The sequence below is a fragment of the Oryctolagus cuniculus genome, chromosome 12, assembly GCF_964237555.1.
Source record: "Oryctolagus cuniculus chromosome 12, mOryCun1.1, whole genome shotgun sequence".
In the NCBI taxonomy this organism is placed as follows: Eukaryota; Metazoa; Chordata; class Mammalia; order Lagomorpha; family Leporidae; genus Oryctolagus; species Oryctolagus cuniculus.
In genome coordinates this window covers 18,179,963-18,250,939 of record NC_091443.1, presented here as the reverse complement: position 1 = coordinate 18,250,939, position 70,977 = coordinate 18,179,963, and the positions used below count along the sequence as shown (strand labels likewise).

General features: G+C 47.9%; 1 protein-coding gene across 1 annotated transcript; it reads left to right on the top strand.

Annotated features, from left to right (window-relative positions):
* Positions 1 to 37,010: 37,010 nt before the first annotated feature.
* DACT1 (dishevelled binding antagonist of beta catenin 1) lies at positions 37,011 to 46,792 on the top strand. The gene is made up of 4 exons (XM_002718274.5): positions 37,011 to 37,596; positions 39,707 to 39,839; positions 40,555 to 40,710; positions 43,733 to 46,792. Exons 1-4 carry the CDS (start codon positions 37,252 to 37,254, stop codon positions 45,631 to 45,633), a joined length of 2,535 nt encoding a protein of 844 aa, XP_002718320.2. The 5' UTR covers positions 37,011 to 37,251; the 3' UTR covers positions 45,634 to 46,792.
* Positions 46,793 to 70,977: the final 24,185 nt, after the last annotated feature.

Genomic DNA, 70,977 nt, shown 5'->3' with positions numbered 1-70,977 from the left:
TCTGTATAACTCTGACTTTCAAATAAATAAATAAATCTTTAAAAAGAAATAAAGAAAAGACCAAGTACTAGAGGTCACCATGCAGTGAGGAAGCCTATGGCATCTGCATGAAGAAGCCATGCAGAGACAGAGAGATGCTTGTTTACTCCCAGCTTTTTAGTCGCCCAAGATTGAGTTCCAGATATGTGAGTAACAAAGCTGTTTTGGGTAGTCCAGCTTTAGCAGCTGTGACACTGCAAAAAACCAACTTGAAAATTCTAACAAAACCATATGACAAAGTACTTGTATTCAATGTATAGGAATAATTACAACTTAGCATAAATAAGGCAAAATCCATTTAAATGACAAAAGAGTTAAACAGCCAGTTCACAAAAGAAAATGTATGAAAGGCCAATAAACACATTAAAAAATGCTCAACATCTTTAGTCATGAGAGAGATGCAAACTAAAAGCATAGAAACATAGCACTTCACACCCATTTGAGCAGTAAAATTAGAGAGACTAACCACACCGATGCTGACCAAGGCACAGAACTGTAATACCCTATGGGTGGGGGTGTTAAATGAGACAATGACTTCAGCAGTTTGATAAAAAAAAAATTAAATGTACATTTAACATAGAAACCAGCCATTCCACTCCAACATATTTCCTCATGAGAAAAAACATATGTTCATGTGAAAACTTGCACATGAATGTTCATAGTGGTTTTATTTGTAATATCCTCAAACTGGAAACAGCTCAAGTGTCCATCAACGAATGAATGAATAAACAGCTGTGATATATCCACACAATGGAATGCTGTGCAGCCTGGAAAGGAATGGACTATTGATACACATAACAGTATGGCTGGATCTCAAAATAATCATGTTGAATGTAAGAAGCCAGACAAAAAGTGCATATTGCACGGCTTTGTTTATGTAAATTTATATAGTTTATTATGCAAACTAACTTATAGTAGTAGAAAATGGCTCAGTGGTTGTCTGGGGACAAGGTGGAGGAGAGATGGATTGCCTAGGGGTGTAAGAAGACCCTTTTTTGTCTTTCTGTCTTTATTATTTCTGTCTTTATTGCAGCGATGGTCTCACAGGTCTATCTGTGTAGAAGATAAAAGCTAAGGTGGCCGAGTGATCTCTGCCTCCTTTTGTAATTCCCTTTCCTTGACTATGGGTGGGAGCTGTGACTGGCTTCTCACCAGTATAATATAGCAAAAGTGATAGTAGGTCAGTCTTGCAACGACGTTATGTCATTTAAAACGCCATCTCAGCAGACAGACCGCATGTAGAGATTTTCTCTGTGTGTTAGACGGAGTGGTCATGTTGGAGAAGCCCAGCAGGGGCACAGCTCCAGGTGGCCTCTCAGAGCGGTGGGCAGCCTCCAAGGGCCTGAGAGTGGCCTCCAGCTCTGTGGAGAAGGCCCACTTCCTTAGCGATGCCTGACGATGGCTCTCTCTCCCTAAACACACCTGCTGACAGTCCCCGCTCTTTGTCACCTTGACTTGTGCATTGTCACTCGGGTGGGAGGTGGGACTGGGAGGAGGAGAACTGGGCCTGTGTTAGCTGCTTTCCGTTGTAACGGATGTCAGCGGGCAGGGCAGCTAAGCACATCCTTAGAACAGAGACGTTTTGTGTTTAGGCTGGAGAAGACAAGGAGTTTGTTTTCTCTGCACCTCAGCAGCTGCCTCTCCGGAGGAGAGGAGCTCTGTTTTCCTTTGTGAGCGTGCAGCTCGATCTCCCTCCTCCTGGGTCTGATGTGACAGCTCCTTTCACAGACAACGCACTGCAGAAATACCAGGTGGGAGGCAGAGCAGGCGGAAGGGGTAGACTCTGAACGAAGTTAGGCAGGGTTGGTGGGGTAGGGATATAGAGAGAGGAATAGAAGGCACTTGAATTACGTATGGTGATTTCTTCTCACACTGGCTTCCCCTCTCATGCCAACTAAGTAGGTCTTATATGAATGGAGAGGAATACAGAACGGAGTGGGGATGGGGTGGAATAGATTTCAGAAGTTGAAAGAATATATATATATATGTTCAATTTGAGACTTCCCTTGGGTTCAGAGCCCAGCTGTTGAAGGCCACCCAATTAGTTAAGAAGAAAAGGGGTTTGAGAACACAGCTATTATTTTGTGGGCACTAAAACAGAGGAAATAGCTACAATTGCTCTGCCAGGGGTGTCCAAACCCCCCATTAGACTGAAAAAGGCATCTTCTAGCATCAGACAACTTAAAAAGACGTAATAAGGGAACTGCTTTTTTACACATTTGTTAGGAACATCTGGCTCTGCCCTGGGCCCTGGGAACATTTGCAGTTAGTCAGTGGCTTACAAATGGAAAACAAGGCAAACCCTGGAGTTGTCAAGCTTGGTCTGTGGAGTTTCCTGGTGGTTGTAACCACTAAGGGCAAGAAGCACCTGGTGCATTTTTGCAGCTGCCCACGTGGCCTGCGCAGAAAACCCTTCCTGACCACAGACTAAAAAGGCAGGGCTTTGGGGACTGAACTGGTGGCTTCAGAAAGCAGCAAACCTGAAGCCCCCACACGGCGGCCCTGAGTGTCACAGGCATGGTCAAGGCCCTCCCTTCCTCCGTGACTGCTTCAGCCCTTTCGTGGCTCTGGGTTATGGAAGAGACGTACTCTGTGGCACGCTGCGTTTTCCAAAGACGGCCACGACAATGTGTCCTGCGCCAGGTGCTCCCCTGCAATGCACCCTTGCCCTCTCCAACCAAGAGGCAGCTGCGATTCCCTCCCCTTGAAGCCAGACTGGCCTCGGCGACCTGCTTGCTGCCTGGAAAACGTTGTGGCGGTGATGCAGGACGGCTTCCCAGGTGAGGCCCACAATGGCCACACACCTTGCCTCTGGCCCTCCCGGAGTCCAGCTTTTAGACAGTGTCTTGCAGAATCAGCCTCGTGTCCTGGGAAACCCAAGTCACCAGCAGCGGTCACAAACAGGTGCTCCTCTTTGACAGCAATGTGGCTGTTGAGTCATTTCAGGCGACACACCTGACCTCTGTGGGGAGAAGCCTCCAGGTGATTCCAGCTGCCAGGTGAGTCTCAGCTGAGGTTCCAGACATCACTGAACACAGCACTGCATCCCAGCTGTGCCCCATCCAAATTCCCGACCACAGGGTCTGTGTGCATAGTGAATTATCCATTCACTATGGTTTTTTTTGTTTGTTTGTTTTTGACAGGCAGAGTGGACAGTGAGAGAGAGAGACAGAGAGAAAGGTCTTCCTTTTGCCGTTGGTTCACCCTCCAGTGGCCGCCGCGGCCAGCGCGCTGTGGCCGGCGCACCACGCTGATCCGAAGGCAGCAGCCAGGTGCTTATCCTGGTCTCCCATGGGGTGCAGGGCCCAAGCACTTGGGCCATCCTCTACTGCACTCCCTGGCCACAGCAGAGAGCTGGCGTGGAAGAAGGGCAACCGGGACAGAATCCGGCGCCCCTACTGGGACTAGAACCCGGTGTGCTGGCACTGCAAAGTGGAGGATTAGCCTAGTGAGCCGCAGCACTGGCCATTCACTATGTTTTATACAGGTTGACTACCCCTTACCTGAAATGCTTGGGACCAGTGTTTTACATTGGGATATTTTTCAGATTGCAGTACATTTGCATATTCATAATGGGATATCTTGCAGAGAGGACCCAAAGCTGATCACAGTATTCAGTTATGTTCCATGTGCACCTTATATACATATATATGTGAGCAACATGATTAATAATTTTGAGCATGAAACAAGGTTTCATGGTGTGGAATGTTCCTTTTTTGGTCTCCTGGCACTCAAAAAGTTTAGCTTTAGGGAGTTTTGGGTTAGGGATACTCAGCCTGCTTCAGTTTGGAGTGGTTTGTCCTGTAGCGGTAGGTGATCGCTATGCGTGTCTGTGAGATACTTTTGGAGGATTCTGAATGCAGGCTATAGAGCAGTCCTCCCCCTGCCAACTCCCCCTCCCAGCCCGAGACGCTTTACTGTGTGTCCAGTACTGCAGTACACAATGTGCAGTTTATGAGAGAAGTGCAGAGCTGCCCCCAGCCTCTCTGTAGGCACTGAGAAAAAGATGCTAATTCCCTTGGGAAAATGCAGCTCTTTCTCCTAGCACACAACCTGACAGGCCAGTATGACTCCCATTTAACTCCCTACCTAGACTGACCACATATCTTGTGCAGTGTACAAATTGCATAACTGTACATGCCAGTCCTGGAGAGGTGCAAAAGTAAAGCTCTGTCTTTGAGGAATTTACAATCTTATGATGAAAGAATTGTGTGCAGTTTAAGACATAAAAATTTCCAATGCTAAATCATGTGATAACAGTGACTTTAAAGGGATTCTGGAAAAACAAGATAAAAAAACTGAATTTTGAAGTAGGAGATTTGGGTAGAAGAGCTGAGTTGAAGCCACGGTCTGCTACCAACTATCCTTGTCTTGCTTGGTGCCTGAGAACATGCACGTGAGTTCCTGCATCTGCTGCATGAAGTTGGTGCCTCTCAACCTGCTCCGTCATGGTATCCTTAACACAGCACACCGTAGGGTCCGAGACTTAGTCTAAATTGGCTGCCAAGAGTTGTGGTGCAGAGGGGTAAAGCCCTGGCCTGCAGCACCAGCATCCCATGTGGGTGCCGGTTCGAGTTCCAGATGCTCTGCTTCTGATCCAGCTCCCTGTTATGGCCTGGGAAAACAGTGGAAAATGGCCCAAGTCCTTGGGCCCCTGCACCCACATGGGAGACCTGGAAGAAGCTTCTGGCTCCTGGCTTCAGATCAGCTCAGCTCTAGCAATTGCAGCCATTTGGGGATTGAACCAGAGGATGGAAGACCTCTCTCTCTCTCTGTAACTCTGTCTTTCAAATAAATAAATAACTCTTTAAAAAAATTGGATTCAGAAACTGCATCCATGTTTGATTTCTCTCTCTCTCTCTCTCTCTCTCTCTCTATTTTTGTACATCTGTCTTCTCACTGCTTTTAGTTTTTAGGGAGAAAAGCATGACTTTCATAAAAAAAAATCTTCCCCAACCACTCTATTTCAAATAGCACAGCCCCTTCACCACTACCCATCTCTGTGTTGGACTGGAAATGGCCGCCAGTTCTTTGATATTCCTCCTGTTTAGAGATGGGTCTATGTCCAGTTAAATCTAAGTGGGATCAGAGGTTGCTTTAGCAATAGAATATAGCCAAGGTGGTGCTAGGCCAGTTTTCAGGCCCAGGTGTTAAGCGACTGGCAACTTCCACTTTCTGCCTCTTGGAAGAGTTTCTCTGGGAACGCTGAGCTTGACTTAAGACTTCCATGATGAAGTGGCCACGTGGAGGGGCTTCAGTGGACAGTCCCAGCAGAGTCCAGCCTCCTCGTCATTCTCACCAGGGCATCAGATATGTGAACAAAGCCATCCTGGACTCTCAAGAGGAGTCTTTCTGCCAGCTGATGGACTGAGTAGAAGAACCACCCAGCTGAGCCCTGCCAGCTCATCCGGCTCACCAAACTGTGGGCCCTAATAGGGCAGCTCTTGTTTCACATAGTGAGGTTGTTGTTGTATATCAGTAGACAAACTGCAACACCCATCTGCAACCTGCTGTATTTTCTTTACCACTAGGGCTGGTCTGGATTTAGTTCATTCCAGCTCATGACAACTGATTGCTAAATTTTCAGGAATTTTGTGTGCCAGTTATTTTTTTAAGATTTTATTTATTTATTTGAGGTATAGAGTTACAGACAGTGAGAGGGAGAGACAGAGAGAAAGATATTCCATCCTCTGGTTCACTCCCCAAATGGCTGCAACAGCTGGAGCTGCGCCAAACTGAAGCCAGGATCCAGGAGCTTCCTCCAGTCTCCCACTTGGGTGCAGGGGTCCAAGGACTTGGGCCATCTTCTACTGCTTTCCCAGGCCACAGCAGAGAGCTGGATTGAAAGAGGAGCAACCAGGACGAGAACCAGCACCCAAATGGGATGCTGGTGCCACAGGCAGAGGATTAACCTACTGTGCCACAGCGTCAGCCCCTTTATGCCAGTTATTAAAGAAAGCCATCATTAACAATTGTTTAAGATACGATCAAATCAATTACGTCCTATTTTCTTGCACCTTAGGCATGCTCCTAAGATATGAATGTCTTACATCTGTGTGGTGGAGATGCCACTGAACCGCACATCTCTCCCCAGCTCCTGTCCAGTGGCACTGCTTTGGTGGCTTCAAATTGCTCATGGTAGAAATGTTTATACCATGAAAATTGTCAAAATGCCTCAGAATGTTGCTCAGCATTCATAAGCACGCCACTCCCCGACACATGGGATATGCACTGATTTCACAAGGGGAGCATTCGAATGTGAAGATCCAGTATCCAAAATGCTCCAAAACTCAACAGGACACCACAAGTGCAAAGTTTCACACCATCCTCACATGAGGAGCAACAACCACACTAAAACTACCATATAAAATGACTTTCAGTTCAGGTTTAAAAAAGTGCATATAAAATATAAATTTCATCTTTGGACTTGGGACCCATCCCCAAATAACTCGTTATATCTATATCTATATCTATATCTATATCTATATCTATATCTATATCTATAAAATTCCCAAATCAGAAAAGTCTGAAACTGGAAGCGCCCCTGGTCTCAGGCATTTCAGCTAAGGAAGTCAGTCTGCATGCATGTTGTATCTTCCGCCATGGAATGTGAACTTCCTGAGAGGAGGAGCTTCTTTTGTGTTTGCTGTTGTCTCCCGGAACCTAGAAGAGTGCCAGGCACACAGGAGCTGTTCGTGATAAACTGACAAGGCATGGACGTGTGCTGAGACCCGTATGCTGTCTGCCACTTCCCTCCTCTCTGGAGGCTGCTGGCTTCACTCTCAGTAGCTGTGTGGCTCTGCCCTGCTGTCCACAGTCCCCTGGCTCAAGCCACATCCAGGAGTATCCCTCAACGACGTATGTGGGACGGGCTGAGTAAGCCAGCGTGACAGTGCAATCGGAGTGATTGGTTGCTTAGGAATGTAAACTTGGAGGACACTGACCACGTTTCCCAGTCGGCGAGGACGAAGGAGCAAAGGAAGACCCTCTTCCCAGGAGACTGAAGCTGTTTCTCAAGAAGAGAGAGATGAGAGAGAGAGAGAAAGGCCCCTCTGTGGGCTCGTGTATTCTCCCCCTGGGGTTCTGTGAGACTCCCTTGTATTCCTGTAATCCGGCTTCCTTGTAGCTATTCACTCGCTTAAGTGGGTTTTTCATACTTGCATCCCATAGCCTCGTAACAAACAGAACCTTCCTGTTTGTTTCCACGTAGTCTTTCAGCTTGCTCATCGTCAGGGAAAAAAAAAAAGGCAGAAAGTTTTTTTGGTAAGTTTGAGTCACACCCAGTGTAACAGAATCTGAAAAACACGCACATCAGATCTGACACCCAGCAGTTTCTCTTCTCTCCCTCAGAGTCACAGCATGCTGAGAATGGGGACGGAACACAGCCGTGGGGTCCAGCGCTGGCACTTTTCCCGTTTGCTCATTACCCTCTGTATTAGCACAGCGAATGACTGAAGGACATTAGGAACTGAGGCGCTGGGCAGTTCTACATTGCAAGAAATCTTGCTCAGCTGTATTTTATTATGATACAGGGAGGACCGTCTGATTTGAGATAGTCTCTTTTGCATCAAAGAAATATTGGTCAAGGCGGCCGCTGTGGCTCACTAGGCTAATCCTCCACCTTGCGGCGCCGGCACCCCGGGTTCTAGTCCCAGTCAGGGTGCCGGATTCTGTCCCGGTTGCTCCTCTTCCAGGCCAGCTCTCTGCTGTAGCCCGGGAAGGCAGTGGAGGATGGCCCAAGTGCTTGGGACCTGCACCCCATGGGAGACCAGGAGAAGTACCTGGCTCCTGCCATTGGATCAGCGCGGTGTGCCGGCCGCGGCGGCCATTGGAGGGTGAACCAACGGCAAAGGAAGACCTTTCTCTCTGTCTCTCTCTCTCTCTCTCTCTCTCTCTCTCAGTGTCCACTCTGCCTGTCAAAAAAAAAAAAAAAAAAGCTATTTCCCGTTTCACCGCCATCTTGTCTAAACCATTTGGTATCTAAACTCTTGTTTTGTTGCCATTGCATATTTGGTTATAGTATTTAAAATCATATTTCACTACCCTGCTGAAGTCAGGGTGGAAAAGGCAGGAACTCCATGTTGGGCAGTGGCTGCTGAGTTCAGGGAAAGTAGCCCTCTACCCCAGCACTTCTGCTCTTCAGAATTGTAACTGATTTGGCTGCTTTTCCTTTGCAGGATCCCCACCTTCCAGGCCATTCTGAAACTCACCTCAAAGAGAACTTTGAACTTCTCTTCACTTATTTTATTTGCTCTTCATTGCACTATTCTAGCCAAGACTTTTCCTGTTTTTGTTGCCAAAACTTCAAAACCTACATAATCATTTAAAAATGGTTTTGGAATACTTCCTGGCATACAGCCAAAGGTAGAGAGTAACATAGCACATACCTGTGACTCATCACCCGGATTTAACAAATATTTGCATTTTCCCATCATTGCTCCAGGTGCTTGTTCTTAAAGAAGTCCAATATTTCAAACAGAAATCAAGCTCCTGTTGTGGCGTCCCTTGTCCTATTCCTTTCCCTTCCTTGTGAGTTGTTTTAAAATGTCACTGCAAGAGTGACAGCTTTGTGCTGTTATTCCTTGGGGGTTTTCTCACATCAAAGGCACTATGATTTGGGCCTATTTGCATTTTCAGTATAATGAAGCCCACATCCGGGTACATAGCCTGTGCTGTGCAGAGAGATGGCTGCAGCTTTTTTTTTTTTTTTTTTTTTTTAGTCTTTTTTTGACAGGCAGAGTGGACAGTGAGAGAGAGACAGAGAAAAAGGTCTTCCTTTGCCGTTGGTTCTCCCTCCAATGGCCGCTGCGGCCAGCATGCTGCGGCCGGTGCACCGTGCTGATCCAATGGCAGGAGCCAGGTACTTCTCCTGGTCTCCCATGGGGTGCAGGGCCCAAGCACTTGGGCCATCCTCCACTGCACTCCCTGGCCACAGCAGAGATCTGGCCTGGAAGAGGAGCAACCGGGACAGAATCTGGCGCCCCGACCGGGACGAGAACCCGGGGTGCCGGCGCCGCAAGGTGGAGGATTAGCCTAGTGAGCTGCGGCGCCAGCCAAGGCCAGAGCTTCTTCCCGGTGGACCCACTGTGGTGCCGTTCTCTTCTCTGGGCCCAGTGTATCTGGGTCCTCAGGCATCTCCTCCTCTCTGCCAGGTCCTTCCACAGTTCCGTTTGGCTCTACGTTTCCCATAGACTCTGCCATCTTGCCTGTGTTCAGCCTGTGCTTCCGACTTCCCCCAGCCCACATTTCAAATTGTACCGCGTTGCACTTGGAATAAGGCAAATGAAGGGTGGCGCTGACGTTACAAACCCAGGAAGTTTTGGTACCCTGTGTGCTAAAGGAGGCTGACTCAACAGAGGGGGAATAATCACATACTCCATATCCTTGAGCCCTTAGAAGTGTGATTCCCCACAGACAGACAAGCTGTAGCAGTTCAGCCAAAGATCAGAGCTGCCAAGAGGCAGCCTGCAGCTCGGAGTCTGGAAGGTGGATCCCCCTGAAGAGAAGTGAGGAAAGTGGAGGTAAACTGCAGACCGCCTGCCCCAGGAAACAACCTCCCTCTGAGGTGCGGTCCACCCTCTCTATGATTCTCAAGCTACAAAATAGGCAAAGCGTGTCGGAAACAGGGGAACTAATTCAGACAGCACAGGCCCCAGCTATGCAATATCTGCAAATGCAACTCCGTTTCCCTAGGGCAGAACGTTGGAATCGACTTTGAGAGGCCCTTGTGCCAAAGGACAAGTTTCCCTTCACCACACCAGAGCAGGTGGCTTCCAAACCCGGACATACCACCAGAGACTCTTTCATTTGTCATCTGAGTGGTTCTGGCCCGTGCACGGAGGCAAAGTGCCAGCACTGGTGTGGGGGCCAGTTGGAGGAAGTCTCAACGATGATAACTAAATAGCGCGCATAGCACGTGCCTGGCACTACCCAAGGACATCTGTATGCTTTAGTTCTTGCCGTGACAACCCTGTGAGGCTGGTGCTATGACTGTCCCCGAGGTCAAGCAAGCATCAGGTGGAACTGAGGCATTGTGACCCAGAGGCCTGGCACTGAGGGGTGAGATGGCTGCGTTCCCTTCCACCCAGCTCTGCTCCAATTACCGTAAAACCACCTCGCAGCCAGACACTTCTAATAGCTAACTGTCTAGCAAAGGCTGCATTGTCTTTGCAGCCTTAAACACAGCCCTTTTAATTGGAATTGCTTCCTAATTCAGCTTCATATATCTTCTCTCCCCTCACACAAAAGAATCCATTGTGTGGGTCTCGGGAACAAACTGGATGCTCCTTTGATATACTTTGCATGTAAATGTAAGGAACAAGACTCATTTGATTCCATTATATCCTTTATTGATGCGCCTGCAGCATTTTATTGTAGGTTTTTGTGACTAGAATTCCTAACAAAGGAGGGTGCAGGCTCCTGGGCTGGCAGCCCAGTGGAGAGAGGATTTACCACACCAGGCTCTAAAAGGATGCTCTCTCATTGCTATTGTAGTGCCGAGGCTTTGAAAAGGGGTTGGTGTTTTCAAGAGCTGATGCTGTCCTGTGATGGTAAGGATGTTACCGGGGCCTGAGACGAATGCAAGATGTCATCTTTGCCATTGTGCGTTGGGTGGAGGAATTTACTGACCCAAAAGGAGAATCTGGCTGAGATCCTAGCATTGGAGAGAATGTGCTTGCCTAGCCAGGGTGGACAAAAAACCCTGCGGACCTTCTTGGTAGAGAACACACAGAGCAGGTGCCTAGTCCCTCCTACCTGCAGTGACAGGGTCTTGGGGCTATTGATTGGGGTTAATTATTTCCAAGGTTCTTCTTTATACAGCTGTCCCTTGACTTAAGGTGGGTGTTATTCTGATAGACCCATCATACGTTGAAAATACCATAAGGCAAAAACACACTGCACCTACTGAATGTCATAGCTCAGCACAGCACACTGTTGGGCGTCTCTGGTTTTCTTTTGGGACTGCTGAGCTCACTGGGAGCTGTGGTCGCTGACGGTACCCAGCCTCAGGACAGAATCTCTCACAGATCCGTAGCCTGGGGAAAAACCAAATTCAAAGTTCCCAGTCCAACCTCATTGAACTGATGACACTTTCGCCCTTTCATAACGTGGAAAAATCGTAAGTTGAACCATCGTAAGTCGGAGACCATCTGTAAGTCTAAATGAGATAAAGATTAGAAGCAGTGTGCACTCACCGAACTGAAAATGCCCAAGGTATTCGGCTGTTGGAGGAACCAGAGGCATTCTACTAGGGGAACTAGCACTTTTTTCTGTGGCAAAAACCTTCAGCGCTATGTTTTGTTTTGTTTTGTTTTTTTGTTTTTTGTTTTTGTTTTTGTTTTCTCCTCGATACAGTCAGTCTTGTTAATAACTGGAGACTCTAACTCTCTTGTGCTAAATAATAGTGACCATGATTAAATACTTAGAGAGAAACGGGTCCTTTTTCTCATCACAGCAATCCTACGAAATGGGTTTCTATAGTTCTCATTGTACAGACAGGTGATTGGCACACAGTGGCTAAGGGTTTCTCCTGGTGACACAGTTAGTATGCTGACATTCCAGGACTGCAACTCTTGAAGTCTGATTGCAAGACCTAAGACACTCTCTCCTAAGACCTCGAACTTTCTCTTCTTAACATCTTGGTTTGAGGTCTGTTCATATTTTACTCAGAAGATTGCGGGGCTGATCGTCCTTCTGGTAGACATTGCTTTCCAGTGGCCCTTTGGCCTTCCGCTTTTCAGTGTTCCAGATCCACCTGTATTCGTATTGCTGCCTTCAGCAAGCCCACCTGGGGCTATCCCTTGTCAACCAAGGTTTCCATGGGCACTCTAGTTCTGTTACTGAACACTCAGCCCCTGTTTCCAGTCCCAAATTAAACTAACGAGGACAAAGTTTGGAGGTGAAGGGAAGAGAACATATCATCTGTTGACAGATTAGAGGGTAGTAGACTTCCAGGTCTTAAGAACCTACCGCTCTGCTATAAGGGGGTGAGTGAGGGTTTTTATTAGAGGCCACAGGGGCAGTCAGGAGAAAGGGGGCCAAAGGATAAGGGCAGGTGCTTGTTGGCTTCTGGCCATGCATGGAGTCTTGTATGTTCCTTGTCTGTTCCTTGTTCTGGTTGCCTGCAAAAGAGATAAGGAGCAAGGCACTGTGCGCCTTAGTGCATGGGTGAGTGGGAAGCCAGAAGTTTCCGGAAGCATCAACAAGATGCTCTGCTGGTGTGATGGCCAGGTGGGCTTCAGTTAGCCTGGAGGTTCCCTGCAGACATGGCAATCTTCTACCCTACAGCGGGAGTTCCCTGCCCAGACCTGAGGTTCTCCTAGGCAGATACCCCTTGAAACAATACTGGCCATTGATGTGTCATCCATTGGAGAAGCAAATGACCCCCCGAGTTTGGTGATTAGAGTGTTGTCGGGCCTCTGTGCCACTCCCTCAGTTCAGTGAGTTAAGCCAAGGGAGCATGGCTAGGAGACGGGGGTCTGCTGGTATCTAGCTTCTGCATTCAAGGCATTGTTTGGGGGTTCGGTTCCAGTTCATGAAAATGAATTAAGTGTAGTTTTCAGTTGCCAGTTCTCTATTTTAAGCAATTCTGACATACAAAATCCCTATCAATGGAACAGAAACCTTAGGTTGCCTAATTATATCCACTACAAAAAGCTAATTTGCCCCTGATTTACTGCACAGTTCCTTAAAAGGCTGAGCTCCTTGATGCATTTAAAATGAGGTTTAATAGACGCCAAAATTGATTTACAGGTTTTCAAGAACTAAAGCATAAGCAGCTCGCTTTAAATGCATTCTTTCATGTGTATTCATGCACTGTATTTCCTATAACCTAGAAGCTCCAGTGCTAAACATTACTACAGGTTTTTCAAGGCTTCCATACATCAGTGGAACCCAATTCTTTCCCCTTCTCATTCATTTCATTTTTAAATGGACTACCAGAATGCTCAAAAAAATCAGTGATTGGATAATGCTTTTCCGTGATCCCAGGACTCCCCAGGGAGTAATTTTATTTTTAAGCTGTTGGAGGGAAGATCTCCCCATTTCCTGATTGTGGAGTCTGATGGGAGCAGTGTAGTGAGGTCTAAATACTGTTGTCTTTCAAAGATTGCAGAGGAGCCAGAGTTGCTGGCCAATGGACATAGATACTTCGGAAGATAATCAATGACCTTGAGATTACGTTTCTGATTTCTCTTTGCTCTGCAAAAAGAAGTGTGACTTAAATAGCAAACCAGCCTTGATTACGCATGTGCTGCAGATGATAATCGAAGGAGCAGTGGGTTTTATTTCAGATGTGAACAGGAACCTATTACTTCCTTTCTCACTTCTGTTTCCATGTCAAGTGGCAGTCCCATGCTGGGGCTCTGAGCAGCTGCGCGTTGCTTGTCAGCTATAATCATCACCCCACTAGAGACTGGTATGTTGGTAGGTTTCCTATTTGGCCCTCACCACTAATTTTTTAACTCTCTCTATTAAGCTTTCTATTGAAGTGTTGCAAATTACCAGAAACTTAGGGCTTTGAAACAGTGTGCATTTGTGATCTGGCAGTTGCACGGGTCATGAACCCGGGCACTACCCGGTGGCCTGTCTGATCAGAGTGTCATAAGGCCAAAGGTGTCAGCTGGGGCTGGGGTCTCATCTGGGGCTTGGGATCCTCCTTGGCATCCATGCGGTTGGCAGGGTTCATTTTCTTGCAGCTGTAGACTTCCTGGCAGCTTGCCACTTCAAAGCCAGCGTGTTTGACTTTTAGATTCTCTTTAAAAGGATTCACCTGACTGGATCAGACCCATCTTCTACTGCTTTCCCAGGAGCATTAGCAGGGGGCTGGATTGGAAGCAGTTCAGCTGGGACTTGAACCGGCACTCTGATATGGGATACCAGGCAGTGGCTTAACCTGCTGTGCCACAATGCTGGCCGCTGCATGGACGCGTTCAAGTCCCCTCAAATTTCTGTTCAAATTTACTGACATTTTGTTTGGCTCAAATGTCTCCCTGTCCTCCTGCAGTTTTTCTAAACCATTACCCATGCCCAGGGTTTGAATATCAGGTGCTTGTCAAAGTATCTCTAGGCAAAAAGACAACCTGCTTCCGAGGGAACTTGTTTCCTTTCTTAGAGACAGAAGCAGGCATAGTGGTATTTAATTTTTAATTTTTACCTATTTATTTGAGAGAGAAAGAGGGAAACTTCCATCTCCTGGGTTCATTCCCCAAATGTCTACACTAGGGCAGGGTGGGCCAGGAACACAGTTATTCAAGCCACTGCTGCTGCCTCCCAGAGTCTGCAGTCGCAGGAATCTAGGGCTGGGACTCAAACCAGTTAGGAAGTGGGATCCTAACTGCTGGCTCCACCAAGCCAGATGTCGGAGTTAGACTATGACGCAGAGCACGGCCAGCCGGAGGAGAGCCATGAAGAAGGCTGGGCTGTGTTCCTCTCCCTCTCCTGCACAAGTGGAATTGAAGGGCTATGTGGGACATGCCTTCACCTGTTCGTTGAAGTTGTTCATACCTGCAGTTGTTCATACGCTAATGCTCTATGTGCAGTGGAAAACGTAGCTATGCTCTGGGGGCTTCCTGGAGCCGCTCTGTTTCTCAATGTTCCCTCTTGCTTTTAAGAGAGGAGGACATTCTGCAGTCTGTGGCAATATCCTTGGAGATACTCTGTTAATGTATTGCCATCAGTCCATTGCTCACTCTTAAGATAGCCTAGTTCAATGTCAACCAGCTGATAACACCATCCGTGTCTTTAGTTTGGGTATGTGTGAACATGCTGCAGTCTACTTTTTGGAATAAAGGTCAATATGAAAGTACCTCCCTGTTTGTAGCATGATCATATAATACTCTAACCAAATTCAGATATTTTTAAGATAACTAATATGGTGTTTTTTTTTTTTGTTTTTTTTTTTTTTTTTTTTTTTTTACAGGCTGAGTGGACAGTGAGAGAGAGAGAGACAGAGAGAAAGGTCTTCCTTTGCCGTTGGTTTACCCTCCAATGGCCGCCGCGGCCGGCGCACCGCGCTGATCCGAAGCCAGGAGCCAGGTGCTTTTCCTGGTCTCCCATGGGGTGCAGGGCCCAAGCACTTGGGCCATCCTCCACTGCACTCCCTGGCCACAGCAGAGAGCTGGCCTGGAAGAGGGGCAACCAGGACAGAATCCGGCACCCCGACCGGGACTAGAACCTGGTGTGCCGGCGCCGCTAGGCGGAGGATTAGCCTAGTGAGCTGCGGCGCCGGCCGGTTTTATTTTATTTATTTGAAAAGCAGAGTTAGAGAAGGGGGGGGGGAGGTCTTTAATCTGCTGGCTCACTCCCCAAATGGCCACAATGACTAGGGCTGGGCCAGGCCAAAGCCAGGAGCTTCTTCCAGGTCTCCCACATAGGTGCAGGGGCCCAAGCACTTGGGCCATGTTCTGCTGCTTTTCTGGACACATTATCAGGAAGCTGGATCAGAAGTGGAGCAGGCAGGACTCAAACTAGTGCCCATCTGGGATGCTGGCATCACAGGCAGTGGCTTTACCTCAACCCCAATAGTATTTTTAAAGTGAAATTATTTTAATGGATGAAAATATCTGAGTATAAAGAAAAATTTTTAAATTTTTACTGACTACCTGAATGCTAAAGATGACATCATCAGAGTAATTATTCTTGGTATGTTATGTGCTGTAATCAGTTTTACAGTATTCTAATACAATGCCATTGATAGTTTTTTGATGAAGATATTTTTTTCACTTTGGTTTTAATTTTTTTAAAGATTTATTTATTTATTTAATAGAGTGTTACAGAGAGAGAAAGAGGAAAGGCAAAGAGAGAGAAATCTTCCATCCATTGATTCACTCCACAAACAGCCCCAGTGGCCGGGGCTGGGCCAGGCTGAAGCCAGAAGACAGGACCTGCTTCAAGGTCTCCCACGTGAGTGCAGGGACCCAGGCACTCGGGCCATCTTCTGCTGCTTTCCCAGGTCATTAGCAGGGAGCTGGGTCAGAGCCGGAGCAAACAGGACTCAAACCGGCACCCATTTGGGATGTCAGTGCTGCAGGTGGCAACTTAACCTGCGGTGCCACAGCACCAGCTCCTTCAATTTGGTTTTATTAAGTTAAATTTTTACATAACATTACTTGCAGTCATGTTAAATATTGAATTTTAAGGTTAATACATTTTAAACTTGGTATTGCCTTTAGTTGGCACTTGCCTGAGATAATAACTCTCAGGTGCTGAGACACATGGTAAACCCAGAGAAACCTCTGGTAAATGAGATCTATGAGCATTTTCTTTCTTTCTTTTTTAAAGATTTATGTATTTATTTATTTGAAAGAGTTATAGAGACAGAGAAAGAGAGACCTTCTATCCACTGATTCACTCCCCAGCTGGCTGCCAACTGCTGGGGTTGAGCCAGGTCAAAGCCTGGAGTCAGGAATTTCATCCGGGTCTCCCACATGGGCCCTAGTCATTGTGGCCATAACCCAAGTACCTGGGTTATCTTCAGCTGCCTTCCCAGGTGCGTTAGCAGGGAGCTGAGTCGGAAGTGGAGCAGCCAGGACTCGAACTGGTGGCCATATGGGGTGCCGGCACTGCAGGATGGGGCTTAACCTTCCATGCCACAGTGCTGACCACAATTTAGTTTTTTATTTGGATTTTCACAAATGACATTTTCAACTTGAATATTTAAGTCCGAATATTTTCACATGGCCTGTATTTCAACAACTGATTTTAAAAGCAAAAGTTGATTGAATAAGATGTTCTCTGTTGATGAAGCTTCTGAGTATTTTGCCAGACATATATGCCCACACTTGAAGATTTTCCATTTGATACAGAATGTGTTTATCTTGGAGTGTTATCAAAAGACACGTCCCACAGATGAAATATTCCGGAGCACTAGTATAGAATTTCAAATCGTGCCTGAAGCTCTGTTTTCTAATTTACTCACTGTCTCTTTGCTTTCGCAGGGATACATTTCTGAATCTTTCCATTTGCGGGTTTTGTTTTCAATAATTGCAATTTCATCTAAGCTTCAAAAGCTAGAGTAATTGGCATCCCACTCAATAAATCTGATTACATATTTCCAAATTTTGAGTGGAATAAAGGAGAAGTTTGGAAGATTTGTTATAAAAATGTTCAAAATCCTTGCTGGGTACTTAAGTTAATCTCTAACAGTCCTTCAAGGGCTCAAGCCTTTCTAAGATCCCATCACTATCAGGAAGAAAGGAGACAGCACGCAGTGCCAGGCTGATGTAATTTAGAGCATTTGACTGCAGCTTTGTGGTTGAGTAACATTGTGTGTATCAAATTGTACTTGTCCTCTTTGCAAATGATAGCTTCTTGTATTTTTACTTTTGACTGATACATCCAATTACATGTATCTATGGGGAATGATGATGTTTTCACACATGTATACATTGTGTAATGTTCAAATCAAGGGAAACTCTTGACGTATTTATCATTTTCTGATGATGAAAACAGTCAAAATCCTTTCTTCTGGCTTTTCTTGAAGGAAAGTGTACAGTATATGACTGTTATCCGCTGATACCCGCTAGGCAATAGGGTGGGTAGGTGGGGAAGGTGATTAATCAGTACTAAGTCGTAGCTAGAAGAAAAAAGTTCTGGTGTTTTCAATTACAGGCAGAGAGAGCACTCTCATCTGTTGGTTCACTATCTAAATTCCCCCAGTGGCCAGGAACATGGACTCCAGGAGCCAAGAACTCAGTCCAGTTCCCCCATGTGTGTCGCAGGAACCCAGCGATCTGAGCCACCGCTGCTGCCTCCCAGGGTTACATTAACAAGAAGCTGAAGTCAGGAGTGGAGCGAGGACTGGAACCCCAGCGCTCTGATGTGGGTTGCAGGCATCTTAGGTGCTGTGCCAAATGCCTGCTCCCCAATTACAGCTTCTTTATGGATAGCTAAGGACACCATGACTTGTTTGGATATAAATTAAATGGTTGCCACTACAATTCTTAGTACATTCCTGCCCCACAACTGTTCTTATCATGACATTCTGCTCCATCAAAACTGCATCATTATCACCACGTAAGTAATTTTTATCTGCAGTGTTCACATTTTAGATGGAATTTTCAATGGCATTCACAGTAATATTATTAACATCTGAAAGCCCTGCTTCCATTCCATGAATTGGATGAAACATATAGAACCAACATTGTAATTAAATTTTTTTCTATTTGAAGTTAATGATGGCACTAGCAAAAAAATTGGTATTTGACTGATTCTGTTAACAAAGAAAACAGAATATTTCATGTTTTACTTTTTCTACATAGTCAAGAAAACTTGAGGTTAAATATATACTTTGAGATGTAGTGACTTTGAACAGCCCCTGTCTTGACTGTTGAGAAAGTTTTTTTTTTTCATACCATTTGTTGAACTCTTTACTTAGTATAGAGTATATAAATAAAGTTAATTGAAAATAGATCTTAGTGAAAAAATAAGAACAGGAATAGGAGAGGGAGAAGGAAGAGGGCTGAGAGGGTGGGTGGGAGGGTAGGAACAGTGGGAAGAATCACCATGTTCCTAAAGTTGTAATTATGAAATGAATGAAATTTGTATTCCTTAAATAAAAGGTTTCTGGGAAGAAAAAAAAAAGAAATAAGCCAGACCCAGAAGACAAATTTAAAAATATGTAGATATTAAAATATGTTTAGAAGAAAAGTCATTTGATTTCAGCAAAAGGCCAAGTCACAGAGTGAAATGGAAATGTGCCACTGAAGCCCTGGTGCGTCCCTTCTGCCAGCGCACTCCACGCCGGCCACCAGCCGCGACACCGAGGGCTGCCCGGCAGAGCGACCGCTCGGGCTCTCATACACTCAACCGTATCCTCGCGGCCCCCAGGGAGGACAGCAGATGTCAGCAACCTTTTTGTCAAGACACACATGTTCATCGTGGACTTTCTTAAAAACGGACATTTAATACTTGATTTTTCATTAACTATTCATTTCTATTGATTTCTAGGATTTGCTATAATTAAAACACATGTTAAGGGCGGGTGTTTGGCCCAGTGGCTGGGAGTCCAGTTGGGACGCCTGTGTCCCACATGGGAGTATTTGGATCTGAGTCCTGGCCCTGCTGCGGACTCCAGCTTTCTGATAACACAGACCCTGGGAGGCAGCAGTGACGGCTCGAGTGCTTGGGTCCCTGTCACTGTTGTGGGAGACCTGGATTGAATTCTCAGCCCCTGGCTTCAGCCATTGCAGCCATTTGGGGAGTGAAACAGCCGATGGCAGCTCTTCGACTCTGTCTCTCTCTCTTGCTCTCTCTCTCTCTCTCCATATATATATATATATATATATATATATATTTCAAATAAACTAAATAATTACTGAAAAACCCACATATTACCCATAAAACACATTGTTGTAGATGTACAATAAAAGGGCACAACCGCCATGTAATTACTGAAACGCTAGACTTTGTCACGTCCGTTACACTACATCCCCTGTCCCGCGTTTCTCATTGGCCCCAGCATTCCTCAGGCTCTGCGACTGGCCATGGCACAAAGGGCAGCTCCACCAAGTGGCCAACAGGCAGCAGAATGCTCCAAAGACGTCTCCTGAAGCAGTCAGCAGCCCTTGGTTGCTTGTGTCCCGCACGCACCCATAAAAGAGGGGAGTTAGGGACGTGTCTCACGGGAACGGGTGGGAGAAGAGAGTGCTAATGGTGATCTTGCTCGCTGAACCATGGGTTTCCAGGAGAACTCTGTCCACCTCATATACATCTCACGTACTCTGTGGGAGAAGTGCAGGACGAAGCTGGGAAAAGAGGAGCATTAGCCTCTTAGATCTGCCCCAGGGCGGCACAGCGTTCGGCACGCTGGATGACATGCTCCTTGGGATGTCCTTTGCGATGCTTTCCATATCACAGTGCTGGGTTCAGTCCTGGCTTCACTTCCAGTCCCAGCTTCTACCAACGTGACCCTAGGTGGCAGCAGATGATGGCTCAAGTACTTGGGTCCCTGCCACCCATTATGGAGGCCTAGAGGGACATACCTGATTTTGGCTTCTGCCTGACACAGCCCCAGCCTTTGTGGGCATCTGGGGAATAAACTGGCAGATGGAAGATCCCTGTCTCTCTTTCTCTCTCTCTCTCTCTCTCCTCTCTGCCTTTCAAACAAATAAAATATAAATAAATAAATTTAATTAAAATAGACCCAACTTGTTTTAATACATTATTTGATAATTATACCTTATTTGAAGTATTTTTGGGAACCAGCACTGTGGTATAGTAAGTTAAGCCTCTGCCTGCAACACCAGTATCCCATATGGGCTGAGCTGATCCGAAGCCAGGAGCCAGGAGCTTCCTCTGGGTCTCCCACTCTGGTACAGGTGCCCAAGGACTTGGACCATCCTCTACTGCTTTCCCAGGCCAATGGCAGAGAGCCAGATTGGAAGTGGAACAGCCAGGACTCGAACCAGTGCCCAAATGGGCTGCCGACACTGCAGGTGGTGGCTTTTACCTGCTTCGCCACAGTGCTGGCCCCTAGAATAATTATAGGGAAGGAAACTCAGTCAATGGTACAAAGGACTTTCTATTACTATTTTTGCAACTTCCCATGAGTTTATAATTATTTTCAAATAAAATGTTAAAAAATATCTTTGCCCCTTTTATATTGTATCTTGTATTATGATCTCTGCTTGTCTGGAGAGAAAAAGTAATGATCAAATGATTTCAAATTTCAATTACCTTTTTTCTTTTTTCCTATCTGTGTTTCCCATTTGTCCTTCAAAGAGCCTACCTTATTCATGTGACAATAATGACAAGGAAGTCAAGGTTGCACCATAACGTCAAAGCTGATGGAGGGAGGGGAGAAGCAGCAGCAGAGACAGAAGCCACCAGAAGGTAAAGGGCTGCATTTCCCTGTGCCTTGCACAATGCCTGACCCTGAGCACCTGCTCAGGGAGTGTTTACTAAACAAAAGAACCAGAGCTCAAAAGGTGCTAGACAGATTTGGAACACAGGGAAAGAGTGTTGGAGAGAGGCTGGAAAGCCAACAGCTAGCAATTGGATGGCTTCCTCCTAAGTAAGGCACTTAACTGGCACCTGGCATAAGTGGACTGGTAGTCACCATATGTGGTCAGAAATGCTCAGAGCAGGCATCAATGCCAACTGTCTCACTGGCTTCCCAGAATAAACCATGAGCCACATTCGCACCTACCTCCGTGGAGCCGGTCAATCAAGATTAAGTCAGGAAGACATAACCGAAGAGCTGATCAGGGATCCATCATGCCGAAGTCCCCTAGGTGCAGCTGACCTCGCCAGGAGGAAGTTGCGAGTCTCACAAAGGGAAATTTCCTGCCCTCCAGGACGAAGATGTGAAAGGGTCAGAAGTGAGTCAGTGTTAACAGTGACCAGGGAAGGATGGAGATGGGATTCTTGGCTGGGCTTCGCTAACCCAGCACTGTCCAACAAGGAATTCACTGAGCTCTGTGCCCACCAATGCTTGCCCTCCAACGGCTAATGATCTATGCCACCCCTGGGTGCCTTCGTGGTGCCCGGATGAAAGGGCGGCATGAGCTTCTCCATTATTCATGGATGTGAACGGCACACTCGCCTCCCTCTCGTAATAATTGTTATTATGCCAACAATTAAGCTGAGTGCGGAGACGTGTAATTTCAGCTGAACGCGTAGTGATGAACCTTGAGCGCACTGTGCCACGAACATGCTTCCTTCCTGGGCGAGGGCCAGCATTCGTGGGCACCCCTGTCCCGTGGCCGCATCAGGGTCCATGGCTTTGGGGGGTTTCTCAGAAACACAAGGAGGGCTGCCTCTGAAAGGGCACTTAAATCCCCAGTCAACGCTGCTCTCCTTCCTAGAGCGCTCAGTGACACTTCTAACAAAAGGTTTAAACAGTTATCCGGACTGTAATTCAGGAGAAGAGCTGCCGATTTTAGGATAATTTTTGATGGCCTTTTGGGACATTTTTGTGCTTGAACAAGTCATTGCTGGGAGAACGACTCCATGAGCCTACCTCCTGGTGCCACACAGACCATGCGTGCAGTCTCACCTCCCCGCTGGGTCGTACACTTGTGTCTTCTGGTTCCAACCCGCGCCACAGGTACAGCAGGGACCAGGGACAGAGCTGGTCCCAGAACTTGCCTCACCCTCCTCATGGCAGCGCCCTTTCTCCCAGGCTGTTCTCTTTCCCAAGGCGCCCCCTGTGTGGGCTGCAGGACACCAGCGGCCAGGGAGTGATTGTTATGACCAGACCGGGCCGGCGTTGTGGTGTAGCGGGTAAGGATTTGCAGGAAGTGGCACAAGCTCAGTCTTGCTATTCCCAGCTCTCAGCCCAAGGTTTGCAGATCCCTTGCTCAAGGCCACACTAGGGGTTGCTGTTGCCCGGCTGTCCCTCAGGTTCCTTTCCAGGGGCTTCTGCTTTGAATTGCTAATTTCCTCTCTGAAGGACATCCTAACTTTGTTAGCAGGTCTGACACCGGCTGCTTGCAAAGTGCATCAGAGTGCCAAGGAGGTAGCACGCTTGGGCACAGCGTAGTCATGGTGACATCAAAGGGGAAAGAGGCTCTCTCTAGCACACTGAGGTGCTCACCGTCGGGGGGCGGGGGGGGGCAAGCACACACCTCCAGCACGGTGTGTCCTCACACCGCCACTGTCAGAGGAAGGCTGGGGTGGGGGTGGGGGTGGGGCAGGATGCCTCCATCTGCTCAAGAGAAGCAATGTGAGGCTTTTTTGGGAGAGCAAAGAAAGGGCTTCCTGGGGACAGAGGGAGCAGGTTGAAGAAAACCGTCACCAAGGGTTTGTGGGCATTACGCTGAATTGAAGGGCCAGGGCTGTGCAGCCAAAAGAGAGGCACTGGTCTCCTACTTTTCGACTCAGGGCAATGGAGAGTCTTTAGTTTTTGGGCAGGGGTTGTGGCACGGTTAGGCCACTGCTTGGGTTACCCCCACCCGGTGTCAGAGCGCTGGGATCAAGTCCCGCCTCTGCTGTGGAGCCAACTTCCTGCTGATGCCGCCTAGGAGGCAGCTCAGGTGCTGGGCCCCTGCCACATGGGAGACCCAGGTGGAATCCAGGGCTCCTGGCTTCTGCCTGGCCCAGTCCTGGATGTCCGAGCATTTGGGGAATGAAACAAAAGATGAAATATCTCTCTCCAACTCACCCCCCCCCCTTCTCCCATCTCTCTATATCTCTATATCTCTCTGCCTTTCAAGTCGATACGGATAAATAAATAAACATTTAAAAAGTCCTTAGAGTTGTATCTTTACTGCCTTTCAGCTCTCAACAAAACCTCCTTCGAAAGATTTTCTCCACTTTCCCATCCCACCTCCCCCCATAAACAAACTGGAGAGCAGTGGCTCCCCCAGTGAGCGCCGAGCAGGGGGGAGCTGAACTGAGTGGTGGTGGGGGAGAGTGGGAACAAGGCTGTAAAGCGGCTGGGCCAGACCGTGGCAGGTCTCCCCTCTCAAGACCGCGGCTCCTCTTGGTAGCAGAGCCGAAAGTCTGCTGCAGACTAGAATCTAGGAGGCAGGCTCGAGGTAGCGGTCGGTTTAGTTCATCAGAAGCTTGCTGCCCAATTCACTGAGAGCAGTGACATGGTGGCCTTCCCAGGGCAGACAGAGCCAGCAAGGAGAAGAAACGGGAGCTGCAGAGAGAGCTCGGAGGGGCCAGGGTGAGAGCGCAAGAAACCCATCTGCAGCTTCGGCCTCGGCATCTCAATGTGGACATTAACGCAGCCACCACCCAGCCTGGCTGCTGCGCGGATTCACTGAAATAGCGCAAGAAAAGTGCTTACCACAGTAACCAGCGCACAGCACTCAGTACATATGAGCCTTTATTGTTCTTATTATTAGAAAAGAGGGATCTTCTTTCTGCGTTTGGATAAGGTCAACTGATGTGAAAATACTAATTGTGAATATATGCATCGGTGATTTGTTGCCCGGTAACTATGATTTTTGAAGAGACAAACTCATTTTGGTGTTTGCCTTTTAATTAAAATGGGTATCTCCGCATTTTAGAATTCATTTTGAAGGGACCTCCTACTGAGCTGCGGCATCTCAGGCACAGCAGGGGTATGCTACCAGTTTAAAAAAAAAACGAGGGCTAACAATTAATGTCATAATTTTATATTTATCCTGCTAATTACGGCTAAGACAAACCCCAGTTTGTCCATGACGGTGCAAACAAACAAAGAAGCCTCAACACCAAGAGGTAAGTTCCTTGCAAATTTGCATATTAATTACTGTTTACCGCCTTGTGGCTGTGGCCCATTAATTTTAACTAAGAGCTCAGCTGGTGCAGCAGCTCCGAGGGTCTGAGGGACTGGAGGTGACTGGAGCTGGCTGGAGGGTCACCACGCCCACTGTGGGTGACTTGACCAGGACACCAGTCCACCCCACCCCCAGACTCCAGAGGCCATTGCATGGATAGCCATGAAGATTTCTGCCATGCATTCCGTCCCAAAACAACAGACCACCAAGAAGTCCTAGAGGTTCTCCCGCAAATAAGCGCATCTCTGCTTTCACGGACTACCCAGCAATCTTAGTCGTCATATGTGCAACACAATGTGGACGATAATATGGATTGTCTCTTTGTACTTTGTATATTCAAATTAAAGCGCCATCACAGGTACCCTGGAGGAGCCCCGGTACTCAGTGCTAAGTTTCCTTCTGAAGATGCTGGACCCAGGGACACTCTTACTTCTAGCTTGGAAGTCTGGGTGTATCAGAGAGTTTTAACTTGGTTGTAATTGAAGACAAAAGTACACATTGTTGATCTAAAGACACTCACCTTGAAACTCTGTGCTCACAATCCAGGGACAGCAAACTCCACACTCATCTCCAAAGTCCTGTCCAACCAAACCCTTGAAGGAGGCAAGAGGGAAATCAATGAAAAAATTTAACCCTGACATAAGCAGGATACATTATGCATGGTGATCTTCAGAACCCGAAAGCCACTCAAAGGCTGTCACCTGAAAACCCAGCGGCTGCTTTACAAGGTGACCTCAGCTTCCTGCAGTTGGGTGGAAGACATTTAAGAGGTGCAGGAGTGTAAAACAGGGCCACTCCTGCGTTTTTAGTCTCATGCTGTCTCAATAGCCAGTCCTCCGAGATTCCGGGACAATGCAGCAGTAATCAAAGGTGATGGGTATTGAGCGCCCACTTTGTACCAGGCACCGACTAGGCGTGATCTCCTGGAACTGCTTCAGTGAGGAAGGGGATGCTTTTTTTCATCATGAAATAGAGTTTAGCAGACCAAAGCTCACAGAGACTGAGAAACTTGTCTGCTTGTCTGTGGTGGCTTTCACAACAGCATTGAATGTAAGATTCATAGACCTAAAATATTTGCATTCTGGCCATTTATAGAAAAAAATGGTTGACTCCTAACTTGTAGGAACAATTTCCATCCTTTTTTCTTTTTCTTTTTTTAAAAAGACATTTCATTTATTTGAAAGGCAGGGTGAGAGGAAGAGGGAGAGGGAGAGATGGGGGTGTGGAGAGAGATTTTCTATCCGCTGGATCACTCCCCAAAGGGCCACAATAGCTAGGGCTGGCCAGGCCGATGCCAGGAGCTTCTTCTGGGTCTCCCACATGGGAACAGGGCCCAAGCACTTGGGCCATCTTCCACTGCTTTCTTAGGCACGTGAGTGGGAAGCTGGATCAGAAGTGGAGCAGCTGGGACTCGAACCTGTGCCCATATGGATGCCAAAGCTGCAGATGGCAGCTTACCCTGCTCTGCCACAACACCGGCCCCCCTTCCTTTTTTCTAACTAACTTGGATCCAGGTCTTTATGAGCAGCACTTTTGGCTAAGAGATTTGGTGCTGTGAGGATCAGCCTGGCTAATGTTGAGTTTAAATCCAAGAGGTGGTCTGGGGCCAGGAGCAATGGCCAAGTGAACACAAGGGCAGCCTCTGACTGGCCATTGGGGCTTTATCCCTATCTGCTTCCAGCACCTTGCACATCCCCGAGATAGAAGGCACACTGGGTAGGCAATTGATGACTTGTCGCCATAGGTCCACACATTGTCTCCAGCCTGTCTGCCGTCACATGTCGCCCTGGTTGCCCATTCACAAGATTGTTTCATCTTGTCAATCCCCCCCAGCTAGGCCTCTTCCACCACTCAGCCCCTCCGGTCTCCCCGGTGGAGTTCTGATCCCTCAGCCTGGCGGTCAGGGTCTCTCCCCCGCAGCTTTCCTCCACCCCTACTTCCAGAACTCATTTGCTTATGCAACACCCTCTGCGCTGTCAGGATTTAACTCCTGACCATTTGACCACTGTGGCAGGCCGGTTTGGATGGTTGGGCCGCTCACAGACAGCCTTAGAAGAGGACTGAGGGGATCAAAACGATGCTTATGATATGCAAAAGAATCTGTAGGGGGAGAGACAGAGGCTAGGAGGTCAATTAGGAGTCTATTTGAGGTGATAATTGTGTAGACAGGGGTAATGAGAATAGAGAGGAAGGGACAAATAGCAGAGCTACTTGAAAGCCTGTACCTGCAGGAATTTGGCAAGTGACCTTAGGGATGAAGACAAGCTGAAAGTAATGGAACAAATTTTAGTGTAAGGACCAGTAGAGTGCATTATCACCGATAAAAATAGATACTTAGATAAGAGAAGCAGGGTAAAGAGGTAAGAGGAAGTGGAGGGTGTCTGGAAATTAGTGGCATTGGCCTTGTGCCACTTTAGTGTCACTGGGAGGGGAGGGCATTGTTGCACAGTGGGTTAAGCCACTGCAGGGGTGGCCCATGTCCCATATTGCAGTGCCAGTTCAAGTCCCAAATGAAACGTAATTCAGTTTCCCATCCAGCTCCCTGCTAATGCACCTGGGAAAGCAGCAGAAGGTGGCCCAAGTCTTTGGGCCCCTAAACCCACGTGGGAGACCTGGATGACATTCCCGGCTCCTGTCATTGGCTGTGGTGGCTATCTGAGAGTGAACCCGCGGATGGAAGGTCTCCATCTCTGTCTCTCCCTCACTCAAACAGACAAATCTTTATAAATATTCATGGAAGGCATATTTTATGAAAATTCTCTCTGTGGATTTCAACTTTTTTGCAACAAAGTAAACTTATTTTTAAGTCTGTTTTTCCACAACTTGGTAAAGTACCCTTGTATATAGACCAGAACAGAAGATGTGGCATTAGTGTTGGATTCGAGCTCTGGACTAGAGATTTTGAAGGAACGAGAAGGAATGGACTGCTGACTCTTTCATTCTTTCACTGCACAAACATTTATTTGAGCAGCCACAGTGTGCCAGGTGTGGTTCTACTCCCTTGGGGCATAGCAGGGAACAAAACAACAGATCCCTGCTTTTGTGGAGCCGGCATCCTGGGAACAGAGACAGGCCATAAACAGCAGACATAATAAATAAATAAATTATAGCGTACAATAATGTGCTATGGAAAACAAAGCGAGGGAGGGTGATGCTGGCGGGAGGCTGTGGAAGTTGGGTGAGGCCACCGCAATTGTAAAGCCTCATCCCAGGAAACACCTACAGCCTTTTCGTATGATCAGTGGTTTGTTATTCATTTTCTGAACAAGATGATAGAAGAAGAAATTATGGGGCACTGGCTACCGGGTGATATTGTAATAGGGTCTGCTGTATGCCACACCTGGAGGCAATTTGCAAAAAAGGGAAACTTCTCATGGTTCCCATTTCCTGAATGAGTGGCACGTGCGATGAAATTCAGATGAGTTGAGGCTGATAATTTTCAGCAATTTAAATGTCATTGCCTTTCCTTGAAGGAAGAGCTTTGTTTATAAACAGCTGGGTCACTAGGAAATGTAGCCTCATTATTCACAGTCTTCCGATAGGCTTGCCGTAAGAAGTCAGGGTGGCAGGGATACACAGAGGACTGAAACATTATCACCCAGCTTTGGATCTTTGCTCTTTGTGACGGCATGGGCAGAAAGCTGATTTTACGCTATCGTGGAAGACAAATTGGGCAGGATGACAACTCATGGTAAAAACCACGAATTTGAGCAATGATGACACGCGGGATAGGTATCTGCATTCTTCCCTTTTGATTTGTTAGCGAATAAGTCCTCTCTTGGGTTACAGTGTGACCTGCTCTCAGTTTTCTGTGTTTCTTCAACAGGATCTAGCACGCCAAGGATCCACGCTAATTTTCACTGCTAAGACGCCTCTTTAGGGGTCCTCAGGGAAGGGGGCAATTCAGAAAGGCAGGAGGGAAAACGGTGAGGTGACTGCGTGGTTTTGATAATGTCAGAAGACACAATTGGTACAGACAGGAGAGTGGTAAGCGCTGTAATTCAAAATTGGGCTTAGCTCTATGGAAAACAAAGAAGCCTGATTCCTTGATGTGTAAATGAACTAAAAGGGGAAGGGAAAGGTGTGCATGCAAGCTCAGGGCTTTTTCCCTCTGCCTGACTTTTTCTAAGCCAGAGAAATCCCCCAGGTGCACGGTGCAGCCTGATACACCGATGTATAAAGAAAGGGACCCCCATTGCGTGGGCTGCGGGGTCGGGTTCCCCTCTCTTTGTGCTCACAGAACAGCTGCAGCCACAGCAGTGGGCAGTTGGCAAGACAAGATCGCAGCTTCCAGGAAAAAACCAGCAGCAGTGCGAATACCTGTGGGTCTGCCGGGTACATGTTCAACGTGGCAGAAGGGCTTGGGGTTCGAATAGTTTTGATGGAAAGCTTTCTGTGCTGGGAGAGGCAGGCTTGCAAGCACCCATCTTCCCCTTCCAAAGATGGTTTTCATTTAGTGGAGCCCTCACTGAAGCCATATCTTCAGTGGAAATGGCATTCAATGCTATAATCAGCAAACACTTATTAAACGCCGCGTTTAATCGTTCCTCGTGCTAAGGACCCACTCGATGAGGTGTTATCACCACCACAAAGAAGTAAACCTGATTTAAGGATAAAACAAACTAAAGCCATTGTTCAAGGATCTTCATAGCAATTAATTCCATTACTGGAAGCCATGGGCAGTCCAAACCCCAAACGAGTGATATCGCCTGCCTGTGCTTCCACACACCCCCAGCACACAGAGAAATACTCTCCAGGTGGAAATAGCCTGGGCTTCCCACCCTGTGCCAGCTGGCGGCCTGGCCTTCCCCCACGGTGGCCCCGTGGATGCAATGCTGGCTGAACAGCTGCGTGCCCCACAATGGATGGATGGGCCATTCTGTTTCTTGTCAACTTCAAACAGGCTGAGCAGTCCGAGTTTGTTTTAACTCTAGTGACCCCAGATGCCTTTTGTCTTTATCAGACTGTATTCTTATCTTTCCAGAAATGGAAGGGTTTCTCTTTTTCCTGTTTCCTCACATTTTCCTAAAAGGCACACACCCACAAAAGACATGTCTCAAAGAGGAACACACAGGAAAAAGCACCCAAGTTTGGTTGGCGTCTAAATATCTATTTATAGAATTTTCCAGCGTCAGCCCTACTGGGGCGTCACAGACAGGATTCCAACTCCAACTACCTTAAAAGGCAGTCGTCCTAATTGGACAAACCTTTGTTGAGTACCTGCTTTGTATCCGGCTTTGTTCTCTGGGAGGTGGAGATGAAGTAGGATTTGTCCCTGCCCTTGAGGAGCTTAAAATCTAATTGAATAAGAGAGGCAACACTAATTGAGCCAAGAATTCACTTCTGTGTTTTCAAGGTCACGTTCTTGACTTCAGGCTTTCTGCAGGTAAAGGCTGTAGGATTTAATCCACACACCACACAACACCTCTGAAATCCACGGAAGGGGCTCAGTCCAGACACTCAAATTTTCAAATTGGTTTGCCTCACTTCTTGTCCATATAGTACGGGTTCCTGATTGTGTGACTTTGAACGGTAAGCATTCTTCCAGCTCTGCCACTCACCTTGGAGAGTACAGCTGCGCCAAGGATGGAGTCTGCACTCACAAGGAGCTTAGCAGGGGAGAAAAGCCGGGACGCAAGAACCATGAGATCCAGGGAACCAGGAATGGGGGTCCTGTCCGGAGTGGCTGGGAGGAAGTCACTTCACAGCTTACTTCATGGTATCTGCATCTCCCCACACCATACTACAGAGTAAGGATTAGGGGAAAGTGCTTTGCACTCTTTGGATAGATGTTTCATAAAAGATCTGCAAAAATTTTGGGGTAAGTGCTTGGGGAAAAAATGGTAGTTACGATAACTGCATTTATTGAGTGCTTATTATGCTGGTACTACAGTATTGATAGAAGTATTTATTCTGTACCTCTGTTCCATACCTGCTGGTCTCAGTAGTGTAAAACTGTTCATTTGTACATGGACCCTGTTGATAGTTTGTTCATCGTCATTCACTTGCTAGATGGATTCTTCTAGATTCGTTACACCATTTTCTCTACTTTTGTGCTTTGCAATTTCCCATGTGACCCTCTTGAGTCAGCTTCATTAATGAGTCAGCTTCATTAACCCAAACAGTGCCTCAGACAAAGAGGAGGAAGGAAGGCATCAGCAGGGCCTTGCTACCCCTGAGTTGAGTGCCAGCCCATTCTGCACCAAGGCACCAAGGCCCTGAGGCCAAGGCTCAGCTGCTCCAGCAGGCATCTAAGGCCCTGCAGTGCCCAGTGTTCTGTCCTCAGTGTGTGGGAATCTACTTAAAGCTCAAGCTCAAGAAAAAACTCTAAAACCAACCGGACATGTCGGTTGAATGAAAACCTTGAAAGCAATCATGATGGCTAATGACAGTCTTTAGCTCATGAGGATGTGTGTGAGCGCAAGTGTGTGTGTAACATTTCAGACGTTGAGGGGAACCACCACTGATGTCCAGATATGTCACAGCCTCTCTCTCTAAGGCATGGTGTAAGCCCCATTTTACGGATGAGAAAAGCAAGGCTGAGAGTGGCCAACACCAGTGCCTGGAGAAGTGGAGAGACACAGTGTGATGCAAGCAGACTCCCAACCCTGCATCATTCCCCTATACCAGTAAGGGCCCTGCTACAATCTGATTCTTTCTCCCTTGAAAAGTGCCCCCGGGGAGGCCAAGCTGGGTCCACCCAGTTCTTCCCTGGGCCGGGATGCCGGCAGGGGTGGGTGTAACGCCGGCCGCGGTTCTTTTTCATGAAGCAAAACTCCCTGGACTGTTTGAATTCCATCTGCCTGGGCCAAACTGAACAGAAGCGAATTGTCCCATCTGTTGAAGTCCTCCCAGACTTCAAAGAACCCGGCCTCAGGAGGGGGAGACCCGCAGGGGGTGGGCGGAGGGGGAAGGCTCGGATCCCCTGGGCCTCCCCGCGGCCCCCTCTGGTCCCTGGGGGCCCTGGCTGTCATCCCAGCTGACTCCTCTTTGCATCTGAAGCTGCTCACCAGCCCCCTCCTCCCCAGGCCCCAGCACACTCAGGGCCCAGCCTCTGTTTGAAGTGGATGTGCCGCTGTTCGCACCGGGCCGGCAGAGGTGCGAGCGGATTAGAGGAAGCGGCGCCCCCCGCGCCGGCCCTGCGCGCTGTCGGCCTCCGGCGGGTGTGAATGGCATCCTGGGCTTTTCCACAGGGATCCCTCGGCCCCCGAGGGGACTTAATTAAAGTGGCTGTGTGGGTCCGGCGGGCAAACACGGGCTAAGAGCTCAGCGTGGGAGGCTGTTTTGGGTTCTGGTTCGGTTCCTGGCTGGCCGCAGAGAGGCTGGGCTCGTCATGGTGGCGAAAGAAAGGAAGAAGTGGACTCAGCTCTGGTGCCAGCCATCTGGAGTGACCCGCACAGCATCGCCTGCTTGCTCGGTTCTCTGTGCTGGCGTAGAAATGACCAGGGTACCCTAATGCAGATCTCTGTAGCTCAGAGGACCCCGGGTTAGGGTGCCCCCAAAAGATCATGTATAGGGCAGTTAGTTATCTTAAAGTTTATTAACGCCATTCAGTTACTTCCTTTTTTAATGGATACTAATTAGATGGGGATATTGACTTTTTCTGCTGTGGAGTGAGTTATCACCCTATGGGAATTTCAAATGTAGCCTTAAGGTGAGCCAATACTAAAACAATTAGGTGCGGGGCCTGGCACTGTGGTACAGGGGCTAAGCCAAGGTCTGCAGTGCCCATATGGGCACCCGCTGGAGTCCTGGCTGCTCCACTTCTCATCCAGCTCCCTGCTAATGCACCTGGGAAAGCAGCAGGCGATGGCCCAAATTCTTGGACCCCTGCACCTATGTGAGAGACCCAAATGAAGCTCCCTGGCTCCTGGCTTTGGCCTGGTCCAGCCCTAGATGTTGGGGCCATTTGGGGAGTGAACTAGTGGATGGAAGATACCTCTCTCCCACTCCATAACTCTGTGTTTCAAATAAATAAGATAAATCTTAAAAAAAAAAACCAAGGGGGTGGGAGTGTGTTGTGGGTGCAGTGGGTTAAACTGCTGCCTGGCACATTTGCGTCCCATATCCTAGTGCCGGTTGGAGTCCCAACTACTCTGCTTCCCCTCCAACTTCCTGCTAATGCATGCAGAGAGGGAGCAGTAGAAGGTTCATGTACTTGAGTTTTTGCTACCCACATGGGAGACTCAGATGGAGTTCCTGGCTCCTGGCTTCAGCCTGGTGCAGCCTTGGCTGTTGCAGGCATTTGGGGAGTGAGCCAGCAGGTGGGAGATTTCCGTCTTTCTTTCTCTGCCTTTCAAGTAGGTAAAAAATAAACATGAAAAAACCAAAGATAAAAAGTAAAATGTAAGATTCCCCTCCCCTGGAAAAAAGGCAATATATTTTTGAGTATGACTGGATATAATCATATATCTGTTTTAAAAAATATTGCTTTGCAAACTATAGCTGTTTCACAATTTGGAAATACATATACATGGATATACTTAATTAGTGCCAGTTTAATTCTAACATAAGCTCCATGAAAGCAGGCATTGTATCTCAGTTGCTCACAATTGCATCCCTGACTTATTACATGCATTAAGTTCTCAGTAAACACCTGTTCGACATGCGGATGATCATTCAAAGAGATGTCATGTGATGATGCTGGTCCAGGTTGCTTAGCTCCTGTAAGAATACCTATTAAATTTTTTTTTCTTTTTCAAGATTGAGGTTATAAATTCAGATTTTGTTCTTTTAAGAAACTCGTGTTTATCTACAAAGAGATGTGATTGAAAATATTTTATGGATTTTCTTATCAGATGGGTAGTGGCTTGCCAGTTCACAAAGTCAGGAATTTTAAGTAATTGGGGAACGATCCCAATGAAGCAAAGTCAGGGTAAAATCCCCTAATCCAACTGTTGAGAGCAGTCACTTGTCTTTGCAATACGCTTAACTTTTTTCTGGGAATGCAGTAGACTCAATCACTTTATGGTGCTAGCACCAGGGTATGTGGTTCTAGGTTGCATGCTTGCTATCCCGCATCTTCCATCTGTAATGTAGTAGGAATGGCAGGGTTAAGGGACCGGAATCTGAAGTCGATGGCACGATCCACGATTATGAAGACCACTGGGAATGCAGGTCACCCCAGGACACGTGAGGGTGTTGGAGCAAGCTCACCACACTCTGGGTGAGGAGGCCCGAGCATCCTGAAGGACGCACCACCCCACTTAGTGGAATCCCCGTGGTTTCTCCCACAGAAACCTGGTGACACAGCGTTCTTTCACAGCACTGAAACGCAGCAAAAAGATAACCTCTCCCTCCAGGAAGGAGGATGTGTTTCGTGGTGCATCAGTCAGAGAGGGTGGAAGGGGCTGTTTCATAGCCTTTCAAACAAGGCCAGCATTGTCACAAGCTCGCTGTGGCCTCTGTCGTCCCCTTCTGCGCCTCTGCCCTCTGAAGATTTTTAAAGTGTTCAGGGCCCTGATGGTGCCCAGCTTTGCTACCAAGTTTGCTTTTTCTTGATCTTTTGTTTCAATGTCTGCTTTCTTTCCCCTGTGTGCTCCCTGACGCCTGGATGGGGGGGGGGGGTCAAGCTATAATTAGTTTATATATGAAGTTTAATTCACTGTGGCTCTTTGGGCATTAGACTCAAATGGGCTTTGATGTCTGGCTGGAGCTTTGATCCCAGACCTTCGAATGGTGGTCATCACTCCAACTCAAAGGGTTGGCCTGACTTTTCTTCCTCCTGTTTGGAGACAGCTTTCCCAATTACATCACTTGTGTGTGTTTGGCCATAAAAGCTTCAAGGCATCATTTTGGTGCTTTTCTGTTTAGCAAAATGTGCAACTGATGCTTTTCCCTTTGCTGAGTAGGACATCCCCAGCTGGACAAGGCGCTTGGAGAACCATGTTCAGACTTGGGCGGGGGTGCGCCTAGGAGTTGCAGACTCTGTGATCCTCATGAGCCACTCTTCCTGGCTTTAAGCATAAGCTGCACCACTGCAGTAGACTCAGCCAGTGCCCCCTTTCCATGCTGGCAACTGGGACTTACTCTCCAGATCCGCCGCTCTCTGGTCCACACTTTCTGTGGATTAGCGGCTTTTCTGAGAAGGCTGGGGCCTCCAGGGAAAGTAGAACTAGCACTGAACAAGTTGAGGAAGGAGATAATGAAGTAGCACCAGTGAGGAGGAAGGGTCAGCACCTGCTTTAAAAAAGAAAGGGAAAGAAAAATCGAAGCCGCGGGGGGAAGTGAGATCTTGTTGGCAAGAGAAGGGAGCAGTGGGTGATTGCTTTCAACAGCCTAAATACCTGCAAGCCAAACAAAGAATCACAGGGCAAAGAAAACCCAGGGAACTCCACTGGAGAGGGGGCAATTTGGCTGATGGGGGACCAGAATAGGGCGACCCAGCCAGTCACATTTAATCTGATGACATTGGGACTTTTCCTGGAAAAACAATGACAGCATTGAGTTCCTTGCTTCTAACTTCATTTGACAGCCCAAGTTTGTTTTAATTGGCGCGTGACTGAACAGCATTATTTATGAATGTGTAATGGATACTTGGGTAAGTATAACCTTTTTTCCTATTTGTGACCATGTTATTGGCAGAACCATCTGAACACATTCGTTTTAATATTTGAACTTGCTGGAGACACTTTTTCATGGAGAAGTACAAGCTGTTTTGGCAAATGGCTTGCTTTGGACTAATGAGCCAGCTCAAAGTGGCATTTGGTGGGGGCTGGGTGGGAAGGTGGGGAGGTTGCAGACACAGAGACTTGTCTGTCTGCTTTAACAAGATTTATTAGTAGTGTGTAAAAACATGTTTCAGACCCCCTCCCCAGTATATAAATACAGTGGCCGATATGTGACACAACACAGGCCACAATAGACTCCACCCAGGCAGAAGGAATGTAATTGAGAACTTAGAAAGCAAGATGCTTATTTAGAAATTAGTAGAATGAAACAGTGACAGAGGACAGGGGTGCGGGTGGCGTTTGGCAGGTAGGATAAGTGACTAGTCTATAGTTCTCTAAAATAAGGGAGGACAATTCCTTTCCGTGTTAGGCAGGACATAGATGGTTCCATATTAATTATAATTGGTTCTATATATTAATCACGAATCAAGGTTGGCCTTCAAAGTTCGTTTCGTGTCTACGGGAGGAAGGCAAAGGGCGGTGAGGGAGCTCTAGTGTGTACGTGTGTTAAGTAAATGTGACTTAATGCTATTTGTAGTAGAGATTACATGAGTACTATTAAGTTTAAAAGTTCAAAAGTATGTTAATGAAAAAACAATTTACAACTAACCTACATCCTCTCGAGCCTCTCTCTAGCAATTATCAGTTGAATGCTTTACCGGGCGCTGTGCTAAGTACGACGATACTAAGAAGGCATTAAAACAGTTCCTGCCTTCAGGGAGCTTTTATAATGTAGCTGGGCAGAAGGGATAGTCGTAAACACCTGCGCTGAGCTGTGTGTGGAATTCGAAGGGGGAACGCCAGCGAGCTGATCTTTGGAAGGAAGGAAGGCGAGACCACAGAGTGGGGGCTGGGGCGACGAGGGCGAGTTCCTGGCCGACGTCCGCTGCTGGGCACCGGGCGAGAGTAGGCAGTCGCCACGTCGGACGCACGCGGTCGCCAAACACTTGCGGAGACTTCAGCCACGAGCGACGTGCTGCCTTCAACTTCTGAGGCTCTGAGATGCACAGCTTTGAAAAAAAAATATACGGGCTCCTTCCATAGACAAAGCCAGCCCGTGGCACTCGCAGACCCTTATCCACTGAAATTCCCCAGGACCAGAGACGATGATACCGCAAATGATGTTAAAGGGGGAGGACTCACATTATACACCCCCCCCCCGGGGGGGAGCTACAACTCATACAGCCGTTACGTGCCGGCCCCCCACAAATTCCTCTTCTGTGCTCTGCAGCATAATTCTTAGGACAGGCAGATTGTCGGGAGCTCCATTTCCCCGCTGCCGGGGAAACAGGGGCACAGCGGCGAGGGGGGAAATTTGCACGCACGTTATTCATGGGTGGAATGGGATTCAAATCCACAGGGTCTGGTTTCAGAGTCAGAGCTCTCTTGGATGCAGACTAAACAACAATAAAAACTCAAACAAAACCCAAAACGCGCACGCGCGCGCCCTCATAAATCTCGGGCTTGCACAAGAATTGGTGCGACCGCCCTGCCATACAGCGACGAACCCCCTGCCTGATTTTCAATGCCTGGCGTAGTGAGACCTCCCTAAAAAAATAAATAAAATAAATAAAACAGCAGCCGTGCAGGACGACTGCGCACTGTGCTTTGTAGGGCTTGCGTTTGCAAAGTGGAGTCAGAAAGCCGAACCCGCGGACAGATGCTGGGAGGCCCGCCCCTCGCGGAGGCGGACGCGAACCCGCGGAGTGCGGGGCACGAGTGCGCAAAGGGTTAAGGGTGTGCGCTGTAACTTGGCGAGCGCTGCAAGTTCTCCCGGGGAGCCCGACGCCGACCCTGCCGGCGAGGCGGGCGCTAAGTGGACGCCGGGGCGCCAGGCGCTCGCCCCCGGCTTTGCGCGAGGGAAAGGAACCCGGGTGCAGGCAACCCCAAAAGGGGGCCCAGAGGCGCGCGGGAGGAGCGGGGTGGAGACGGGGCGGGGAGGGGGGCGGGCCCAGAGCGCCCGCGGCGCGCCTGACAGCGGGGGGAAGGCTGGCGAGCGGGCCTCGGAGCCGAGGGGCCGGCGCGGGGAGGCGGGAGGCGGAGGCGGGCGCCGGGCCGCCGCGCGTGACGTAGCGCCGGGCAGGGCGTTATCAGCTGCGGGGCCGCGGGGAGAGACGCGCGGCGACAGAGGACGGCGCCGCCCGGGCCGGGTGCGCTGCAGCCGGCGGCGCGCGCGCGCGCGGGTCTCGAGCGCTCGCAGCCTCCGCGCCCGGCGCCGAGCCCCCGCCGCAGGGCGGCGACATGAGCCGGCGTCCGTAGCCCTAGAGTCCCGCTCCTCCGCCCCGGCGGCCCGGCTGCGGTGACGGGCGCGCGCTGCCGGGTTTGGGACCATGAAGCCGAGTCCGGCCGGGACGGCCAGGGAGCTGGAGCCGCAGGCGCCGGCCCGGGGCGAGCAGCGCGCGGTGGAGCCCGAGGGGCGCTGGCGGGAGAAGGGCGAGGCGGACACGGAGCGGCAGCGCACCCGGGAGCGCCAGGAGGCCACGCTGGCCGGCCTGGCGGAGCTGGAGTACCTGCGCCAGCGCCAGGAGCTGCTGGTCCGGGGCGCCCTGCGCGACGCCGGGGGCGCCGGGGCTGCTGCGCCCCGCGCCGGGGAGCTGCCGGGGGAGGCGGCGCAGCGCAGCCGCCTGGAGGAGAAGTTCTTAGAGGAGAACATCTTGCTTTTGCGGAAGCAATTGGTACGTCGTGCCCGAGGTGGGGCACAGGGGGCTGCAGGTCGGGCAGGTGGCCGGGGGTAGACGCGAGGTTGCCTGTGACCGGGGCGCGATTGTCTCTGGGGTGGGACGCCCCCTCCTGCCCCCCACGGCTGCGGGTGCCCGCGGCGGCGGGTGGGTGCCGACGCCCACGCGTCCCCAGCGGGCGCCTGCTTTGTGTCAGGTGAGGGGCTGGTGACCTCGCCCGAATTGCGGGGAGGGGGCGGCCGCTCTCCCCTCCTCCCCTGCCTTGAGGGTTCTTGGAGCCGCCTGGTTCCAACGATGTCTCCTTAGAAGAGTGAGTCCTCTGCCCAAAGGTTTGCAAAGACACCCCCCCCCCCTTAAAATAGTATGGCATCCGAGGTTTCCCTAGCTTCTGCACAGAGCCGGGGAGGGGGCTTGTGGCGCGGTCAGCTGTCCAGCGCCCAGTTTCTCGGTCGCCCCGACGCGGTGGCAGGGAGCCGTGCCCCTTCCAGGCTCTTGCCAGCACGCTGGCTTTCGCAGGGCTGGTGCTGGATTTCAAATAGAAGCCCTTTGTATAAGGCAGCTAAAACTAGTTGCGAACGATGGAAATTTGGCTGGAGGGAGTGCCCCCCCCCCCAATTTTCTATATCCTGCTCTGATTCGTGGTGGAGGTAGGAGAAGAGGGACCTGCTCCCGGGGCGCGTTTCTCTCATTGGATTTCTGTCAACGGCTCTGTCACCATGTGCCGTCTTCATTAATGAGGGGGAGAAAACCAACTTTGGACCTTAATGTATCGAGGAACAGCTTTTGACCCAGCCTGGGAATAATGGCGGCAGCTTTGTTTTGGTGACCTCCAAATGTAGTTTTGGAAACAGGGGAAGATCCTTATCTGACCAAGTGAGTCCATCTGAAGCTGGACACACGCTGGAGAGTGGCCTCGCTGTGTGCTCGTCATGTGTGTTCCTGTCCTATCTCCTCTCAGATTATTTTGCGCAGTAAAGTGCTTTTGTCTGTTTCATTTTTCCTGAAAAATTCTTTTTAGCAAAGAAGCATATGGTTTGTGTCTCCAAGCTCTTTAAGTCAAGGACAGGCAACAGCAGTAGATGCTCATAGATGGATTTTGTAACACAGTGTGCTGTGGTTGGTGCACTACCTCTTTTTCTTGGCATTTTACTGAGTTTTTTTGGTAACAGACCAGATCTGTACCTAACATTGGTCTGAGCCAGTTCTCACTGGTCGTGCCTGGTTGTTGACATTTTATGCATTGTCTTGAACCATCGCAACTTTTCTGTCTCCACGATTCTCAGCCCAGTGAGTGGCACATTCCTATTGTCTGCTCGCTGGGAGCAGGGCAGTGTGTCAGAATTCCAGCCCCGGCAGTGTTTATGGTACTATTTTCATTTGTGGACTTGGCATCCTGATTTGAACCAGATGCCTTTTGAGTTCTTTTGCTTTTCCAGCGATGGGAAGCACTAGGTGGCGGTGTGAGTTAGTCCAACCAATCTGTCACCTTTGGAAACCCGAGCAGAGTTCAAATCTTGATGGGCCTTCCCTAGAGGGTTTTGGATTCTGCCAGCTCAGATTATACTTGGCACTGGCTATTAGTATTAGTTTCTCACTTTCAAAGGCTGTAAGACTGATTAAACCCCACAAAGCAACTAATAGAAAACAAAACTGCAGGCCAAGGCCAGAAAATCTCACCTAAGTAAGGTTATAGCGTATTGTAGGAAATCTGTTACTCTGACTTCAAATTCAAGAGTCTACTGTGAATAGTTTTTTTTTAAACGTATACCAGCTGATTTAAAAGCTGATTTAAAGTCTCAGTGCTTTTTTCTTGTCCCTGCCTATAAAGAGTCATAGTTTGCATGCATTGATTAAGACCACAAACCTGTCTTGTTTTGATGAAGAGGATCTACATCACCACAAAATATGAGAAAAAAACATGGGGTGTACTTTTGAATTCTTGCAGTTTTTATTTCTGGTCAAAAAATAAAGACCTCTGATTCCAGTAAGCTTTTGGTTTTGGAAGTGGACTCTTCAGATGGGTTATTTATATATTAGTTGAGGTGAACTTTCTGGTCTTTGTCAACAGAGTGTGTTCATTTTCCTTTTACCTGTTTCTTCCAAACAGAATTGTTTGAGGAGAAGAGATGCTGGTTTGTTGAATCAGTTGCATGAACTTGACAAGCAGATAAGTGACCTGAGACTGGATGTAGAGAAGACATCGGAAGAGCACCTGGAAACAGACAGCAGGCCCAGCTCAGGTGAGGTTTGCGCACGAGGACCAAAGTCTGCACTCTTGGGGTTATTCCTCAGTCCCCTGTGGCTAGGGTTCCCAGCCCTCAAAATGGCAATCGCTTGTTTGCAGTGCAGAGAGACTAAAAAGGCAGCCTGCCATTCAGTTGCGCGTGAGGGAAATAAAGTCAGACAGCAACATTTTTAATAATGAGATTGATCTGACCGGAGCCTCTTGCGTTTAACAGCTTCTATTCAAATTTCTGGAAGAGCAGTGCTTTGAAACTTGAGAAACTTAGAACTGGGCTAGAAAATTAGTCACACTTCAACTTCCTGAGACCACTTCAAAGTTTTTTTTTTTTTCTTTTCTTTTAAACCATTTGGCTCCTTAAATAGATTTGTTTTCCTCTCCAAGTTATTCCTTCTGAAATACTGATGTGAAGTGGAGGCTCTGACACATCCAAATTCCTTTCGTGCACATCTCTAAGGGTGGGGTCACGCAGTAAGGTCAGTGTGAGGGTGAGCGTAACTTTGAAATGTACCCAAAGTTAGTAGTTCTTTGCCTTTTCCTAAGGATTGTTTGAAATAAATCTGTAAAGTCGGGACACTAAAGCCAGGGAAAGCAGAAGTGGCCAGAAAAACCGCAGGACCCTCCCTTGGCTAGAGGATTGCCTTTGCCTTTTAAGCATGACTGTTCATTATACCTTGATATGATCTTAACTCCGACGGTGTTTTTACTTATAGGGTTCTATGAGCTGAGTGATGGGGCCTCAGGATCCCTTTCCAATTCCTCTAACTCGGTCTTCAGTGAGTGTTTATCCACTTGTCATTCCAGCACCTGCTTTTGCAGCCCCTTGGAGGCAACCTTGACTATCTCAGATGGTTGTCCCAAATCTGCAGGTAAGAAATTTTAGCACTGGGAAGTATTTCATTGCTAGAGGTCAAGGGCCCTCAAAGGCTCTCTAGCCCCAACCCCTTTTACTGATAAAATAATAAACGCCACATTTAGTGCCATGGTTGCATCTAGAACCTATAGTTTCATTTAGGTGCACATTGAGAACCATTTCAGTACTGTATTTTATTCTAATAGTATCAGAACAGTTTATCTTCAGAAATCCTGGCCCATTGTAGGTATTGAGAGCTCTGTTTCTGAGCCTTTGGTGTCAGTTTAACTTGTTTGCAGTTTTTCTCAAAGATCACTCTGGAAGCATTTTCCTTCTTCCTTTAGTTATTGAAAGCTAAAGCTCACATTGAGTTAAATATGTCCATCAGCTGGGCCAAGGTGTGCTTGGTGCTTCAAGCAGCAGTAGCCCCTCTGTGGTCTCCAGAATGCCCTGCAGGATGACAGCCCCCGCCCCTTTTTAGCAGGTTGGTGGGATGGGATCCCTCCGAGCCTGTAAGCCATCGTTCCCCATTAGCCGTGGCCTTCAGAGATGATCATGCTACTGTTGGCACCGGAAGAGCTTTTGCATTTCCATGGTAGTGGATGTTCTGCTTACATTAATCTCCCTTGAGTCCTTCCAGCAGTTCTGCAGGATGTAGGTGTTACTAGCTTCATTTCATCTATCAATAAGTGAGGCCCACTGAGGTTAGATAAGTGGTTTAAGGCTGTAGAGCTGCTAGTATTGGCAGAGACAAGATTTAAGCTCGGTCCGATTTCCAGATCTATGTTTTTATACTACCTAGAAAAGGGTTCAGAAGTTATGTTCGGCCTTCTCATCCCACAGAGGAGGAATTTGGACTTCTAAACCATTTGTCAGAGGCTGAGTGGTAGAATTGTTGCTGAAACTCAGGACCTCTCCTTTGTCCCTGTATCCTGGGCTTCCTTGGAAGAGCAGAGAAAATATGGACGTAGTTGCTGTAGGGGCTGGCATAAGTCATCGCAGTCTGGCTTTGTCTCTGTCTTCCACTTGGATAGAATGCTGATTTTTTTTTAGTCCAGGCAAGGCAAACAACCTCAAGCAGCTGAGGTTGCTAATTGGCTGCTGTCTTTGTATTGGTACAGTGTGTTGTCAGAAACAGTCATTTGGGGAAACGCAGAGCTGTGTTATCTAGAGTGTCTGGGCCTCAAGTTCGTTGGTAATTGTGCCCCTTCACTCTGCAGATCTGGTTTCAGAGGGCAAATTTATAAACCCATTAATGACGCTTTGTACAAGTTTTCCTGGAAGACAGATTCCTGTTCTCCCAAATTACAGCCTCCTGTAATTGGGACACTTGTTGGGCTGGGGCCTTGAGGGCTGGAATGTCCATATTGTTCAGCTCTAAACAGGGAAAAGGGATGAATTGTCAGGAAATGGGATGAATGGCGAATGTGGCTTTTAGTAAGGCAAAAATAGGGTGGTGGGGAGGAGGGTTGGGTGGGATGTTACCTAGAGGCTCCCTCTTCTTAGGGTAAGCTGTGGGGGGTCAAGTGGGTGGGGACATTGCACTTTCATTTTGTTAGATCTTTCTTTACACATGAATCATATCATTGCTGGGTCTAGACTATTTTTGTTTTCCCTGAGACTGATAATTATTGAAGTTGTGGCGCTTTCCCTGAAACAATAAATATAGGATCTGGCACACAGTAGCTCTCAGTATTTGAATGAGTAAATATAGTGGAGGACAAATCGATAAACTCAACTTTGATTTTCTCTGGTAACTATAGGTCATTAAAACAGATGCGGTATTTATAATATTCAGCAAGATAAACATTCAAAATATTTTATGTAAGAAAAATAGCTTGATTTCATTGTACTTTGGCATCTAGATTTTTGAGATGTGAAAATGAATACTACTACTCAATACTAATACATTAATACTACTCAAATCCTTGAAAAACTTATCAAGAATTCATTGTCCTATTAAAAACTGCCTTAGTGTCATTGAAAATATGAGGTGATTATTATTTAAATTTGATTAGTCTTTAATGGAATTTGATCATTTCCCCTGATCTTTCCATTGGCAGTTACATTTGAATTGTAACATAAAATAGTGTCTAAAAAACACAAAATGCGAAGAGAGCACACACAAAACATACTTGATTTGAACTATTGTAACGGGAAATGAGAAACAAAAGAGAGTAACCAAGACAAAAAAAAGATTCAGCATTTTCTAGTTGTAATGCGTTAGCTATTGAAACTTCAGAAACTGGCCAATGAAGACGCAAGTAGACATCACTTGCATTCCCCTGAGATGCTACTGTTCCAGGCGTGGTGTGCTTCAACCCAGATGCTTTTTCTTTGCATACACACCATCTTAATAAAATTATACTCTGGGATAAATCTCCACTATAATGTGCCGTTCCTCTATCATTCGGGACTTTGGAAGCATTCTTTTTTTTTTTTTTTTTTTTTAATTTTTTGACAGGCAGAGTGGAGGACAGTGAGAGAGAGAGAGAGAGAGAGACAGAGAGAAAGGTCTTCCTTTTGCCGTTGATTCACCCTCCAATGGCCGCCGCGGCTGGCGCGCTGCGGCCGGCGCACCGCGCTGATCCGATGGCAGGAGCCAGGAGCCAGGTGCTTTTCCTGGTCTCCCATGGGGTGCAGGGCCCAAGCACCTGGGCCATCCTCCACTGCACTCCCTGGCCACAGCAGAGGGCTGTCCTGGAAGAGGGGCAACCGGGACAGAATCCGGTGCCCCAACCGGGACTAGAACCCGGTGTGCCGGCGCCGCTAGGCGGAGGATTAGCCTAGTGAGCCGCGGCGCCGGCTGGAAGCATTCTTGATGGCTGGATGGTTTTCCTTCAGAGGCTGGCTTGCCATACGTTCTGCATTCCGTGGCGTGAAGCACACGTGAAATGGTAGAGGGGCTGGTGGAGTGGTTTTGAATCCTTGGGCGTTCTCCCGCCCCCCGGGCATCTGTCTTCACGGAATCTGGCCAGCGCCTAAGGCTGGTGCTGAGCGGCTCCGTGCCTCAGAGCGTCCCTCTCCCTGTTTTTCAGATCTCCTGCGACGGCTGGAATTTAGAGAGGGCCACTGTGAGGACCAGGCCTCGGGGGCTGTGGGCCGCTCCCCGTCCGCAGCACCATGCCACGCCCTTGATGTCATTGCAGATGTGAATCCCAAGTACCAGTGTGATCTGGTGTCCAAAAACGGGAACGACGTGTACCGCTACCCCAGCCCGCTTCACGCCGTGGCCGTGCAGAGCCCCATGTTCCTCCTGTGCCTGGCGGGCAGCCCTCGGGAGGAGGAGCGGCTCGGGAGCCCGGCCGCCGGCGACGCGGGCGCTGGCGCGGAGCTGGAGCCCACCAAGGCGGACGGGTCCCTGCCGTCGCCGAGCGGCCTGTGGCCGGCTCCCCAGCCTTCCGCCAGCAAGAAGATGGACGGCTACATCCTGAGCCTGGTCCAGAAGAAAACGCACCCCGTAAGGACCAACAAGCCCAGAACGAGCGTGAGCGCCGACCCCATGAAAGGGCTCCTGAGGAACGGGAGCGTGTGCGTCAGGGCGGCCGGCTCCCAGGGCGCTGGGGCCAACCCGAAGGCTCCCAGGCCGCCCTGTGCGCCCTCGGGCGGGCTGCCCTCTCTGGACAACAACGGGCCATTCTCTCCACCCAAGCAGTGGGCGAAGGAATCCAAGGCAGAACAACTGGAAAGCAAGAGGCTGCCCCCGCCGGAGGGCTGCTCGCCGCCGGGCGCTGCCTCAGAACCTCAAAGCAGGCATCTGCCCAAAAACGCCAAGCCGGCCACGCAGGAGCCCGCGCGGGGTCCGGCCGCGGGACCCGCGGAGCCCCCGAAAGACACCGCCCCGATCCCCGCCGCCTCGCCCATGGACAGCCCTGCCAGGGGCCTGGCACCCCTGCCGGAGAACAAAGCTGCGCAGCCCGTGAAAAAGGCGCCGCAGAAAGCCAGCCTGCAGGCCGGGGCCCCTCCGGCCGCTGCTGCGCCCCCGCTGCTGCCCACCGCCTTCCCCGTGGAGGACAGGCCGGCCTTGGACTTCAAAAGCGAGGGCTCCTCTTCCCAGAGCCTCGAGGAGGGGCATCTGGTCAAGGCTCAGTTCATCCCCGGGCAGCCGCCGGGCGTCAGGCCCCACCGGGGCCACCGGAGCGCGGCCGTGGCCAGGAGCGCCACCCTGCGTCACCGTGGCCCGGCCCTGCAGGGCCTGGAGAGCGGGCTGCCCACGGTCCGGGAGAAAACCCGGGCGGCCAGCAAGAAGTGTCGCTTCCCCGACGACCTGGATACAAATAAGAAACTCAAGAAGGCCTCCAGCAAGGGGAGGAAGAGCGGCGTGGGGCCGCCCGACGGTGGTCTGCCCGGCAGGCCCCCGGGCAGCGGGGGCGCAGGCCACAGGGCTGGGAGCCGGGCGCACGGCCACGGACGGGAGGCGGTGGTGGCCAAACCTAAGCACAAGCGAACCGATTACCGACGGTGGAAGTCCTCGGCCGAGATTTCCTACGAAGAGGCCCTGCGGCGCGCCCGGCGGGGTCGGCGGGAGCACGTGGGCGCGTACCCCTCGCCCGTGGCGCTGCCCTATGCCAGCCCCTACGCCTACGTGGCCAGCGACTCCGAGTACTCGGCCGAATGCGAGTCCCTCTTCCACTCCACCGTGGTGGACACGAGCGAGGACGAACAGAGCAACTACACCACCAACTGCTTCGGGGACAGCGAGTCCAGCGTGAGCGAGGGCGACTTCGTGGGCGAGAGCACCACCACGAGCGACTCGGAGGAGAGCGGGGGCTTGATCTGGTCGCAGTTCGTGCAGACGCTGCCCCTCCAGGCCGTCGCGGCCGCGGACCTCCACCACAACCCCAGGAAGACCTTTGTCAAAATCAAGGCTTCCCACAACCTCAAGAAGAAAATCCTCCGCTTCCGGTCGGGCTCTCTGAAACTGATGACCACGGTCTGATCAGAGAGGGTCGTTGGTGTAGACAGTGTCTTCCCCCACCCTCCCACCGCCCCAGTTACCGAAAACCAATAAAAAGGTGGCGTCTGAATTTTTGTGTATGACCTTTATGGAATGCTTTTGTTAAGGTAAAGCCAAGGTAAACTCTGTCTCCTCCTCCTCACTTAGGGACGCTAGTGCCTTTAATGGAAGGTGAAGAACGTTTTGCTAGTTAGAAGTAAGCGTTGAGGTGTTGATGGTGGTGATAGTGGGTGGTTCCGTGGTATCAGCTGATTTTTATGTCATAATTTCTGAGCATCTGTCAGGTACAGGTTTGGATGTTGGGCGTTCTTGAGATGGGAGTTTTGATCCTGAGGTCGGGTGGGTAGCATCTTAGGACCTAATGTTTATTCCACGATGTGTTAGGGCAGTGTCTCCACCAGGGTTTCCTGGTCGAGGGTGCTCACATAAGAGTTGTGTGAAGTAGGTACGAGAGGCAGTCATGGTTTTCTGGCATTTTTACACGTTATCTCCATTCCATCTCGTCCTCTGAACTCTTCTGTTTACTGGACTCAGAACTTGCAAGACAGAACCCTACACCCAGAGATGGCAGCCTGGGTAGGGAGGTTGTTAGTACCTTAAGAGGATTCTCAAAAACTCTTGCCACACTTGGTGCCTAGGCCCTGGTTGCAATAACCTCTTCTAGGGCCATATAGCCAACGTTTCGATGCCTTTCTCCCCCACCCTAATTTATAGTTGATGGAACCGTTTGTTCCTTGCAGGGCTTGCCTTTGGGATGAAATTTTGTCCTTGGGTACAGAGAAATTCACTGTTACAGGAAGAACTCTTGCGAGTGCCTCCAAGCCTAAAATTGCTCACTAAGCACTCTGCCTAAACATATTAGTGCAATCCAGCCCAGGTTGGACCACTGACCCTGTTTGGAAGGGCTTTCTTTCTTTTCTTTTCTTTTTTTTTTTTTTTATAAAAAGTGTTTTGGTAAACAGTGTTGTGTAAAATTGCTTTTTTATATACCAATATATGCATGTGTTGTGCATGAGTAGTATTTGTTTTGATATTCCTGTTGATGTTAAATTACTGTATGATATAAACAGTATGTGTTTTTATATATCATTGTGTAAATTTAATATAACATATGCTGTAATAAACGGTTTGTTTTACTGCTGTTAAGTTTGTTATTTGGGTATAAAACCAGATGTGTATGCCTTTAAATCTTGAGCTGACTATTGGGGTTATTGTTGCGATTTATATTAGACCTGTCGCATAGTAGAATATTATTGGCAGTGGTTAAGATAGGTTTTTAGTATTCTTAGAACGGATGAGGAGTAAGCAAATGAGGAAAAGTGAACCAGTGCTTTAGAATAGTGAAATAGCTTAAAGTAAATTTAATTTGAGGTAAATTTTATAGGTGTCTTCTATGGAAAGTATTTCTGGGGAGAACCTCTCCTTCCCAACGTTTTATTATAGAAAATTTCAAACATATGGAGAAGTTGAAAGGATAGTACAGTATATACCACTGTAGCCACTGCGAGCATTTTGCTTTAGCTCTTTAGAAGTATCTTTTAGGTGAAACCATATTGCTGGTTTTGTGGGTGAAAGACAAATGCTGGCAAACCTACCCTTTTGCTCCCACATACTGGCACAAGACTTTAAAATAAATTTTGTCTCAAAATTCAAGCATGCCCTGGGAAGGCAAGGGAAGATGGCCCAAGTGCTTGGGCCCTAGCACCCAAGTGGGAGACCCAGAAGAAGCTCCTGGCTGCTGGCTTCTTCCTGGTTCATTGCAGCCATTTGGGGAGTGAAACAGTGGATGGAAGATCTCGCTCTAATTTTGCTTTTAAAAAAGTTTAAACTTGTATTTCCAAAGAACAAGAAGATTCTGTTGTATGATCACAATATCATGCTTACACCTGAAGAAATGTAATAATTCACAATATAATCAAATGCAGGTAATTATTTTATATTCAAAATTTCTAATTTGTTTCAAAAATTTATTAGTAGCAGCTCCTAATCTCTCCCTATTCCCAACCAGAATTCCATCAATATGATACAATGCTTTTAGTTGTAGCTTTGTAGTCTTTTTTTTTAGATTAATTAATTATTTTATTTATTTGACAGAATTAGAGAGAAAGGTCTTCCCTCCATTGGTTCACTCCCCACATGGCCGCTATGGCCGGTGCTGCGCCGATGCAAAGCCAGGAACCAGGTGCTTCCTCCTGATCTCCCATGTGGGTGCAGGGGCCCAAGCACAGAGAGCTGGACTGGAAGAGAAGCAACCGGGACTAGAACCTGGCGCCCATATGGGATACTGGTGCTGCAGGCGGAGGATTAACCTAGTGCGCCGCTGCGCCGGCCTCCAGCTTTGTAGTCTTTTTAGAATGGTCTCCTCACATTTTAGAAAGAAATTACATCTTTTTTTCTTAAGATTTATTTTTTACTTGAAAGGCAGAGTTACAGAGAGAAGAGGCAGAGAGGTCGAGGTCGTCCATCTGCTGGTTCAATCTGAAGCCAGGAGCCAGGAACTTCTTCCAGGTCTCCTACACAGGGGCACATGCCCAAGGACTTGGGCCATCTACTGCTTTCTCAGGCCATAGCAGAGAACTGGATTGGAAATGGAACAGCAGGGACTAGAACTGGTGCCTATATGGGATGCCGGCACTGCAGGTGGTGGTGGCTTTACCCGCTCCACCACAGCGCTGACCCCAATAAATTACATTTAAAAATTTTTTTTCATTTATTTGAAAATCAAATGGAGAGAAGGAGAAATCCATCTGCTGGTTCACTCCCCAAATGCCCACCAGCCAGCTCTGGGCTTGGTTTGGAGCAGGGATCCAGGAAGGCATCCAGGAGCCTGAAGTCTGCACTGACAGGAAGCTTAAGTCAGGAGCCAGAGCAGGGACTTAGGCGTCTCCGTATGGGGGATTTTAACTGCTAGACTAAATGCCTGCTCCCCGACATTGGCTTTTTATTGATTTATTTAAGAAGCAGAGAGATGACAGAGTTCCCATCTGCTAATTCATTCCTCAAATGCCCAGGGCAGCCAGGGCTGGGCCAGGCTGAAGCCAGGAGCTGGAAACAGTGCAGGTGTCTCGAGGGGGTGGAAGGGAATCAGCTATCCAGCCATCACCTGCTGCTTCCCAGGGTGCACATTAGCAGGAAGCTGGAATTGGAGCAGAGCCAGGACTGAAACAGGGGCCCCCAGTAAGGGACACAGGCACCCCAAACGTTGTCTTAACAGGGGGGCCAAATCCCCAGCCCTGACCTTGGCTTAAAAAGCACAGTGATATTGTGAGAGTGTACACCTTCTGGATTTGGTTATTTTCCTTTTGTCGTCTTTTAGCATCTTCTAGTCCCTCTGTTTCCTGTAAACTGTACGGCTTGGCAAGACTTTATTGGTGATGTGTGCTTTATTGCGTCGTATCAGGAAACATCAGATTATCTCACTATTACTGAATCTAAGGGTGATCCATCCTTTGGTTAAGTTGATGAGGATTTCTCCTTTATAAAACTGTTGTCCTTGCAAATGGTTAGAGTTGGTGGTTGATTCTTTGCTGCTATGAGGATATATCCTATCCCTCAACAAATTCCACTTAATAACTTTAGCTTGCATTGCTGATCCTTGCTTGAGTAAGTTATTGCCTTGGGATACAAAATGGCAGTTTTCTAAATATTTTTCATTTTCCTTTTATTAGCTGACATTCTTAAAAGAGTTTTCCTTTCACTGTGAATATCATTACAGGCTCATGCACTTTTATTTATATGATGTTGTAGAATCACGTGTAGTCTGTTCTTTTAGAGACTCAACATGTGCCAAATTTGTCCAGTAGGAGGATAAATTTTATAAGCAAATGATAAAATCAGATCAATCTCATAATTCTGGCATTTATTATGAAATGCATTCAATTAAAACTATTTTTTTTTTATATTTGTTCATCTATTTGAGAGGCACAGAGAGAGAGAGGAGAAAGTGAGCAAGTGAGGGTACAAGCTCCTTTCTGCTGGTTCACTCCCCAAATGCTTGCAATGTTCTGGGCTGAGTGAGGCTGCGGCCAGGAGCCTGGAACTCAATTCAGGTCTCCCATATGGGCAGTTAGGACCCAGTTATTGGAGCCATCATTGCTGCCTCCCAGGGTCTGCGTTAGCAGGAAGCTGGAACTGGGAGTGGAGGTAAGCATATTTGATAGGGATGTGAACATCCCAGTTGACATCTTAACTGCCAGGCCAAATGCTGGCCCCCTAAAACTAATTTTTCTAATGTTTAATTGCAAATGCTCAATTTTAATGCAACAAAAATCCCCTTAACGATCTGCTTCTTGGTTCTGTCTTGGAAATGTTCTCCCCCCTATACTTCACACAGCTCTTATCCCTAGCAAAGCTTTTATCTTTGGAACATAGCAAATTATTTCCCCATGGCTTTTAAAGGTCATTTCTTGTAGCAAGACAGCTTTTTTGATAAGACATCTTTTTCACAAGACATCTCAGAGAACCCAGTTCTTCAAAGTGTCATAGAGTTGCTCGTCTTTTAGCATCTGCATGTTTTTGTATGCAGCTAGGCATTCTGCTTTGACTAGAGTCTCTCTGATTACCAGCAAAATGCAAGCCAAGCACCAGGCAGGGCATGAGCTCACCGTTTTGTCTGAGGCTGTGATCCAATCTCTTTGGGGGCTTAGCTATAAAGTGGATTGTGTAAGGCAACTGTGACCTCCATCGGTTCTTGAATCATTTCCAAGTTACTCTCAATGAGCATCATTCTCAGAAGGGGGCACTTTCTGAAAACCAGCTACTGTGCAGTTACATTGTAGCTGGCAACAACCAGAGTGAGAGAAGCGTGAAAAACAGGATTTTCAGAGAACCCCAGGTTTGTCCTCTTCCCAGTCCCTTCCTTGACCTCCCTGTCGCGAGTACAACCGCACTTGGAAAATTGGGTTTTGTTCATTATTTTCAGAGACAAAATGACTACTTTTATTGTTATAATCAAAAGAGCTTTTAAAAATATTTTCTTTTGTTTTAAAAATCACAAATGCTTACTGTAAAGAGAAAAAAAATACCCAAACAATATGCATTTTTTTTTTTTTTTTACAGGCAGAGTGGCCAGAGAGAGAGAGAGAGACAGAGAGAAAGATCTTCCTTTTTTTGCCGTTGGTTCACCCTCCAATGGCCGCCGCGGCTGGCGCGCTGTGCCCGGTGCACCGTGCTGATCCGATGGCAGGAGCCAGGTACTTCTCCTGGTCTCCCATGGGGTGCAGGGCCCAAGTACTTGGGCCATCCTCCACTGCACTCCCTGGCCACAGCAGAGAGCTGGCCTGGAAGAGGGGCAACAGGGACAGAATCCGGTACCCCGACCAGGACTAGAACCCAGTGTGCCGGTGAGCCGTGGCGCCGGCACAATATGCAAATTTTAAGACTTTTATCCACCAATCCCCTCCCCCTGAAATCCTACTTTTCCGTATATTTCCGTACTCTGCTATAAACACACAAAAATATAACCGTTGTACTTTTTTGGTGAAACGGTCTCAAGGAATATGCATTATTATATGATTTGCCTTCTTCATTTCATGGACCAAGGTGGCAGATAGCACTCCCCATTCTCTTTGATGGGGTTCCAAGTACCTCCTTTCCCAAGAAAAAGGCATGAGATTTTAAGGACTACTTCTTCCTTTTTAGCAAAATCCCAGTATTTCACATCAAAGTGTTACCCAAGTGTTATGCATTTGCACGTATGCTGCCTAGTTTCTCCATGTATTTTGTGATTTTGTATGGTGAGCTCACTTTCAGTGGGCTGTTATCAAAGGAATCCTTGGAGGTTTGCTGAAGGATTTGGCCATACAAAGTCTTGTCATGTTTGTTTCTGCCAGGTGCCCCAGTGATATTTCCAGGCTGGACCGTTATTGTAAGTTAATTTATCTACTTCGAGGCTCTCCAACTACAACCTTAGCACAAAATCAAGTCTCAGATCTGTGAGTGAGGAGGGCTGTGGTCCTACGTTCCCAGGGGAGACCCTTTCTGAGCAAGGCAAACTGCCTTATTTTCATGCTGCGCCAGCAAGTGAGTTTCTCATGTCGCATCCAGCTCTTCAGTGATCTCAGGGATATGGGGATGTCTCAGGCCCAAGTGCTGCCCTGTGCAGGCCAAGTTCTTGATCCTGAATGACTGTCAAAACGCAAACCCTTGCTTAAGGGACCAGCAGCCTCTCCTGCTACTTACTCTCCAGGGTATCTTACACTGTAGTTAAGAGGATGACGGTTGGTAGTTTGTCATTTCTAAATGTTTATACAGTGAGCAGATCAGGTGTTCTAGTTCACTCTATGAACTGGAAACAGACCAGAGAGCCATCCGTTGCTTTTGTCAATAAGTTGGACATTCCTCCCACTTTTTGGTACAGCTTTCTTAAGATAAAATTGAAGTGCGCGATGAGATGCACACATTTGAAGCGTACGGTTTGATCAGTTTAGACATATGTGTACACTGATGTACTCCACAATCAATACAACAAACATTTCCGTGGCTCTTAGCAGTCTCCTTAAGATACTTGGTAATCTGTCTCTTCCTCTCCCCCTCTCCCTGGTCAACCCCTGATCTGCTTTCTGTCACTGCAGGTTCCTTTGCATTTTCTAGAATTCTATGGAAATGGAATGAAACCATGTCTACTTTTGTTTTTCCCTGAATGTTTTATTCAGCATGATTTTTAGACCCATCTGTGTTTCATCTATCAATTTATTGCTGATTAGTATTCCTTTTTATGGGTTTACTTGGTGGTGGGCATTTGGGTTTCTTCCTAGTTTGGGGTCACTCCAAATAAAGCTTCCATGAACATTCATGTACAGGTCTTTGGTCAGATGCACTGGTTTCTCTTGGATAAACATTTAGGAGTATAAAATGCTTGGGCCTCATCATAGATGTGTGTGTGTATATATTTTTATATATATATATATTTTTTTTGATAGGCAGAGTTAGACAGTGAGAGAGAGAGATAGAGAAAAAGGTCTTCCTTTTGCCGTTGGTTCACCCCCGAAATGGCCGCTATGGCCAGTGTGCAGTGCCAATCTGAAGCCAGGAGCCAGGTGCTTCCTCCTGGTCTCCCATGCGGGTATAGGGCCCAAGCACTTGGGCCATCCTCCACTGCACTCCTGGGCCACGGCAGAGAGCTGCACTGGAAGAGGAGCAACTGGGACAGAATCCGGTGCCCCAACCGGGACTAGAACCCGGGGTGCTGGCACCGCGGGTGGAGGATTAGCCTAATGAGCCATGGCGCCGGCCAATAGATGTGTATTTAAATGAGAAATTGCAAAAACGTTTTTCAAACTGGTTGTACTGTTTTATATCCTGACCAGCAGTGTACAAGAGTCTTAGTTGCTCCACGTTCTCATCAGCTTTTGGAATAACCAGCTTTTCCATTGTAGCCAATCTAGTAGATGTGTAGCAGTATCTTATTGTGGTTTTAATTTCTACTTTTCTGATGATGAACCATGTTGATCATTTTTCACATACATATACATATCTATGTTTTCTTTGTCAAAATGTCTACTCAAATATTCTGCCCGTTTGAAAAAAAATTGAGTTGTTTGGCTTATTAAGTTGTAAGAGTTTTATGTAAGTTTTCTGTAAAAGTCTTTTTTTTTTTTTTTTTTTTTTTGACAGGCAGAGTGGATAGCGAGAGAGAGAGAGACAGAGAGAAAGGTCTTCCTTTTGCTGTTGGTTCACCCTCCAATGGCCGCCGCGGCCAGCACACTGTGGCTGGCGCACCGCGCTGATCTGATGGCAGGAGCCAGGTGCTTCTCCTGGTCTCCCATGGGGTGCAGGGCCCAAGTACTTGGGCCATCCTCCCCTGCACTCCCTGGCCACAGCAGAGAGCTGGCCTGGAAGAGGGGCAACCGGGACAGAATCCGGCGCTCCGACTGGGACTAGAACCCGGTGTGCCAACGCCGCAAGGCTGGAGGATTAGCCTAGTGAGCCGCGGCGCCAGCCTGTAAAAGTCTTTTGATATATATTGTGGATATTTTTCCCTAGTCTGGCTTGCCTTTTTTTTTTTTTTTTTTTTTTTTGACAGGCAGAGCGGACAGTGAGAGAGAGAGAGAGAGACAGGTTCACCCTCCAATGGCGCGCTGCGGCCGGCGCACCGCACTGATCTGAAGCCAGGAGCCAGGTGCTTTCTCCTGGTCTCCTATGGGGTGCAGGGCCCAAGCACTTGGGCCATCCTCCACTGCACTCCCAGGCCATAGCAGAGAGCGGGCCTGGAAGAGGGGCAACCGGGACAGAATCCGGCGCCCCAACTGGGACTAGAATCCAGGGTGCCGGTGCCGCAGGTGGAGGATTAGCCTATTGAGCCACGGCTCCGGCCGTGGCTTGCTTTTTAATTTCTTAAATCTATATTATGAAGAACAGTAGTTTCAGATTTGTTCAACTCCATTTTTTTTTTTTTTTTTTTTTTTTTTTAAGATTTGGGGCTGGTATGGGCATCCCATACTGGTACTGGTGCCAGTTTGATTATGGCTTCTCAGCTTCCAATCCAGCTCTCTGTTAATTACCTGGGGAGGCAGTGGAGGGTGCCCCAAGTCTTTGGGCCCCTGTACCCACGTGGGAGACCCTAAGAAAGCTCTTGGCTCGTGGCTTCGGCCTGGCCCAGGCTGAGATGTTGCCATTTGGGGCATGAGCAAGTGGATGGAAATATCTGTGTCTCTCCTTCTCTCTCTGTAACTCTGCCTGTCGAATAAATGAGTAAATCTTTTTTCAAATAAAAAGAACTGACATTTGATCCCAAATGTTTTAAAAAATTATTTATTTGAAAGGCAGAGTGACAGAGGGGCAGAGACAGTGAGAGAGAGAGCGAGAGAGAGAGAGAGAGAGATCTTCCACCCACTGATTCAGTCCCCAAATGGCCTCAACTGGTTGGGGCTAGACCAGGCTGAAGCCAGGAGCCAGGAACTCTATCCAGGTCTCCCATGTGGATGCAGGGCTCCAAGTACTTGGGCACCTTCCACTCTTTTCCTAGACCCATTAGCTGGGAGCTGGATTGGAAGCAGAGCAGCTGTGATTGAATCCAGTGCCCATAAGGGATTGGGCGTTGCTGGTGGCGGCTGAACACAGTGAGCCACAATGCCAGCCTGGTCAAGTCCAGTTTCTTTTTTTTATTTTTATTTTTATTTTTTAATATTTTTTGACAGGCAGAGTAGACAGTGAGAGAGAGAGACAGAAAGAAAGGTCTTCCTTTACCGTTGGTTCACCCTCCAATGGCTGCCGCGGCCGGCACACCACGCTGATCCGATGGCAGGAGCCAGGTGCTTCTCCTGGTCTCCCATGCGGGTGCAGGGCCCAAGCACTTGGGCCATCCTCCACTGCACTCCCTGGCCACAGCAGAGAGCTGGCCTGGAAGAGGGGCAACCGGGAAAGAATCCGGCGCCCCGACCTGGACCAGAACCTGGTGTGCCGGCGCCGCAAGGCGGAGGATTAGCCTAGTGAGCTGCGGCGCCGGCCAAGTCCAGTTTCTATTTCTTTTTTATGTCGTGACTTCAGTGTCCCATCTGGGACATCTTTGCCTCTCTGAGTTTGCAAAGATTTTTCTTCTATGCTTTCTGCTAGAAGTTTTATGGTTTTGAGTTTGTACATAGTCCAATGACCTCTCTTTGAGCATATTCAGTTGGTTTAGCCCTAAATTTTAAAATTTAATCATTCTGTTCTGTATTTTTGCTTTTTAAAATTTTTTATTAACATAAAGGGAACAAACTTCATAGACCCAATTCTAAGAAGAAAACCATATTTCCCTCTCTCCCTCCCTCAACCCCCCCTCCTTCATTTCTTTCTCTTTTTCCTTTAATTTCTGCAATAATTTCAATTTATTTTATAATCACAGGCTTAATGCATCAGTAAGCATAATGTTCAACAAGTAAAAAGTAGAAAAACCGCTGTTCCTCTGGAACACAGATAAGGGCTGTGAAAATAATCAAATCTTAAGATGCCAGTTTCATTCTTACACTTTGTATTCCGTACTGACTACCACATATCAGAGAAACCATGATATTCGTTTTTTTGAGACTGGCTTATTTTGCTAAGCATGATGGCCTCTTTTGTAACCATTTCATTGCAAAAGACAGGATTTCATTCTTTTTTTGTGGCTGAGTAGTATTCCGTTGTGTATATACACACCACGTTTTCTTTATCCGTTATCAGTTGATGTGCATCTGAGTTGATTCCACATCTTAGCTGTCATGAATGGAGCAGCATTATTTGTTTGACTTTGCCTTCTGCATTACCACTTTTGTCAGAACACCAACTGATCTGTTTCTGGACTCTCTCCTGCTTGATTTATCTATATTTTACTTCTTCACCAATGCCCAACTGTCTGGATTTCTGTAGCATTGTAGAAAGTCTTGAAATCAGATAGGGCAAATCCTCCAACTTTGCTCTTTGCTTTCTCCTTCTCCTTAATTCCTTTGATTATTTTAGATCCTTTGCATGGTCATACGCAGTTTAGAACTAGGTTGTCAATGTCTACAAAAACAAAAAAGCCTACTGAAATCGTATTGGTTTTTCATGGAGTGTAGCTCACATGGGGATAACACCATCTTAAGAGTAATGAGGGGCTGGTGCTGTGGTGCAGTAGGTTGAGCCACAGTTTAGGATGCCCATGTCCTATACTGAAGTGTTGCTTAAAATTCCAGTTTCTCTGCTTCCAATTAATGTGCCTGGGAAGGCAGTAGATGATAGCCCAAGTAGTTGGGCCGCTGCTATTCACGTAGGAGACCCAGGTGGAGTTCCTGGCTCCTGGCTTTGGCTTGGTCTCCACTCTTAGCTGCTGTGGACACTAGGAGAGTGAACCAGCCAGTGGAGGTCTCTCTCTCTCTCTCTCGTCCCCCCCCCTCCCCCCCACTACTTCTCATGCTCTGCCTTTCAAATCAATCTTTTAAAAAAATGGTAAGTTTTCAATCCATAAATATGCTATGTTTTTACATTAATTTAGTTTCTGAGTTTTTTTCAGCAATGTTTTGAAGTGTTTAGAGTGGAGGTCTTGGCCATCTTTCCTCAGGCTTATTTTTTTTCTTTTTATGACTTCTGTTGATATTGTGAATAACAGTTTTTGTGTTTCAGTTTCCAATTGTTTGCTGGTGATATAATTGCTATTTGCATATTAACCTTAGGTCCTGCACCTTGCTAAAATCATTTACTAGTTCTAGTAACTCTTTGGTAAAGCTCACCTTTTGATATTGTCTTTTTTTTTTTTCTCTCATTTGGATTTTGATATTGTCTTAAAAGTCTGTAAGATTTTGTTCTTTTCCTTTTTCCTGTCTTTTCTCTTTCTCTCCTACAGTTTGGATAATTTCTATTGATCTGTCTTCATTTTCACTTAATCTTTCCCTTGTTATCTCAATCTGCTCTGAGCCCATCTAGTAATGTCCACTTCAATTTCATTTTTTTTTTTTTGACAGGCAGAGTGGACAGTGCGAGAGAGAGAAAGGTCCTCCTTTGCCGTTGGTTCACCCTCCAATCGCTGCCACGGCTGGCACGCTGCGGCCAGCGCACCACGCTGATCTGATGGCAGGAGCCAGGTACTTATCCTGGTCTCCCATGGAGTGCAGGGCCCAAGCACTTGGGCCATCCTCCACTGCACTCCCTGGCCACAGCAGAGAGCTGGCCTGGAAGAGGGGCAACCGGGACAGAATCCGGCGCCCCGACCGGGACTAGAACCCGGTGTGCCGGCGCCGCAAGGCGGAGGATTAGCCTAGTGAGCTGCGGCGCCGGCCCTCAATTTCAAATATTGTATTTTTCAGTTCTAAAGTTTCCAAATGGCTCTGTTTTTGAAAGAGTTTCTATTTCTCTACTGAGCATTTTTGTCTTTTTATTCATTCCAAATGTATTTGCCTTGGTCTTATGGATCGCAGTTATAATAATGCCATGTGAAGTCTTTGGTAGTTTCAACATCTGTCTCATTTTGGGGTTGCTGTCTGTTAACTGTTTTTCTCTTGAGAACTGGCCACATTTTCTGTTCTTCAGTTGTTAAGTAATTGTGGATTCTATGCTGAACATTTTCGGTGTTCTATTGGATAGGCTGAGTCCTTAGGATAATGTGGCTGTTTTGGCTTTAGCAGGCAATCAACCCAGCTAGGCTCTGACTCTAAGTTCTGCTCACTTTCTGTGGGCAGTGGTTTAAATCCCAGTTCAATGATGTCAGCCTTTGCTATGTTGCTTTGGGTCTATCCTGCACATGCACAGTTCAGGGCTTTGTCTGAGACTTAACGCAGGTGGCTCACGTCTCAGTAAAATTCTCAAAGCCTTTGCTGCTTTGGTTGGTGTGTATCCCTTGCATTCTTGGCTCAGATATTCAACTGAGCTTAGGGTTCACATGCAGAATTAGAGGACTTCTTTCTCTAGATATTTCCCCTCTTCAATCCCCCCCCCCACCCAATCTTGCCTCATAGAATCAATATTTCCTGGTTCCTCTGACCAGAAACGCACACTTCTATCAGAATTTTAGCTGCTGCTAGGTCATACTGCTCTGAAAGGGGGCTATCTTCAGGAAAAAGAAAAGAAAAAAATAGGAAACTCACCCATCTTCCCAAATCCACCTGCTTTTTTTTCTTTCCACAGTTCTAGGGTAGCTAACCTGCCCCATCCCCTACCCTATGTTTTCATCATAGTGTTTAGTTGTTATCAGCAGGAGTGACAGGTTCCAGTAGGCTCTAATGGCCCTGGCAGAACCAGAAGCCCACTGGCCCATTTATTTTTCACAGAGAAAAGACCCTGTGGAGTTCTTTCCCAGCCCACTCTGAAAAACACTCACAGGCTTTCTGTGTTCTGGTTTTAAAATCTGTTACAATAGTAAAAGTCATTAAGAGCAAGGAAATTCTTTATTGATGTTGAAGAGGGTTTATTTAGCATTGGCACAGTAACTTTTATTTTACTTCTTTTCCAGGCACAAGCCTTTAATTTGGAAGGTAGGGAAGAGCTATGTAATTATTTGTTCCTATACAATTCTTTCTTTGGGAACTAAGAAAAAAATAACATTCCAACACATAGGTGTATTACCTAAATTGCATAAGAGCACCTTTTGTTTCGTTGGGAGTCAATCCGTTTGGTTTCAGAACTGTCACTTTAATTATTTACCTGATCATCGTATCTCTGACTGTAATATAAGTACAGTACATAATTATGCTTTTGAAACGGTTATTTACTTCTTGGTCCACCATGGGTTTTTGGAGCTGTTACAAGCTATCTGTTAAACATAAGGACTAACAGCATGGAGCCCAAGGCTGATTCAGAGAATTATTTTAATCCAAGGACTTGTGCCCAGGTAAACAACAACTGCTTTGGAAGCATGGCTGAACCCTTCTATGACTAATTCACCTTTATATTTGACCACCACAGATAAAGATTTCAGGGTTACCAGAGTTAAAAAAAAAAAAGGCATCTTAACTATCACTCATTTATTTAGCTGTTATTTTTAAAGGGAATGCAGCTTGGAGGGTTTCATTGGGAAACTGGAATTAATGATGAACAAAATCAAAATGGTCAGAGAATGAATTTGGTTTCAGTAAACAACCCCAGAGTCTGTTTATTTGTCACACTTATGCAAAATGGATAAAGGGAATCTTGCAAAAACAACTCTTTCCCATGAGATTTTCTTTTAAAATTGGATTCCTTTCTCAGGAGGGGTGACTTCTGCATGTCTGCTTTCTAATGGCTTCTGGCGCTGTATGTGGTGTATGGGACTAAGCCAGACTGGGGAAGGAAAGACCCAAATGGTTAAGACTGAGGAGAGCTTTCTTTTCCAAAAAATTGAAAATCTTTTATTATTGCAAATATCACGTAAGTGTGTTATAGAAAATAACACAAGTATGCAAAAAGTAAGAAAATAAAGACACAATTTTTATTATTCAGAAGTGACTCTTGTCAGCTCTGTATTATCTGTCCCTCCAGATCCCCTGTATATTTTTTATTCTGAGAATGATATCAACTTTACTTGCTATTTTGCCACTTTCTTTTAAGGTTTTTTTTTTTTTTTTCTGGAAAGGCAGAGTTCCAGAGAGAGGGTGGACAGAGCATGAAATCTACTGGTTCACTCCCCAAATGGCCACAATGACCAGGGCTGGGCCAGGCTGAAGCCAGGAGTCAGGAGCTTCTTCCAGGTCTCCCATGTGGGTGCAGGGGCCCAAGGACTTGAACCATCTGCCGCTGCTTTTCCAGGTGCTTTTTAGGGAGCTGGATTGGAAGTGGGGCAGCTGGGACTTGAACTTGTGCCCATATGGGATGCCAGTATCACAGGCAGAGGCTTAGTCTGCTATGCCACAACCTCAGCCCACTATTTGTTTCTTTTTTCTTTTTTTATTTATTTAATTTATTTATTTGAGAGGCAGAGTTAGAGAGAGAGGGAGGGACAGGAAAAAGGTCTTCCATCCGCTGGTTCACTCCCCAGATGGCAGCAATGGCAGGAACTGGGCCGATCCGAAGCCAGGAGCCAGGAGGCAGGAGCTTCCTCCAGGTTTCCCACGTGGGAAAAGGGATCCAAGGACTTGGGCCATATTCTACTGCTTTCCCAGGCCATAGCAGAGAGCTGGATCAGAAGAGGAGCAGCTGGAACTTGAACTGGCACCCATATGGAAATCCAGCACCACAGGTGGAGGCTTAGCCCACTACACCAAAGCGCTGGTCTGCAAGAATCTCTTTGGGGCTGGCGTTGTGGTGTAGCAGGTAAAGCCACCACCTGGGATGCCGGCATCGCTATTAGTGTTGATTCTAGACTCAGCTGCTCCACTTCTGATCTAGCTCCCTAAAAATGCACCTGTGAAAGCAAGTGCTTGACCCAGAAGAATGTCCGGGCTCTTCGCTTCGGCCTGGCCCAGCTCTAGCCATTGTGGCCATTTGGGGAGTGAACCAGTGGATGGAAGATGTCTCTCTCTCTCTCTCTCCCTGTAACTCTGCCTTTCAAATAAAAGATATTTTTTTAAAGACACTCTTTCTATGTAAAAAACATTTTCCTTTTTCTAGTTGCAAATCCATAATTACATTTTACCAATTGTTTAGAGTAGTTTTCACAAACATTAAAAAATCTAAATGAAAAAATTTAATTTCCCAAATAAAATATCTATCCTTGATAACTAAGGATATCATTCTAGCTAGTGGCTTGGATTGATTTGGTTCAGGGAGTTTATGGGAGGTCTTTGGCTGACACTGGTGATCACGTGGCCAATCTCTGATACAGGTTTCATAGGCTCGGATCAAGGCCACAGAGATGCCAAAGTCACAGGTGACCTCCTTGTGTTGGGATGAATTGAGGGGCTGAAATGACACCTGTTCTCTCAGGAAGTTCCTAATAGGAGTGGAAAAGTGTGTAACGTGAGGAAGTTAACAGTGCCTACATTGGTAACATCTTCCTTTCTTTCTCTCTCTCTCTTTTTTTTTTTTTTTTTTTTTTGACAGGCAGAGTGGACAGTGAGAGAGAAAGAGACAGAGAGAGAAAGGGCTTCCTTTTGCCGTCGTTTCACTCTCCAATGGCCACCACGGCCAGTGCACCGCGCTGATCCTATGGCAGGAGCCAGGTGCTTCTCCTGGTCTCCCATGGGGTGCAGGGCCCAAGCACTTGGGCCATCCTCCACTGCACTCCCTGGCCACAGCAGAGAGCTGGCCTGGAAGAGGGGCAACCGGGACAGAATCCGGCGCCCCGACTGGGACTAGAACCTGGTATGCTGGCGCCGCAAGGCGGAGGATTAGCCTAGTGAGCCGCGGCGCCGGCAACTAGTCTTTCTAATCCGCATTTCATAATGGCTACATACTATTCTATCGTGGTGTTCAGTAATTTATTTAGCCATTCCTCTGCTACTTTATCTTCTTTCCACTCAGGACTCAGAGTCTCCCAGCCCACCCACTGACTGTGCCTGAGACGCCCTGGAGAGGCTCCTTCCTTCCCTTCCCCACCCATTTGTTCTCAGGGCATTTCTCCAGGATCCACTTTCTGGAACATTCCCCGAGGGCCCGGAGCTCAGAGGTCAAGCTTCATTTTAGCTCTCTGGCACAGCTCTATCCTGATGCACTTGACATCTTGAACTATTCCTTCTCATAAGTCTGTTTTGCCCGGAACTTGGACTAATTCTTCCTTCTTTTCTGACTGTTCCCAACCCTGTCTGTGTCTTCCCAGCCAGTCCTGAGTTTGGAAAACTGGGCCTGGGCGGTCTCCAAGGCCTCAGATCACCGTCAGATGGAGGAGGGGTGGAGGGAGAGGGCACTCCGTGTCTGGTTTGTGCATCGTAAACAACACCAGGGCGAGCGCCTTTGTGATAAGAATTTCCCTCCATACCGAGAAGTATTTTTTTAGGACAGAATCCCAGAAATGGAATGCCTGGATTAAAGAACATGGCTATTTTCAAAGCTGTTAATATTTATTGCCAACTGAATACAGCCAATATTTGTTAACCCTTTTGGTGACATTATCTCATTTAATTCTCACAGCAGTCCTACGCATGGCCGGCGCCGTGGCTCACTTGGCTAATCCTCCGCCTGCAGTGCTGGCATCCCATGTTGGTGCCAGGTTCTAGTCCCGGTTGGGGCGCCGGATTCTGTCCTGGTTGCTCCTCTTCCAGGCCAGCTCTCTGCTGTGGCCTGGGAAGGCAGTGGAGGATGGCCCAAGTGCTTGGGCTCCTGCACCCATGTGGGAGACCAGGAGGAAGCACCTGGCTCCTGGCTTCCGATCGGCATAGCTCCAGCCATGGTGGCCATTTTGGGGGTGAACCAACCGAAGGAAGACCTTTCTCTCCGTCTCTCTCTCTCACTGTCTAGCTCTGCCTGTCAATAAATAAATAAATAAATGTTTTCAATAGCTTTTGTGAGTATGTTTACCTGTTTGGTCTTTTTTTCTTTGGAGGGAGGAGTATAATAACAGGAAAGTTTGGTTAAATCATTTTTCTTTATTTTAAAAAATAGCTGTAATTTTTTATAAAGCATTGGTTGTGTGATAATTCTCACTTATAAGCACAGAATCCGATTTACACCAAAGGATAAGTAGGAGGGCTTGTTGTTGCCTTGTATGTCAAATACTCGTGTTGCAGGGCCAATCTGGTGCCTGGCTAGGAGCTGTGAGGAGGCTGAGCTAGAAAGGGTGTGCAGGGACTCTGCCTGTTTTCCTTTTTTTTTTTTTTTTTGACTTATTTATTAATTTGAAAATCAGAGTTACACAGAGAAGGAGAGGCAGAGAGAGAGTCTCCCATCCACTGGTTCACTCCCTAGATGGCCGCAATGGCTGGAGCTGTGCTGATCTGAAGTCAGGAGCCAGGAGCTTCTTCCAGGTCTCCCACACAGGTATAGGGACCCAAGCGCTTGGACCATCCTCTACTGCTTTCCCAGGACACAGCAGAGAGTGGGATGGAAAGTGGAGCAGCCAGGACTCTAATTGGCACCCATATGAGATGCTGGCACTGCAGGCAGCGGCTTTACCTGCTGTGCCACAGTGCCGGCCCCTCTGCCTGCTTTCTTAGCTGCTGCATTTCTAGAGCCAGAAAAAGTACTTGGCACATAGTAGGTGCTCAGAACATGTTTGTAGAATGAATAATAAAACAGTGACTGTTTTTTACCAGTTAGAGTTAGGTTCAGCTGTGAGTGATGGAAAACCCCCAATAACAATGGCTTAAAATGTTTGGAAGCTTGTTTCTTATATGAAATAAATCTAGAGAAATTCAATTCTCTGGATTAGGGAAAGCGTTAGGAAAAGTTCCCAGTATCCCCAGAGTTTAGTCTCCTCCTGTCTTGCTGCTCTGTGTTCCTCATCATGTGCCTTTTGCTTCAGGTTCCTAGCTCACCGCTTGGCTCCAGCCACCAACATTTCCCAGGAAAAGGTTTGGAGCACTTCCTGGGGATGGATGTCGTGGTGCAGCAGGTGAAGCTGCTGCTTGGGGGTGCCCGTGCCCCACTTTGGAGTGCCTGGGATCCAGTCCTGCCCCGGCTCCTGCTAATGCGCACCCTAGGAGGCAGCGAATGAGAGCTCGGGTGTCCGGGTTCCTGCCACCCGTGGGGGAGATCTGGATGCAGTTCCAGCTCCTGGCTTTGCCCTGGCCCAGACCTAGCTGTTGTGGGCATTTGGGGAGTGAATCAGCCGAGGAGCGGGATTCTCTCTCAATCTCTGTCTCTCCCTCTCTCTCTCTTTGTCTTTTAAATAAATAAACTTTGAAAAAGAGCACTTCCTGGAGGTTGCACACTACCCTTGTACTTACATCACATGGGTCAGAACTTAAGTCACGCGTTGCAGCTGGTGGCAGCAAGGTGCGGACTTTAATACTGCTGGTTGACCATGTGCCAGAATGAAAACGAGAGTCCCATCACTTCAGGAGAAGGAGAGATTGTATTTTTTAAAAATATTTATTTATTTATTTGAAAGAGTTACACACAGAAGGAGAGGCCTAGAGAGAGAGAGAGAGAGAGAGAGAGAGAGAGATAGAGAGGTCCTCTATCCAATGATTCACTCCCCAGATGGCTGCAATGGCTGGAGTTGTGCCGATCTGAAGCCAGGAGCTTCTTCTGGGTCTCCCACTTGGGTACAGCGACCCAAGGACTTGGGCCATCTTCTGCTGCTTTCCCAGGTCATAGCAGAGAGTTGGATCAGAAGTGGGGCATCTGGGACTCAAACCGGCGCCCATGTGGGATGGCGGCACTGCAGAAGTCGGTGGCTTTACCCTTATGCCACAGCGCCGGCCCCGAGAGAATGCATTTTGGGGGATGATGAGCCAGGATCTCTCGAGAACGAGCTTCCTTCTCCTTAGGAAGTGAAATCATACCCAAGTTAAATTTCAGATAGCCACATAAAGCTGTGTATTATTGGAACCAAATGAGCAGCGCAAGTGCTGTGAAGCACAGAGAGCCAGTCCTCACAAAATGCTGGTTGAACGACTAAAAAACATAATCAAGAGCAGCATCGTGGGCCTGGAGATTCGGAGGGTAGCAGGGAGAATTGGACCCGAGCCCAGGGGCGTTTTAGATTGGGTAGAAGCAGTAGACACACATCATGGTGGCTGTGACTAAAAGTCTTCCTTTGATCATCAGGGAAAGGTCATGGCGATAGTTTCAAAATCAATATATTTTCTTTAAAGGGGACTTTGACCTCCTTTAAACAAGTCTTCAAGCCTCCTTGCTTGGCCTTCCCCCTTCCAGTCTCCTGCGGTTCCTCCGTGTTTGATCTGGGGTTCCCCAAGGCTTCAGTTTGCTTTGTGAGGCTCTTCTGTTCACTGGCAAGGCCCTGGGGCACTCCAGGAAGTCCTGTGGCCACAGAGCCTGGCTCAGAGGTGGAGAACTGTGGGGCCCCTGTCCTCCAGCAGCGTCCCCAGGCCGAGGCGTGAACGCCGGTCCACATGGTTAGAGGCTGGATTTCTTTTTTTTAACTTAGTATTTTAAAAAGCACACATTCGTCAAAGGATAGAGAAAATGAGGGACAACAGAAAGAAGAAATAAACGGAAATGCCAGCCTCCAGAGATGAACCCTGTTAAGCTGTTGTTGTGAACCCTCCCTGGCCTTTCAATTTTCTAAGATTTATTTATTTGAAAGGCAGAGTGACAGAGAGAGAGGGAGAGACAGAGAGAGATCTCCATCCGCTGGTTCATTCCCCAAGTGGCCTCAGTGGCCAGGGCTGTGCCAGGTTGAAGCCAGGAGCCTGGAATTCCCTCTGGGTCTTCCATTTGGATAGTAGGGGCTCAAGTACTTGGACCGTCTTTCTTTGCTTTCCCAATGCATTAACAGGAGCTGGATTGGCAGTTTAGCAGCTGGTATTCAAACCAACACCACAGGGGCCGGTGCTGTGCTGCAGTAGGTTAATCCTTTGCCTGAAGCGCCGGCATCCCATGTGGGTGCGGGTTCTAGTCTCAGCTGCTCCTCTTCCAATCCAGCTCTCCGCTATGGCCTAGGAAAGCAGTAGAAGATGGCCCAAGTCCTTGGGCCCCTGTATCCACGTGGGAGACCCGGAAGAAGCTCCTGCCTCCTGGCTTCAGATTGGCGCAGCTTCGGCTGTTGCAGCCATTTGGGGAGTGAAGCAGTGGATGAAAGACCTTTCTTTCTGTCTCTCCCTCTTACTGTCTGTAAATCTACCTCACAAATAAATCAATCAATCAAAACCAATAAAACCCAAACCAACACCCCAACACAAGATGCCAGCATTGTAGGCAGCAGCTTCACCCACTGTGCCGCAACACCGGCCGCTCTTCACAACCTCTCAATATCATCTATGAATATATTCACAAAAACATTTATGAAAGCACTGTCAGATTGATATTTCACAGTCTGCATTTTAAACACATCAATGTAGTGTGATTTTTTTTCTTTTGTCAACAGATATGGACTATGTTGTCGTCTCAAGTCGCGTGCTGTTTTACTGGCAACATCATGGAAAGAACCGGGTTTCAGCGATAGGAAATCTGTCTGCCGGGCTTCTTTGATCAGAACTCAGAACTGCGAGCTGGCAGGAGCAGAAGGCCGCGAGGAAGGTCACGAGCAGAGGTTAGCCGCACAGCTGCCTGGGGCTGCGAGACTGAACCTAATACCTGGGCAACTGGTCCCTCCCAAGGAGGCGCCGCCAGCACCGTGCGGGTGGGTATTTACTCCTTAGCCTGTGGCTCCCCGAGCAAACCCAGGTGAGGGCCTCTTTGGAGACAGATGGCTCTCGGAGGCGTCACCTCAGGCCAGCTGGTGTTCTGTAAACAGCCTCATCTGCCGGGGCCTTGTCTTTTCTCCAGCTGGTGTTAGGGAGAAGGAGCTTTCTCTGGCTGTTTGGATATAGTTTGAAAAGCCTTAGTAGCTGCTTCCTCATTGCCCAGTTCCCTTTCCCCCAGCGCTGCTCACACTCTGCTACCAAGAGTGGCTGTGCATTGGAAGCAATGACTTCATGAGCTAGGTATGTGCACTGCTTAAGTCTTCCACTCAGGAGCCTTTAGAAATGAAACTCAGATTAGGTAGCAGTGAGGGCAGGATAATGGAGGCATTTTTAAGCGGTGACATAATGACTTTACTCAGTTATTTCCCATTGTTTGAAGGGGATCATTATCTCTCTGGGAACCCACAACTGACATTAAGGCTCAAGTGAATTTCTGAAATACCGGCCCTTACCTCTGAATGGTAAGAGCCCACCTGCCTCCTTCTAATGCGTCTGTGCCATCAGGGCACTGAGTGGATGCTGGGCGCTTGCAGGCTGCCCTGATGTTATGCATTAAGGGTACATATCTTACAGGGTGAGGACTACATCTGATACAGATTCTGCTCCACAAGAATAAACTTGTTCTTTCTTGAGGATAAATGACCTCAGGGATCATTGGCTTTTAAGTGTTATAAATTTTTATGACAGTATGAAAGAAATGGGGGCTGCAGTAAACCACTTAGGGTTGTGTTTCCATTTTCTGGATAATGGATTAGATGTAAAGCCCCAGCACATGTGAATAGACTACAGAGGGGAGACTAGAAATAGAACAGGAGAGAAAAACCCACATAACAATGTTACCCGGGAAAGTCAAGTGAATGTTCCTCTGCTACGGTGCAGTATTAAAATACAGGGCAGATGCTAGGGAGAACCGCTCATGATTGATGGGGAATTACATTAGAGTAAAACCTGATTGACTTCTTAAGCTAAAATAAGAATTTGAAAAAGGTTAGGGAAGTCAGAAAGCAGAGATTAGGGCTACATAAGAAACAATGACGCAGGGAGAGAGCGGAAGAAAGAAATCGGGAGAATTTGGAAGGGGGGATGCCAAGATCCGAACTTGAGGGGGAAAAGAAGAAAGGAGCGAGGGGAACTCTGCCCATGGAACCGTCAAACAGGGCAGAAATGAAATATTTAAAAATACTGAAAAGGGCTTTTGAGCTGGGACAGCAGGAATTCGAGTAGGAGTCACAGTTATTTTTGCCCTTTCTCAGAACGGGGCAATGAAAAGGCAGGAAGAGGCTTTCTAGTCCCAGGGGACTGTGTTTTTGCCTCCCATTGCCTGGAAGCCGCCCCTCCTGTTTCTTTGGGGGAGGAGGGCTGGGTAGGGACTGAGATTAGGGACGGCAGGAATCTTGTGGTTTGGCAATCAAAGCCACTGGCCACTGGGCCACATGTTCGAGCGCTGGGTTTTACAGAGGCAAAACACCCCGAGAACCGTGTGAAGGTCACACTGCTGAAAACCAGCACGGCACACGGCCCAGTGAGCCGGATATTGCTAAGGTACTCGATGACCCTAGGGGAGGTTGGAGACTGATGGGCGGGAGTCAAGTGAATAGGATGATTGAGTACATTTTGATGCCTGACGCTTTATGATTTTCTTTTTCTTTTTTTTAATGATTTATTTTATTTTATTTGAAAGACAGAGTTACAGAGAGAGGTAGAGACAGAGAGAGGTCTTCCATCCGTTGGTTCACTCCCTAGATGGCTGCAACGGCTGGAGCTGTGCCGATCTGAAGCCAGGAGGCAGGAGCTTCTTCCAGGTCTCCCATGTGGGTGCAGGGGTCTAAGCACTTGGGCCATCTTCTACTGCTTTCCCAGGCCATAGCAGAGAGCTGGATTGGAAGAGGAGCAGCCATGACTAGAACCGGCGCCCATATGGGATGCTGGCACTTCAGGCCAGGGCGTTAACCCGCTGCGCCCAACGCCAGCTTCTATGATTTCTTAATCTCCATTTTCATTCTGTAAATTGATGACTTTGACACAGGTGTTGCAAAGGCTGAGGAGAGGGTTGGGACTGTACTGTGGCAAAGTTGATACTGTCTAAGATGATAAGGGATCGTGTAGGCAGAGCTGTCCAGGAGGAGCAAATGTACAGGGGTCATGCAACTTGCTGGGTAGAGGGTCTAAGATGGAAGGGGGATTTCTTGGACGGGTCCCTAGCTATGGTCAAGTGGACATGCTTTGGCATGTTGCTTTTTTTTTTTTTTAACTTACTATTTTATTTACTTGAAATGCAGAGCAACAGAGAAAGAGACAAAGACACACAAAGAGAGATCTTCGATTCACTCCCCAAATCCAGGATCCTAGAACTCCATCCAGGTCCCTCACGTGCATGGCGGAGACCCAGTGAGCCATCATTTGCTACCTCCAAGGTGCACACTAGCAGGAAGCTGGATAGCAAGTAGAGGTGGGACTTAAAGTCAGATCTGGAATGCCAACATCCCAAGAGGCACCTTGTTGCTCCCCCTCTTCGTGGAGGAACGACACTAAACCCTGCCTAGGTTTCCTATCCGAGTCACGGCACCATTATGTCGCTCCCCCTCTTCGTGGAAGAGCGACACAGGACCCTGCGCTGTTGTTTCGTCTGCTCAGCCCTCCCCGGGTTTGCTGCTGGTTCTTCCCGGGTTGGCTACTGGTTCTTCCCGGGTTGGCTGCTGGTCCTTCCCGGGTTGGCTACCGACCCTTCCACCTCCGTGGAAGGGCGGTTCCCCCTGCCACTTTCCCCACTTCCGTGGGGGAGTGGCACACCGCCGGCCGGCTCTCTCGGGGGCTGCACAGGTGTTCCTTCAGATAGATGTTCCTGGTGCATGTTGTCTCTCTCCTCCTTTATAGTCCTCTTCCACCAATCCCAACTCGGCTGCCCACACGCCGAGTACGCTGCTCTCCTCCAATCAGGAGCAGCTCCTGCAGCTTGTCAAATTGGTGAGAGGCAGCTGTGTAGAAGCTGTCTCCTCCTCTCCCAGTGCCATATTGTGGGAGAGCAGATGCATAGAATAAGTCTTAATTCCAGTAACTTAGTCTAGTCCGAGTTGCTCCCAGTTGCTCCCCACAGCACCTTAGCCATTGTGCCACAACACCCGCCCCAGCATTTTGCTGTTAAGGTCTTCTTTCTGTCTTTCTCTGTGAGCTTTATCAGTCTGCAAGCAGCTATGTTTGGGAGCAGCTGTAAACCACAAATAGTGCAAGTGAGAGAAGTCTACAAGCATCAGGACACAGAGGAGCCAATGCCTGCAAAAGAGAGGCCCCTACTCTTAGGAGAGAGGAGAGCCCTGGGGCCCGGGGAGCAGACTGGAGACAGAGACTAGAAATCCGGTGGAACTTTCATTTCTGGTCTTTCTTCCTGCCTGTGTTTCTGCTTGGTCTGTCAGGCATAATTGTATTCCAATCAGTGTTGTCAGTACATAACTGCAATACAGGGCCCAGGCCTGGGCTCCGCACCCTGAGGGCAGGCATGAAGACTGTTTAAAGGGAAGCCATAGGAGTGATTACAGCATTTACAAAAAAAAAGTTAGGCATGAGATGAGATGCTAAAAGGCTGGGGAGAATTCCTTGAGAAGTTTGCTATTAGGTGTAATAACGTTAAGCATAAGATGGGTTTTCAGTGTAAGAAGATGGTGACTGATTGCTTTTTGTCTTCATTAAGTACAAAGCAAGAGGGAAGAAATATTTAATCACAATGAACAAGAGTCGGGTTAGAGGGGCCGGCACTGTGGCGTGGTGGGTTAAGCTGCCACTTGCAATGCCTGCATCCCACAGGGGTGCTGGACTGAGTCCTGCTGCTCTACTTCTAATCCAGCTCCCTGCTAATGCACCTGAGAAAGCAGCAGAGGAAGGCCCAAGTCCTTGGGCCCCTAGACCCACATGTGAGACCTGGAAAAAGCTCCTGGCTCCTGGCTTCAGTCTGACCCAGCCCTGGCTGTTGTGGCCATTTGGGGAGTGAACCAGCAGATGGAAGATCTCTCTGTCTCTCCTCTCTCTGTAATTCTTCCAAATAAAATAATAAATATTAAACAAAAAATACCGAGTCAGGCTAGAAGAAAGGAAGGGGCTGGCAGCAGTGGAGACTGCAAGCATGGTTGGAAGAAGACTTGCGACCTCTCCTGGGGCTACTTGGACAAAGGGCTGATTCTTGTCTCTCTGGAGCAATGTCTGCTCTGTCTTCAGGCAGGACCATGGCTGGGGGAAGACTTCGATTGGGTCTCTTCCTTTTTTCTCTGGCATTTCAGTGCCTGAAGGAGCTGCCTAGGCTCCCTGGTACTTTATCAGGCTTAAGACCATTACTGCGCCGTCAAGTAGCTTGCTACCCACTGCTCCTTGGTCTTACATTTCAGTGTCCAGCTGACAGAGTGCATTCAGGTTAGATTTGGAGGTGTGGGACGTTTTTATTGCTGGTTAAGTAGACAGATGATTAAATCACATAGAGTCCACGCTGCCGTTTTGCCTTGAAGGCAGTCAGTTGATTACTTGATAGGAATTGGAAATGCTTATTTATTTTGCGTTCAATCATATGAGTTTAGTTTTCAAATTAAAATAATTAATGTATGCCTTTCTTTTTTATTTATTTATTTTTTTGACAGGCAGAGTGGACAGTGAGAGAGAGAGACAGAGAGAAAGGTCTTCCTTTTTGCTGTTGGTTCACCCTCCAATGGCTGCCGCGGCTGGCGCGCTGCGGCCGGCGCATCGCGCTGATCCGATG

Excerpts from the sequence above, each read along its gene's own strand:
- DACT1 (XM_002718274.5), top strand. The coding sequence starts at position 37,252 with ATGAAGCCGAGTCCGGCCGGGACGGCCAGGGAGCTGGAGCCGCAGGCG. Across the intron at positions 37,597-39,706 it reads TGCTTTTGCGGAAGCAATTG|AATTGTTTGAGGAGAAGAGA; the intron begins GTACGTCGTGCC and ends TCTTCCAAACAG. Across the intron at positions 39,840-40,554 it reads AGACAGCAGGCCCAGCTCAG|GGTTCTATGAGCTGAGTGAT; the intron begins GTGAGGTTTGCG and ends TTTTACTTATAG.